We start from the raw sequence: 61,519 nt of genomic DNA on the forward strand, positions 1-61,519 counted from the left end.
GCAGACTAGGCTGGATAAAGCCTCTCCCCAACCCCAGCTGGCTGGACATCTCCCCCCCACCTTCCCCTCCCCTTCACACTAGCCAAGCCAAGGATTCCTCTCTCCCTCCCTCTTTCTTTTTCCACCCCTCCCGCCTTCAGTGCAAACCCAAGACGCAGGATCCTGCCGAGGGAAAGTGCTCCTTGAAATCATCACCGCAGACCCTGCTGCGAAAGTGCAGAGCAGGAGAGAGAAAAAGCCTCGGCAGCCAACCTCCTGCGGCTGAGGGTTTTGCAAGCCGGGCAATGGCTTCAGGCTCTCAGAGATTATCTCTCACCTTTCTCCAGGGCGTGGGATCTGTCTTCTTCATCCTTCAGATCATCTGTGTTCAGGCTGATGGTGAGTCCCCCATTCAGTTTGGGCTGGGTTGCTATGGCTGGAATGAGAGCTGTATGTTGAAATGTGTTATTGCAAAAAAAAAAAAAAAAACCTTTTTTTTTTTTTTAATAAGAAACTTAAATACACGCCCCAGTTTGGGTTAGGAAATGTCTGATTCAGAGGTTTTTTAGACTCTACAAATATCCTGGGGTTAAGCAGAGAAAGGAAATAAGATCCCAGAAGGCTAAGTTTATTTTATTACAACAAAATGACAGGATAGTGAACTTTTCCAGAGGAAATAAGAATAATAAAACAAAGCCAGAACATGAATAAGAAGACTCAGCTATATTTTAGGAGAGGTCTCCTTATAATTAAAAGTATCTTTTCTCCAAAGTACTTCCCCATCTGCCCACTTCAGATGCTCCCCCAATGTCGATTTATACGGGCAGGTACTTGAGGAAGGGAAGACAAGAAGTCAAAGGCTTTTATAACCTTTTCTGTTCAGTACCACACACGCTGAAGATGACTGCTCAACTTTCTGCACGTGAGTTTCATCTGCACTTCACTGCTGAGGGATGTGATCAGAACATGAATTTGGCTGAAGCACCAGCTACCAGTTACTCTGAAATGGGACTTTTTACTCACTGGTGATAATCCTGAATAGCTGCATCCCTTGAAAGTTTCCAGTAGCCTATTGCCCTTTTAATGATTAAGCCTGTAGTAATGATGACCAACTTGCCTTAGCAAAAACATGATTTATTTTTGAAACAACTGTGTCTTTTCCTGGGAAAGCAATGCTGAATGGCCACATTTTTTCACTTTCACAGCTACGATAGATTTATGCCTGATCTCAGGATTTTTTTATTTCGATACACTAATCCTTTACCATCGATGTTTGCTGCATTATTCCAGAGAACAGATCTTAAACATTATAGGGCAATAAAAACCTCTTCTTTTTGTTCTCAGAGTATTTTTCCTCTTTAACCTAAATTTATTTCAGCTGATGACAAAGTATGGCAAAGGAAAGGGAGAAAATTAATCTTGCCTGTATGTTTCTACCACTTTGTGTAAAATACCATTTATACAACAGAACCCTGTCTTGTAAATTTGAAGAATATTACTTTTCATTAAAAATAAAGGAAGAAAAATGTGTCAGGCAACTGCACTGTGTTGCAGAAGGCAAAACTGTGATTCTGATTTTAGGAAATACTCCTTCCCTAGCAAAATGCCTCTGAAATGAGGAAAAAAAATGCATACCCATGAAAGAGGGTTCTCCACAGAACTTAAGAAAACAGGACAGGACAGGAATAATTAATTTCGCTTGCTAAGAATGCTTCATCTGAAGAATTCCCTTATCTTTTCAAGAGCACCTCCCAATTTGTATTATTTCTGTAGAATTAATGGCATCTTCTTGGTTCCTAAACAGACATCCTCTAAAAGAGAAAGGGAAAAAAGTGTTGGAGATCATTTTAAGGCAGAGTTTGTGACAGATTTTAATTGTCATTCAACAGTTTATCAAATTTACTTCACACATGATAAAGCAATTATAAGAATTAAAGGGTAGAACATCTGAAGTACATTAGAGTTGTAGAGCATTAGCATAATACTGTAGTTTCCATTCTTATTTAACTTCTAAGTATCATTGTGAAAAATGTGAAAGTGCTCTATTAACATGCTCTTCAGTGCGTTCTCCTAATATTAATATTCAAGCAAAGAACTGTAACACTGTCCTATAAACCATCTGACTTATTATACGTTGATACAGAAGAAAACACTTTATGTGAACTTTAAAATTTACCAAACAGGATTTTAAAACTTTAAAATTTACAAAACAGGATTAATACTTTCTTTTGTAACAGATTCTGGCCTGATACAGACAGGAAGCCACCTTCTCATTTGTGTAAGTTGTAGGTGAAAATGCAGTTGTGCTACTCTCTAATACATGCAAGTGTCACTTAAGTGCCGAAGGACCGTTCTGGGTGACACATATATATGTGTCTATTTGTTATTTTTAACTAAAAGTAACTGACTGTTTTGCAAACCACTGAAGGGATTTTGAATTCACCTTGTAAAAACCCTGTGAAATTCAGACTGGCCCCTGTTACAGGCAAAGCTCTGAAACTGGTTACAATATATTTCCCTGAGGAAGACTTCCACTTTATTATCTCGCACACAAATAATGACAGAAAGCAGGCAAAAAACCTGGAGACCATCGAGGTCTGGTGAAGGTGTAAAGCCTCGAAGCTTAATTGATCTCTTCTGACTAGTATTTACCGCAGCACATATTGCTGTAGTGCAGCTAGACTCCAGAAAGACCAAGGTAAATGCCGAAATAAAAGATAGCTTTGTTTCGCTTTGCAGTTTTTTTACGATTGAAATGTGCTTGCTCATAGCTGTTGAGGTCAGGGTCAGACGGACAGAAGGCTCCTCAAGGGCTTGTTCCTGCTCTGACGTACCATGGTGTGCCACTACTGTTAGTACAGTTACTGGAGAATAATATAAGTTATTGTAACCGGTCTCAATTATACCAGTGCAAATGCAGGCTTTTTAAAATTTCTTTGCATTTGCGCTGGAATAGGAGAACAAGGATGCAGCTTCATGCATCCTGCACAGGAGTCACCTCTGCTTTTTTTGACTCCCTCTTTTGCCTTTTCACGGCTGGTAAAATATCCATACGTATGAACCATGGTTTTCTGCAGAGTACTTGCTCTGAGACAGAGCATGTCAGGAGAGAATGATGGCAATTAATCTACCTTACTAAGACACTCCTGAATTGAAAAAATGTGCTAATTGCAAAACTTTACTGATTGTTCCAGAGTGGATTGGTCTGTTGGCTAAATTTGGGTTACATGGAAGACCTATTGGTCAAGCCAGTCATCCAGTAGTGACCATGCATACTGACTGCAGAGGTTGCAAGTGGAAGGATCCTGAATCCAGAAAGCTAGGCACAATTAGGTGAGGATCTGAGATACATACTTCTGACCTAGAACAAGATATGTCTGATGTGAAAGGTAGGAAAAAAACCCTACTATACTCTTTCCTTTGGCTTGCTTTGCACCTTTTTTGTAAAGAAAAGGAAAAAAGTATGCTTTTTCTCTTCTGCTTTCTCTAGACACCTGCATCTGAGTAGCCAGTGTCTAAGCATTTCAGGCTCCCACTTGCAAAACAGCACATATTCTTGTATGTTGCAAAAATAAATGCATAAACAATTCCAACTATTTGATCCTAAAGCATGTAGTAAAATTAAAATTTAAGCTCAAACTGAATTTAGCCGAGGAGGAACTCAAAGGTGACCTCCCAATTTTGCTATTTTTCTGGTGATGTAATATTTTAAGCAATTTGAATTAAATAAGACATCATTCACTTTAGTTTCTCGCAGAAATAAACTCTACATTCATGAACACTAAGCAGAACTGGTAATTACCCAAATATCTGTCTGTAATTGTACAGTTTTACTGAATCCTCCACCCTTACTATTACAATCAAGTCCATTGTTACACACAGCCATAGAAATGGAAATTAAATTGCTCTTGAAGTACAGAAGTGACCTTCCCTTCCTCTGCTCTCTTTTACCTCAATTTGAAGTTTTTAACATTTAAGTAAGAATAAATTAGACTCCACATTTGCACATCTTTCACCACATCTATTTTGTTGAAACTGATTAGGTTTTATCCTTTGAACAAGTATCATGTCATGAGATCAGCACACTGGGCATGCCTTTTAAAGTGCTTTCATTTTATATTATTTGTGAGAGACATTTTTATTTCAAAGTATATTTGGCTATGCAGTTTTATGTTTCTTCTTCAAGCATGATGCAAATCCTGCTGAAGACATGGAGAACTTTGAACTCATTTCAGTGGGCTTTGAACCGTGCCTATACGTCTCAGAAGAACTTCTTGTTGTATCTGTTACTGTATTAGAATAAATTAGCCAAACTCTGTCTTCTTGGTAACCAAGAAAATTCTGCTAATTCTGCTGAGATTCCTAAAAGTATGAAGAAACAGGTTTTGGACTGGTTTTATCTTTGAAGAGTCCCTTTTTTGCACTTCTATATATCTGATTGTAGACAGCTCTTCAGTCTCGAAAGCGTAATAAGGTCCAGTTGTTAGAAGCTGAGTTTAGCAAAATTTGAAACTGGAAATAAGGTGGAGTGAGAGTAATGAACCATTGGAACAGTTTACTATAAAGTGTGCTGTAAATTCTCCATTACTTGGAGTCATTGAATCATGACTGGATGCCTTTTGAAAAGACATGGTCTAGTTCAACCATGAATTTTTGGACTCGATGGTGGAATTACTGGGGGAAATCTACAGTCTAGTTATGCAGGAATTAAACAAGGTGATAAAAATGAATCCTAGAAGCCCTGAGATCTATGCTTCTACGGGTACGTTTTCAATCAGGATATATTGGGGTACTCTTAAGTAAAAACTAGATTCAGCTATTGCTTGTTTACAAAGTTTTAGTGCCAAACTATAATAAAAAATATTCTTTTATCAATATATCAAAGCATAATCAATATTCTGTAATAGCAGTGATCAGATGATGGTAGAGGCTAGCAATATAATATAGGCTAGTTATTAAAGAAAGACTCTCTGATTTCAAGTGTGATTTTTTCTTCAGAACTATGAATCCAGCTGTTAACTAACAGTTGGAAGAATTATGTCTTATCATTTATGTCTTACCATTGAAGTTAAAACTTTTTCACTGGTTTCAAAGGGGAACCTGAAGAAACTTACTGTGACAAGGACATTTTTCATTCTGAACGTGCTAAACTCAAGATGTGCATTAAGCCTCCTGAGAAAGACTACTTTGCATAGATTTTTAGCTTGATCTTGAAACCAAAGGGACTGGCTTTGTTTAAAAAGGCTTCAGAAAAGTATGTGGAGTTTTGGAAACACGTTTCCACACCAACTGTGCCATCTTCACATTATGGGAAACAAATGTTACAGGGCAGAAATGAAGGGAGAGAGTTGAGAGGGAGCTCAAACATGGTGGCTGTTCAAAGGTACCACAACCAAAAGCATACTATGTTCTTCACACAAATAAACACAAAGACATGATTCTTCATCCTGTGCCTTATGGAAATATGGAACAGTCTCATATATAAAATTACATATTTAAAACAGAATGACAATACATCTCTTGATACTATCTCAGAGAGAAAACTGATTTCAACTACTCCACACCGCCATAATGCGCTAGAGAGAAAGGGGTTACCGTTTGAACTTTTCACAACCCCAGTACCAAAAATGACTGTGATATCATCAAGTATGTGAGACAAACCTTTTTTAAAAAACCTACCATTACAACTAGCAGTGATAAAAATTTTACAAATATTTAACGACGACCCTTAGATCCCCAGCTTGAAAATGATACCACTTTTTTGATAAAAAGTGAGAAAAATTCAATACATTAATATCTCAAGCATGTTAGCCATGCCACTGTAAGGTGCAGAATTCAATTTCAGTGTTGTAGTCTTATTTATTTAAGGGGATTTCCTGTTTTGATGTGCTTTTGTATTTTTCCTATTACCGTGCTAGCATGTCTCCTGTATTTTTTTCATGTAAATGCCCCTCAGTAATGTGACACAGCTCAGGATACTGAGGATCCAGCTATTCCATTGGTCAAGCGTCCGATAAGGGAACCTTACTTGCTATTATATTTTCTAAGTAAGAAATTAGGCAAAAACAGAGGGCACATCTTAAAAACTGGGCAGATAGCCATAGAGCTTCTAAAGCTTTGGAGAAGATTCCCAGGTTGGTCTGGTAAGAAGGACAGCCTTCTTTATCCACTTCTGGCTAACCGGAATTTCCTATAAAGTAGTTCACTGTAATTTTCCCAACCAGTAAGTCCTTCCTAGCTTACCCTAAAACCTATTTGTCTACATAATTTGGATATCTCTGTTTTGGACAGAGACTCTGTTTTGAATCAGCATCTTCATAGTTTCTAGTAAAAAGTTAATTTATGTTAAGTACTAGCAAACACATAACAGTAGTTAAGGAAAGCTGTCTCAGCCTCAGTCTTGGCTAGCTAAACTCCTCTAAAAATGTAATTGTTACTTACTAGTAAAAAGACTAAATGTTGAACTTAATTTCTCCTAATTATATCTAGATGGAACTCGATCATTAATGATTTTCCTTTCTTTAAGTCTCCTAACTGAAATAGTAATATCTGGAAAATAAGGGTTACTGCCATGTCAAACTAACATTTATGATTTAAGTCAGATGCTACACAAACTTGCCCTATATGTCTTTGATGATGCATCTCAATCCTGACAGTCAAATGGTGAAATGTAGAATGTGGACAAGTTTTTATTTGGGACAAAGCCTCAGTAAAGCATTACACTTAATCCCTGCTTACCTTTACAAATGAAGGTTGTTCCGCAACTTAAGAATTGTTGTTTAAAACCATCATCTTTCTGCTTATATTGTCTCTCTCCCTATGCCATGCATACTTCACTACATCTATTAATGGCTTTGGAAGCACGTCTATTCATGGCTTTGGAAACAGCAGCCTACATTAGTCTCATGCATTATTTGGGACATTTTGCAAAGAAACCTTATGTTTTGGTACCTAGGACTGTAGAGGCTTGCTTTTTTCATTGCTCTGTGTAAACTCCCCTGTTCCAATTACAGTTCATGATATTGATTATAGTTGAGAATCAAGAGACAATGTAGTCTAGTGGTTAGGACACTGATCTGTGCTTCTGGGTTGCATTCCTTGGTCAACTACTGTTAACTGCCTGAGAAAATCACTCTGGGTACTCTGAATTCCTGTTCCTTCTCATTGCTGCTTGTCCTGCTTATTTAAATTGCTATCTGCCCAAGTCAGGACGACTTCTTACTGTGCGCATGTAGAATTCCCACCAAAGTAGGAATCTTCATCAGGACCCATCTGCATTTGCTAGCTAATGTAAACACAAATGACATATTTACTTGAAAGAAACTTTGCATTTTTGCTGTAAGGACTGTGATTCTTCCAGTGGTTTAAACTGTGCACAGGCAGGCACAGAAAGCTGTCAGGCACAGACCTACCCTGTATCAGTTCCCTACATTTAGGATTAGATTCAGATTTATCAGTTTGTTGAAATAATATGCAGTGGGTGTGGCACTTCATACAGAATCAGGCTGAATCAGTCTGAAGGATTCCGGATATTGGTCAATATATCCTATGAGTGTGAAGCTAGCTACGTAGTGAACACTCAGTATCATCTGCTGGAAGCTATGCATTCATATAACCACTACCACTAATCTACTTTTGAAATAAGACATAAGTGTTTCCAGGCATTTATTGAATGAACAGTGCTTAAAAGTTGTCTTCCTGCACCTGCAAGCAACCTCAATCTGTACCTGTGAAATTTAGAAGGTATTCTGAGGGGTGTTATCTTCAGAAAGAAGATACTTACGGCAATTTAAATGTCAGCACTGTAAACCGTCTCATTGTTTATTTCTTTTTCTGGAGACATCCAGCTAATGTGTTTATTCCATAACCCAGTAACTTCTCAAGCGTCATTGCCAAAACCCCAACTGCCCTGTTCCCAGTTGCCAAAACCTCTAACTTTCACCCTGACAGCTTTCACAGTGTTAGATAAATTAAAGTAAAATAAACTGAACTGAAAATAAAAATAACACAAGAAATTGTTATGCTAAATATGTTCTCATGCTCATTCAAAAAAGCCTTCCATTAAGAAAAAAATTCTGTCTGTCTTTCCAGAAAGATATGAAAACAAAGTGGCTTTGCAGCAGCATTTAAGCACAAGTTGCCATAGAACTACATCGTTTTGATTTTAGAGAATAAGTATAATTCTATTTCTGACATGGAAGACTGGGTTGCAATACTGGCTTTTAGATTTGTGCTTACTTTATAGATACAGTTGTTATAAATGTAACTGTAAAATGCTTAGTAATGAATTCCAGTGTTAGAGCCTACAGGAGATGTTCTGACTTTGACTATATATGTGCATATGAGAGTGTCGTGTTTTCTCTTTCCAGATCTTAAGCACAGACCTATAGAGGCAAGACAAGCTTCTCTTATGGGCTAGGAATGAATAGGGGCTTAGCCATACTTGCTTTTCTGTTGATGAACAAAACTAAAAGAAAAGCTAAGACAAAGGTACTTACAGTGTTGATAAAATTACTCATTCCAAGGAGTAGGTTGCTCGTTAAAATGAGCTTAGTAAAAGCAAGAAGACTTTATTGGGTGATAATTTGCAGTATTTTTGTTGACTATGTATTGAGTACAATACCATGATGAGTGACATGTCCTTTCTTGGTGCTGCAGGGAAAGTGTTTGCACTTGAGTCCAAGAACAACTCTCAGGGTCTGGATTTAGCTGAAGCTGAGAAAGCTTGTGTTGACCTGAGTGCTCGCTTAGCAACTGCAGAAGAACTGAAAAGGGCTGTTCTGGACTGTTCTTTTGCTGGCTGCACCACGGGATGGCTCGCTGGTGGCTCCACTGGGTAAGGACAACAGCATAACCCTTCCTGAGAAGTATGAATGAGAGCTGTCGAGCAAGTTTTCCTCCTTGACTTAGAATATTACTGAAAAACACGGGCCACAATTCAAGCATCATGACATATAGCTAAATATGCCATTCTCCCCACCAAATCAATTTTGTACAGCTAATATTGCAGGGACACAAATATTTATCAGTCTCAGATCACGTATTTCACAGATCTGAAGTGATTTCCTCTTCCTCTTTCCTTCTGAATTACGTCGTTGTGGTTCCTTTTCACCTGGCTTGTAGTGGGGTGCTGAACCCTAAAGGAGCTTGCAGGCTGAGGACACAGTGCTGGAGTTAGTGTCAGTGCTCCCACTGACTCTGTTATTTCTCATGGAAACCATGTATCTGTCTCAGGTATTTACGCATGTCTGAATAGACAATAGGCATGTTCAAATAGGTATGACTTTAGATGTTACTTAGGTATCATAACGCACATGTGGTAGAGAGTTTGTTGAGAAAGCTCACCAGGGAACTGATATTGTCATTCAGTGTGCTCAACTGTATTATTTGAGGTAGCTCAGATGACTCGAAATGGCACTAGGCTGAGCTTTGCCTCACATTACAGATAGTGTTGAAAGATGTACTGGCCTGCCACAGCCTCTCCAGGAAGCATCATTGCCTCCGTAGAGACCAGTTCAAAGCAGGAACGTAAAAGTGTCCTGTGGTGGAAACTGCTTCCCTCTGTTGATCATAGTTTCAGAAGGCTAAAGTCAGCCTTCATGAGAACTCCAGAAGTCCCAATGACTTTCAGTGACATTTAAGATTTTGAGAACATATGTCCACATAGGTGCTAGCTGTATGCCAGAAGCAGCACAGCCCTGCCACCACGCCACTCTGCTGTGGCTGATGAGGGCTTCCTGAACTCAAGCTAACTCGGACTCATCCCAGTCTTGCACAGGTCCAGCTATGTGGCATTGCACTGGGCCAAGCACCTACATCCCAACTGCTCAGTCTCTTCCAAAATGAAAGTCTTCACAGCATGCCTCAGGAACAGGTAGACAGGCTTCGTATTTGACAAAGAGACCAAATCACAGAAAATTCAATTTAAAAAAAGCAAAATGGAGGAGCTGAGGGTTGGCATGAATGTCTTGTGTCACTGAAGCTGGGACCATACAGGCATTGCCCAGAAGGAGCATGAGTAGATCTGAAGCCCCTTCTCTCTTGAATCTTTCCTTCAGTAGGCTTACCAGCCACAGCCTTAGCGTAATACGTATATTCATTCCCTTGAGGTGCTTTACAAAGTTCTCATGAGTTAGAGGGTAATATCGAATCTACTGTCAATGTTCAATGGTGATAAAGTTTTGTTTTATCAAGATACTGTTTCTGAGTTCCGAAACTTTAGTGTATTATTGGATTTTGTGACAGTTACCAGTTATTTAAGTAAGTGTTGGTGTTTGTGTATTTTTAGTGATAAAGTTTCAAAGGACAGGAAATTGCTACTACTAATGAAAGGTGATATTTAAACAACTTCAAGTAAAAGCAACTAGTGCTGGTGATTCTTTTTTTTCCAGGTGAAAAATTGTTTGAAAACTTATTTGTATGTACTTTTGGTCATTAAAAAAAAAATCCAGAAATCTCTCAGGATATAAGACAGTGATCTAAACCCTAAAAATTTTTTTCCCAAGCCAGTTGCTGAGAAGTCATGCAGGCTGAAGAGCCAGGAAAACTATCCATCTCTAAGAAGTGCATGGCAAAGTTGTTGTACAGGTTCTTTTACACAGCCTCTGTATTATGGAAGTAAGGAATGATGATCGGTAGAAGAAAACATCCCTTTTTTGCCTAAGCAATACCACTAGTTAGTCCTTAGAGATTCTCAATTAATTACTGTGGGCACTGGAGCTACAACTATTAATAGACCAGTTGTGGACCTATCCCTGAATATCTTCAATATCAAAATAGGATACAGTGATAGTATTGTACACATCACACCAAGATGATGTGAGAATGTACACATCATCATACCGATGGGAAGCAAAGGAAGATTTTTTTCATCCCTTCCAACTTTCCGTACTCCATTCCTCCAGTAAACTTGTCCTTAATATGGAAGTCTCTAAACTGTTTATCAGAAAGGACATTGTGGGGGCACATCAGCATGCCATTGCTGTGCAGTCACCACATCTGACCTTCACTGGAGAGCTTCGCCAGAGAGAATAGTTCTTCAGAGCTGGAATTTGATACTCTCTTCTCTGGGACTATTTTACCCATGGCTGGGCTAGCACCAGAATGTATGTTACTTGGTTCGCTGAACTGGATATTTTTGACTTTGGGGAAAAACAGGAAAAGTATAATGCCTAAAAAGGCTATACTGGTTTCACTGTTAGGTAATGCAGCTCTGAAGGAAGTGAGCAGTCGAGTGCAAATTATGCGAATGAGAAAAAGTTATTCAAGTTGGACAAGCTCAAGTAGAATATAAAGATTTTCAGAGGGATTTAGATGAACAGGCAAAATGATGACAAATGGAGCTCAATGATAATACACGCAGGAGGAATATGCAATCTACTTGAAAATGTCGTACAGAGTTCTGATTTACCTCTGTCAGCCCAAGAAAGTTATGAGGACATCATTATGGACAGCACAAAGAAAACCTCTGTCAAACTGCAGCTGTAGTAAAAGCAAACAAACAAACAAGCAAACAAAGAAGTTGCTAGAGTGCTTATGGAACGGGATGGAGAATCTGAAATATATATACCTATATATATATACACACATACAGGTCAGTGTAACAGCCTCCTTTGGAATACTATACATATTACTGTTACCACATCTTAAGAAAGGTACTAAAAGAGGCTCAAAAAAGGGCCCAAGAATGTTTAAAGGAATGGAAAAGCTATTAAGAAGGGACTCAAAATATTTTACTAAATTAGTTATTTAATTTAAAAAATATATCTACAGTTACCTGTTCAATACTTTGGGCATTTACTTGATAAATGGAAACATGACAGCAATGATAACGAATAGCTGGTAAATAGAAAAACCTCAATCCACACTCAGCTGATTTAGCATGGAGAGGGGAAAGCAGGCTTCACAGCATGCCCAGAAGGTTACAGAAGTAGGGAAAATTATTTCCAAAATAAAGGACTCTTCACTGGGCACACCTTGTGTTATTTATCTTGATGGACCTTCACATCTTTGAATGTGATGGCATGGCCTAGAGAGAGAAGTGACCTCCCCACATTTGCCAGGTCCAAAACTGTTCAGGACTTTATAGGTTGGATCTAAAACCTTGGATTCCTCCCAGCAGCTGACTGGCATCCAGTGCAGATCACAGAGCTTTAGTCTAATATTCTCCCATATCCTCTTGGACTGTGTATATCAGAAAGGAGATGAACAGGAGGGAACATCATAAAAGAAGTTCCTAATTTCAGGAAGAATGCAGTTTGGTTTATTTATTTGGTGCCTGGAAAGTATCCCAGTCTTTCCCCTGAGGAAAAAATGGATTAGACATTGGCAGTAGAAGTAAACACAAACAAATGATGTGAGTGAAGTCATTATAGTGTTGCAGATTTTCTGACATGCTTCAGTCCTCCTTCCACCACGCAGACTTAAAACTGAACAGGAGCTCTAGCAGAGATGTAAGGAATTTTTCATCTCTAGATCAGTTTTCCAGGTTTTGCACAAGTCAGTGATTTGTTCACTTCTGATGGCTATTTTATGGTATTAGTGAATAATTACAATCCCACTTCTGGTAAATATATCCATCACAGTTGGCTGTTGTATCCTTATTATTACTTTTACAGCCAAATCAGGGCCTGGAAACCCGTGGGAGTTTCTCCTGTTACGACTGAGGCACATCACTGAGTCAGCGTGAGCATGTTTATACTGCCTGCTCTCTGGGCTATACCTCTTATATGGACAAAGAGGAGAATTTGGTCTGAAGAACTAGCCCAATTTGGGTGACTGTCAAATTTCTGATGACTCGTATGTAAATATGGGTCCATACGTAAGTATGCAAAGATTTTGAGATTATAGTGGGACATCCTCTGTTGGATCCAATGAGGTTGTGGCTGCCCAGCTCACTCCAGCCTACTTCTTACTGATCCACTGCAGTGACTGTTGCCTCCTCAGCTGTGCTGGTAGAGGTGCCCATCTCTTGTCTATTTTAAGTCAGAAGTGAACACCGTGGGCAACAAGATACTAGTTAGGGTGTGAAAAACCATGTGATGGTGGTGAAAGAAGACACCAGTCTGCTGGTGGAGAAGCTCATGTTGCGCTCTCTAACCCACTTCAGTCCCTGCAAACTGGGCTAGCCCAAGCAGCAGGTCTCCACAAATATGATTCAGTTCAACTGATGTAGGATGGAAATTACTTAAACAAATACATCCCTGCCAGCAAATCCAAAGAGACAATAGACTGGGTGGTTTTGTGGTTTGAGCAGCCTGGGACAGAACCTCTTTCACAGGCATAAGGGGATGTTTTTGTGTTCCACTTTCAGTTGTTCAGACCAACCCAATTCAGTGTTCAGGGCTGTTCACACAGGCAAGTCACTGGCAGGTCCAAGGGCTTGGGAACTTTTAGAGAAGAGCCACTGACAAGTAGATAGGGGTATGAGGATAAGGGGTAACTTCTTCCAGCAGCCCAGAAGTAAACCATTTACAAGTCAGTCCTGAATGTGTAACACATAAAGCATTACACTTTGTTACATTTCAGGAATAGAAATGTCATTAGGCAGGTCTCATTTGTCCAATGAGCCCTAATAGCTATTTATACTAAAAATGACACTCTTGCAACTTATTTGAATGTCAGACAAGTGAGTCAGTAAAACCAGCAAGCAATCTGCCAGAATATAAATGAAAAAAGGTGGCAGAGTTCTCTGAAGGGCTTTCACTGCTATCTTCTGAATTCAGATGTCACAGTGGAAAACCTTGTGTCAAGTCCTCCAGTGCTGGGCAGTGTGTCCTGTAGGGTCTTATGTTCATTTCTGGGGGGTTTGAAATTTGGAAAGTGAACATGACATGATTTTTCTTATGATCAGCCCTATGCACAGAATATTAGAAAGCAGCTATTTATTTTAGAAATTATAAACATCCTCAACAGCTTGTATTAAGATATTCATAGCAAATTTACTCATTTCCATCACTTTTCTAGGACCGAAAAGCTGAAGCTGTCCTATTCCCTATCCCGTTCCTTATTTGTCTACAAAAGAATGAAGCCATATATCCCTTCTATAAGGGCTTTGAAGCTCTGCGTAGACTTTCTGTTCTATGATAGACCTCCTGCAGGGCTGTCAACCTGTTTCTTTGCATGAAATTACCCTGGGCTGGTTCCTACCCAGTCCCTGGAGGATTTGTTTCGGAGGGGATAACTCTGGAGTGAGCAAGCAGGGTCAGCTAGAATAAGCCTTGGTGTGGGAGTCAGAAGACTGGGGTTCTTTTCTTGGCTGACCACAGACCAGATGTTTGCTGCTAGGAAAATTACTTCATCTCTATTTTTCCTTCCTTTTGTTAGCTCTTCGGGTTTTGCACTGACTCCTATTGAATGCTTCTACAGTGTCAAACACAACAGGGCCCTCACTGCAGATGACACCAGTGGGAAATGTAATAATAAGACTCAGAAATGACATTTCACAAGACTACCTACTTCTTTTTCTGCCTACTGCGTGGGACTTGCCCAGCACCTGGCAGTAGGGAAATAACAGCACATTTCTTGGGAAAGAAAAAAGCAATATCCAAGGAATGAAATAAAGGTCAGTCGCTAACCCTTGCCAGTCCTCTCATCTGTGTGTGTAAACCCTTGGACTTGTGGGCCCCATGAAATCTGTCCAGGTGTACATGCTATAACAGGCCCACTTACTTATTTGCAGAGAAGCAGTCCTAATGATATGTCAGTTTGGCAAGCTTTCTGTTTTATTTCAAGGCTGTGCTCTGCTGCCTGATGATAATGCATATGAATTTGCTCCCAGACATGTGTATGAGGTAGGTCAATTAATTCTCTTCAAGAGAAAAATCCAGACATAGCTGACAGGACACAGTCCAATTCAAAATGCTAAAATTGCTTATGAAACTGTCTGAGAAGGTCTTGCACTCTGAAATGCCTTCCTGTCACAAACTCTAGTCCCACAGCCCACAGCTGGTGTCATGCTTTGCTAGAAGATGACTTTGTCTTCTCATTGTTTCTTGTCAATCATCTAAGAAAGTCTCATACAGAGAAAAAACAAAGTAATTGTGTTTCAGGAAGAGGGATTTCTACATGAAGCTCAGTCAAGAGACTTGAATCTAATGTATGGACATGGCCAGTTTACTCCAAGGAATGATATCACTGAGCAATGTGGACATGAGCCACTTTGCATCAGCTTTGGGGGAGATGCGATTTTTTTCTTGGCACAACCTGGGAAGACAGCATGGGCAAAGTATGACAGCCACGGTTCTTGTAAAACAGATAGCCCAATAATTGAAGAATTTTTTAGAAAATGTACTTTTTCAGGAAAAGCATCATACAAAAGAAAATACATTTTTGATGTATTTTCTAGGACAAGCGCCCAAAACACCATCTGCTAAACTGTAGCATCACAGTCCTCAGAGTAGCCATTTACTTAGCCGGGACTCGCACTTTTAAATTGTATTTTTACTGGGAGGTTTTTTTAACAAACTTTGAGGGCTTTAGCAAAACTTCAGCAAATTTGGCACAAAAGCTAGGGGTATGCTAGTGAAATTAGTTAATGCCAGAAGGTTAGAACTCATTGTTAAGACCAAAGAAAATCACAATTTTGAACAGGAAGGTAAGCCTGACTTCAGAGATGGAGTAACAGAAATGGGGTGCAATGTAACAATACTACAAGAAGACTAATAGGATTTTCTGCCTTAAGCTAGCAGTTCAGCTGGAAAAGGCATAGCAGGAGAAAGAGCTGGGTATAGTCACAGAACACAGGACGGCAGTTAGCCTGTCGTAAAATAAAATAACTCACATAAAATTTGTGAAAAAAGGAAATGCAGTCCTCCTAAAAGACATCCAGCAGCTCTTTCAGGAGAGAGAGGGCAGTACTGAAGGGCTTGGACAAGGCACTGGTGAGACATCACCTGCAATAGTGCAATGTAATTCTTGGCATCCAAGCTCAGAAGGCGTGAGTTCAGACTAGGATCCATCCAAGAAAGCACCTCTCTTATCAGAAGTGATTAAAGGTGATCAGTTTGTTTAGCCTAGCAGAATGAAAACAGAAAGGGGATATGCTTACTCTTAGCAAATGCACAAGAGCAACTAATACCAGGATTTTAACTTGCCAGTTAGTTCTAATGAGGTTGATTTTCTAATTTTCAAAAGAACTTCACATATTTTGCCCCTTTTGTAGATTCTCTGTTATGTTTTGTCCTATCTGAAAGCCTTTTGTCTGAGAATTGAGCTTCATTGTAAATTAATAGCATTCAGCAAATATTTTTGTATTTTTTTTTAAACCCTTTGGTAACTAATCAATAACATCTGTTATGAAAGCCATGGATTAAACTGGAGCCCATAAAATTAAATTGGGTAAAACCAACTTTCTAGTGACACTTGATGTGTCTTTGAGCACCCAACTAGTCCAGGCCAAGAAGCAAGACGATTCTCCTCTACCTGCACTAAGAATGCTCAAATTATATGTACATAGCAGTATTATAGTAAAATGGCTATATAAAATCTTTCATACTAGGCTACAGTATGAAAATCTGCATGAATGGGCCATATTTATTTAATGAACAGAGGCCTTACTATTTCAGTAGTCATATGTACAATTTTAAGCACAAAAGGCTGCATTTTGGTGTATATTTTTAAGAATCTAAAGGATATTGGTTCTGCCTTGGTAAGACCTCCTTTTGACATTTCCAGTGGCAGTATTGCTGTTGGAACGTCTTCACGTCACACTTAGCAGCTGCTTTCTTTGGGTCACATCCAGCCAAAATTAGCCTCTATAGTTCCCAGTCAATGGACTTTCCAAAGCCCACCTGTGCTCCCCTTCATGACTTTTCAGGGAAATTTTCTTCCCTTCAGTAATTGTGAACATGTCATTTATATTTTATTCCTCATCAGAGCCAGCTTTATAATTTGCAGTTTCCCAAACTACAGAAGGGAAAGACTAAGAATAAAAATCTTCTAGTTTGGCTTCCAGACTACTGATTTTTTTTCTCTCACCTAGTTACTGAAACACAAGTGGTAAAGCTGACCCATGAAAAAAATTAGCACAGGATGTTAAAGATTTATCTTCACTAAGAAAAGTGATGAAGTTTTTAACTTTCTAATTAGGGGAAGGTTTGTTATAGTTATATTATGTTATGAACCAGACTTTCACAGTGCCTCAGCTAACACATTGTTGATGATGTTCTTCTGAGTTGAATATATTCATATGCAAGTTCATACTACTATGAATAAATATCATAAGACCATTCTGACTCAGTTCAGTGAATTTATTGACTAAGACAACAAAACTTACAATCAACTGGCAGATAAAGTAGCGACTATAAAACATCCCAGTCCCACCTGCTGGTTTCTGTGCTGATGGATCATGCTATGTCATCTAAACTCAGCTGTTAACTCCATATGTTTTAACTTGGGTTTACTGAAAAACTTTGAAGTATTACAAAATTGCTATGTAATTATCTTAGAAAGTAGAAGTACTGCTGGATACTACTATAAACAAAATTTATAATTTATATATAAATATTATGTGTTTATTGCATATATCTTTATTACACATGCATATATACAATATATAAAATTAGGTATCATTACTATGGCTCGAGTATATCATTATGATGTATTGAATAATATATATTACATAATGGTATATTATGGCATATTGTGAAATAAATACTATTCATGCCAGCTTTTCTGCTATTTCCTTCTTTGAACAGAGGAATTAGGAGAAGTGCAAAATATACCAATTACTCATTGGTTACATAATAGATTAGAAAAAATTTAACCAGTGCAATAGTAAGTGGAAGGCTTCTAGGAAGTCTGGCTCATACCTTATTGTGCTATATATTAGATTTTCTCCTCATCCGTGCACATGATAAATGCAGTATCTGAGTCATGGCACAGGAAAACAATGATCAGCTTGGCCAACCTCTGATCTTTCTTCCGGGGTAGGTACAGAGGAAGGACTGTTAGTTGTTCTTTGTTGGATGAATTGTATTGTACAGCAGGAATTAAGCCGAGATTCAACATAGTGCAGTGTCTCTGTGGTCTCTTGTTTTCTCACTTGAGAGGAGAAGAGGCATCGTGAAGCAGGTTGTCCTTCTAGGCTGGGTAGCAGTGGACTGAGAAGATTCTCAGTAGTTTTTGGCTTGGCTTGTCAAGGAACCAAAGGAGACACCATCAGGCATGCTCCCACTTTCCATCAGAGAGCAGGGGCTGTTGTCAACACCACTAAAATCCCTCCTTTCCCAACTATATTTTTACCTTACTGATAGTATATGGTACTTACACAGTCTATAGCGATACTATGTGTGATGATTGATTTTTATGCTGTGATTGTGAGTTCATGGCCGTGTAAGAGTAATTTTCAGGGACGCAAGGATGTTTCAAGCAGATATGTATTAAATATAGATGATTATTATGGATGATCTGCAGTCTGAACTCAGTATGTTTCTTCTGAGCATATCTACTTTCATAAGAGATCTCCATAGAAGGAAAAATAAAATTGCATCTGTTTCTCAAATACAAGGTGCAAAATCATGCATTACACTGGTCTAAGCATCAGATTACAATGTATGCTAAGATGAGCAATGAGCAAGTCTATTTAAGTTCAATTATTACATGAAAGTAGCAATAAATAGAATTAAAGTTCCCTGCATGACTACATTCTTCTAAATGGCTAGGTAGGTGGATGTATCCCTAAAAAAAGTATAAAGTTTGTGGCATTTTCTCAACCATGAGGCATGCCCCAGTGCAACAATTCAAAATAGTAAAGGAACAAACTAGGCGACACATTTCCACAACCTCTGAGCGGGGTGCTGGAAAGAGTAAGAAAAATGTATGATTTTTTGTTTCTTATTTCAGCATGGCAATGATGCTGCTGAAGAAATTTTAGAATATGTTGAATTCTGAATTGATAGCCATTTTTCGGTCCTCAAATTAAAAATGTAACAAAGTTAAAAGCATCAAAACCTACCTTTTAGAACTGAGACGAAAGTGTACCTATGTATTTAATCGATAATTATAGATGAAAACCTAGCAATTTAGTATTTAGAGAAACATATACCCACCCTCAAGAACTCAGAGAAAAGAGACTATTATTGTATATTTTTAGTCATACCTGGAGTCCTACTGACTGCAAAGAGACTATTTCTATGCCAAAGGCGTTGCAGGTCTGATCATTAGACCCACTACTGAGAAATGCTGAGCACTCTTGAAGCTCCTTTCAGCAGCGCTAATAACAGCTTACTGAAGATGTTTAAAGCTTGCAGGATTGAGCTTGTGGTAGGAAACTACTGACAGAGAAGGAGGAATGGGAGAGATGAAATAGGTATTTTTTTCTTCTATGTTTTGTATGTGTACATGACATGATTTCTTTCATCTCAGAAGAATTACATTAGAATGTTTGCAGTTTTAATCAGATCAATTTTAATATGACAAAAATCCAAATTAAAGTCCTAAGTAGAAGATTAACGAAGGTCTAGTGTGTTGTAGAGAAAAAAGAAATAGACAGGAAGAGCAATTTTTAAACATCATGCAGGAAAAAAGTTTAGTGAGAAATAAATTTTAAAAATCTTAATGTCATTTAAAGCCTTTCTTTATGTATAATGTTAAAACTGTATGCAAGATACACCTTTGTAAGTTTGGTCTCATTGGATAGCAGCTAAGAAATGCTCTTAAAATTAATTAACTAATCAATATATTCTATCAACTACAAACTTGTAATTCATTGTACAATACTTGAAAAAAAGTAAGAAAAACTTGCTTTTCAAATACACAATCTTACATGTGAGCCCAGTATCCTGTTTTGGAGATGACCTGAGTATACCAAGGATGTGTCACCCACAGATAACTTTTTAGCCTACTGAAGAAACAATAAAGAAATTACAGTGATTTGGGCAGAAGCAAAATATATTGGCTAGAAATTGGAATTAGAAATCAGAAAATTCAAGATAAGATTTTCAAAAGTGGCTTCCAAGTATCAGGAATTTTATTCCTTGATTGAGCATAGAAAGGAATGTGGCCTGATTTTCAGAGATCAGAATTTTATGATGGCAACAATCTTCAAAACTGTTTTTTTTTTTTAAAAGAGCCTGAAGTCTTAAGTACACAATTACAGACAAAAGGCAAAAATTTTTAAAGACATGTCAGTATCTGTCTACTCATGTTGCAAGGCGTAACTGATCCGGGTACCTAAGTGAGTGAGTAATTATTGGAAAGATTAAGGTTGGTAAGTCACGTTTTGAAGGGAGGCATATCTGTTTCATTCACTTAGGCCTTGTAAGACCTAGTGGAACAATATGTGAATACATAAAAAAATTTTCTAATTGATGGCCTCATTCTCCCAGTCATCTGAATTCATTTTGGCAGATCAAGTCACTTTTGTCTAGGTGCCTGATTATTGACTTAGAGGACTTGGACGTTAAATGCATTATATTCTAAGAGCATTTGATTTTAAACTTGTGTGGACAATATTGTCCTTCAGGTGACCCCCCAAAAAATCAAAGGCTGTTTTCCTTACAAAAGAAACATACTTGATTTGAAATCGTAAAGGGGCTTTCAGTAGGGGATGACATCATCTCATTTTCCAGAGCAGAAGTGTGGTAGGAACCATTCTGGTACGTATGCGTGACCACCACCATATGGCTTGTTTCTTTTGGCATGTTGCTTTTGTTTGTTTACATTAAAAGAGCATTAAAGGTGCATATTTAACTGCTCAAAAGCTAACACATGCCAGAATGAAGATGGGCTGTACAATCGTAACTCAGCCCACTTGTGTAAATCAATTGCTATATAGTATTTAAGTGCATGATCAAATACTGGGTTTCCACTGAATCTTTTCCACGCTCAGTGAATGGACGGTTAGTCAACATTTATTTTATTCCCCAAATTGAGTGCAGGACTGACGGCAAAATTAGTTCAACCGTTGCACAATACAAAATGATAAATTTCCTCCACTGGAATGATTCCTCTGTGGAAAGCATTTTTGTCTTGTTTTCACTAGAATAGCTGACCGTTCAACACTTCTACAAACCTGCTGTCCACAAAAAATAAACCCCACACCATTAATATCCAGCTGCAAAAATTTGGGCTGAATTTGCTTTCCCAGCCTTTGTAACGTTCAGTGTAACAGTAAAACCAGTGTTTTCTACAACAAACTGTCTTCTATTTCTTAGTTTTAAGCAGCCAGTACAGCTGAGAGAAGAGATAATTAGTAATCTCTTCCTTCATGTTCACCATCTACAGAGTTGTAAAACCAAATACAGTTTTATTACCTTTGTTCAAGCCAATGAAGGGCAACAGGATGGATTAGGTACTGCTGAGTACCAAACCAGAAGAAATGGAGTTTACACAAAGGTGTGGAATTACTTTTAAAAAAAAAGCAGCTTTTCTTCCAAGAACTCAAGATGAATTTTCTGAGCTTGCCTGTGTTAGCTTTTGAGCAATTAAACATGCAACCTTAATGGTCTTTTAATGTAAAATGCTAACGATTTATCATCTTTCAGACCAAATCTTGAGTTTCTATTCATTTTTATCCAGGTGCCATTGGTGGGAATCTGTATTGCTGGAATGTGAGAGAAGAATGTGGCCTTAAATACTCTAGGACTTGGTCTGATGTCTAGAAGTATTACATAATATAATAAGATAAACATTCTTTATTGCTTCCTATGCCTTGAACTGATCTACAGCAAACATTTTTTTAATTACTTCTAATTCTCCCTCAGCTCTTTTCATAGATCTTCCCACACTAATGCCTTATGTGCCAACTCTTAAACAGTTAAGCTGAGGCTAAAGCCTGACTATTGTGATAAAAGATCTCCAAATTTCACCTGCATGTACATCTCCAGAAGATTTCTGATTATTTTTTTCTTCTTCTTCTTTATTTTAGGACAATTATATGCAGAAAGACGGGCAGCAAACAGCAGAGCGTGAAAGCCATTGATGTTAAAATTGAAACCGATCCCTTTGTGAATGACCAATATGATGCTTTTTGTGTAAAGGATGAAGGTCAGCACTGATACACTATTGAAATAATGCACATTCATGCCTGTCTTGCAACATTAAAAGTTTTGCCTTCAATTTTCTACTGCTGAGAGGCAAAGAGGGAATATTAAGGAATAAATCTTTATAGTAATCACCCGCTAAGTGAGCCAACTGCTGCAAAGACATTGGTTGCAGGAAATAAATTGCATTATCTTTTGTCTTTGCTGCAGTTTAGCAAGTTCAAACAGCACTACTAATCTGGAAGAACCCATTTTGGTGTTCACAGAACACAGTTGATGGAAGAGAATGTATCTGGCACCAATATAACTGAGATGCCTGAAGCATGTCCCATACTCAGCGCTGTAACTGAATGTAACTCAGAAAGCTGGCTTCCAACCGCAAAACACCACGCTGTTGCCTATCTATCGGTATACAACATTTGTATGCAAATAACTTCATTGCCTCCATTTTGTTTCTGGGTTGTTTTTTTTTTTTGTTAACAACTGTATACCAGCCCGCTAGGGACTCTGATATATCATGGATGATTCTGAAAACCAAATTATTTCAAATTTAAGTTGATGCTTGAACTTTTTGATATTCAAATGCCAGAACCCACAAGCAAAGATGGATTCTGAAGGCAAAAAGTAAATTGTTACTGATAGGCAGGATTGTGTAAAGAAGTTTGGGAACCCCTGAAACAGATTGTTGATGTCCACAGTGAAGTTTCGCATCTCATTTCCAAGAAAAGCAGGGGCAAGCAGATGGCATTTACTGAGAAACAATAAGTTCACAACACAGGGGGGGCATTTTGATAAACAGTCAGTGGCAGCAGTGGGAATGAAAATATGGTTGAAGTGAAATGTGGCAGAGGTGATGCATATTTGATGTGCACCCAGTCATTCAAAAATCGCAGAGTTTGACTGACCATCCTCTCAAGTAACCCTCATGATATCAACTCCAGGCTCCGTGCTGCTATGAGCGATGCCAGCTCCGTCACCCAGTTGCTAATGTTGTCACACAAGCACCTTTGTGCTTTCTTCCATGCTGCTCCTCACATATAGGAGCAGCTCCCTGTAAACATCTGCAAAACTCTCTCATTGTCTTCCTTCAAATCTCTCTTTTGTCATCATCCCCCCCTCGAGAAAAACCTTGTGGTGGGTGGGACAGCTGTGGGATGCTGAAATCATTGCTCTGGTCACTATTGTTCCATTGTGCCCTTGTGGTCCCCTGTCTGTCTCCACCTGCTGCATCTGAGCTTACATGTAGATGCTGGATTTTGGGGAAGGAACTGTATTTGCCTTTTGCATTTGGTAAATGGTAATTTGCCTTTGCTCGCGGTAAAGGGGCAGTAAAGGTGAAGATAAGAACATAGTCTGGCAATGCTTGTTGGAAAGGACTACTACATAGGACTCAGACACTGCATAGTTAAAACTCAGGGGAAAATTTGGCTTGTTTGCAAAGAGGAGGCAATTTATGAACAACTTGTTTTGTACAAGGCAGGGAGTTTCCTGATAACAGAAGAGGATGATCATGCCAATGCACTCACCAAATAGTCCTTACACACAGAAACATTTCTGGATGACAATAAGGTCCCCTCTTCTTTGAATATGTAAAAAATTTTGGATGCAGAGTTGATGTTTGAATAGACAAGCTTAAGTGAAGTTGTGTGGCAGAGCCTAGTCTGTAGTTGGTATGAAAAGAGCAAAATCCGGAAAGGAAATAGCCTTAACATGCAAGTGTGACACACAGTAACACACAAGCAAGCACAAAGCAGTTGACTGATGAAAGAACATCCTACACCTCAGGGATGCCACTTTCAGGTTTGGGAAGTAAATATCCAGTAAGAAGCAGCAACAGCAAACCCTGCACCACAGCCTCAGACACAGCGTATCTGTTCTGCTGTTTTGTACATGTGGCTAATAACTACACATCTAAGTTATGATTAATTGTTTCTTCCTTGAAACCTCCCGAGTATTTTTTTCTTTTAGAAAAGTGGACATTGCTTTTAATTGATACAATTTCAGTTATAATACAGTAATACATTAGTATTAAGACCTGTGTATTGAAATCAAGTGCAAAAAGCAAGTTGTTTTGCCCTGCCGAACATGATAAATTGCAGGTTTCTTACACCGAGACCTATGTCCCCATACACAAGAACCGCAAGCCCTTTCCTTTCTTCCATATCCATCCAAACAATAATCTGCAGTCCCATATGAAATTCATCTGGTTCTTTCACCAGTATTTCTTAACCTCACCCTCTACCCATCATCTCCCTACCTTCAGGGCACTCTCAGCTCCTTGCCAGGTCTGGGCATGACTGGCTGGGCAGGGCACTGCATATGCTGTGGCTGCCTTAGAGGTATGAATATGCTGGTTTGTCTGCCTGTATGCAATGCCCATCGGCTGGCCAGCACCGCTTGTGGGAACGGGTAAGAGCTGAGTCCTACCTATGCCCATCCCAATGGAAAAGGTGCCTGGCTTTGGCTCTTTCCTCTTTTAAACTCATCTTACCAAAATGAGCAGACACTCAGCAGCTTTCCTCTTTGTCAGACTTGGCTGAGATCCACCAAGGATCAGACAGACTGGCAGGTTGAGGACGGACAGAGGGAACAGTCACATAAGCCTTCTCTTCTTCAGAAACTAAGTTGATGATAGTAACTCTTCACAACTCTATTTTCAGTTCTTAGGGTTGTGCAAAGGGCATCTCGAACCACCATGAAACTTCTAGTACAAACCATCACAAAATTCCCTTCTTAGGCCTTGATTTATAATTAATCTAAACTCAATTAACATTTAGCACGTGAATGAGTTCAGTCGAATTGCTTAAGCATACACCTCAGCATGCCTCAACAGCTGGGGCAGTGGTCAGATGCTAGCAAGAGCTCTGGGTGTGCTTACAGGATCAGGCTTTTATAAATAAAAATCCTGAAGAGAGAGATACCTTTTTTTTGTGCTTCTGAAATGGATTTTGTTCTGTACACACAGAATAATCACAGCAATCTTTGATACTAAGAGTTATGTTTTTCAGGGAGTTGGTACTAAGAGTTATGTTTGACAGGGAAAGATGTAGCTGTAATGTTTTATGAATGCTGTGAGTATAGCTGCAGTTTTTGCAGTACAGAAAAATGTGTCTTCTCAGTTTCTCGTAAACAAATGTTTTATGCAGCCATGAAAGTCAGGAAGACAACTCTGTACCAGCTCAGGATCTGTTGAGATCAGAAAGTTTTCTCTTAGCCCCAAGTGCCAAAAATTACCTAAAAATATATTAGATTCTGCCTATTCTGAAAATGGAGTATCACATGTAAGTCAGATCTGGCCCACAGAGTGTGTATTTATTCTCTATCAAAGCTCATAAGAAAATGCCTTAAAGTATAAAAGAGATAAAGCAAGAAAAACAGAAAGCTGGAATTTTTCCTACCAGTCTTATTTTTTGTAGGACCGCATACCATTCAATTTCATATATATATAATCCTCTTGGTTCCCTTTCTTGTATTTTTTTTAAATGCAACAAAGGCAAGATCTCTGTGTTAAGAGCTCCGAAGTTTTACTGGTTCTTTCTTTTGGTGACCCACTGATATTTACAGGCAACAAGTAGGATCTCTATTCCATCAGGCTTTGATTTGCTGCCACCATAGAAAAACTAAACAGGCAGCAACTTGTAGTAGCGTACAGCATAAATGCAAATCAAACTTTGTTAAACATGACTGCTGGCTCCAGATACCCATCAAAGCTTGATGGCTTATGTACATATTTCAGTTTGCCTTTTTCAGCAGTAAGAAAAAAAGAAATTAGTGTGTTCTTTAGAGCAAATATATTAAATGTACTTTACAAGAGCAATCAAACTGCAGTTTGATTTATGTAATATTTGAACCATTTCTTTGTATTTGTCACGCTTTGCTGTGGATATGAAGTTTTTCATTTTTTCATTGCTACAGCTTTCTTTTCCAGAGCTTTGCATATAGCTGACAGTGAATTTCCAGCTACCTAGTGATGTCATTTAAACTAATAAATTCTTACAAGCCCTATCTGGTGAAAGAGGTATTGGCATCCTAACACTGGTAGCTTACAAGCAGCACTTATATTGGCTATGATTGAGTTTTGGTTCTTTGTACTCTATTTGTACTCAGTATTTTTATCCAAAAAGAAAAATTCCATATGCTTTAGTGTCTCTGCAATCAAGAAGAAAAACAAACATCCACAGTCATCTTTCACAGGGCTGAGCATTAAGAGTTGTGTTTTCCAGTTTCTTAATGATGAGATGACATCCTATAAATTCCAGTGGTCTCTCTGGAAAAACTCTGCTGAATTGGGCAGTTGTAACAGGGGATGTTTTACGTCAAAGAGGATGTTTCATGTCAGTTTTCAGAGCATGGTACACAGTTAAAGTAGCAATTGTAGATAATCAGATTTCAGTAGATTCCCGGTTCTGCCAAGTGGCGTGGAAGCTGAAGTCTGCATCTTTTTCATGTTGACGGTTTTTTTGCATTGATCTTAGGCTGTCCTTTCTGTAGACAGTATTTTATCAAGACATCTCAAAAAAATCTTTGCAAACTGATGGGATGCTTGTAGTTTAAATCAAGAAGATGCTTCTAGAGGAATCTGGATTGAAGAGGAGGAGTGCTGTGTTCTTGAAGTGACTTGTGTCGACTCTTTGCCAGAAATCACGTGTCACAAACTCCTTTCCACACATGGTTTGGAGTTAAAGTTAATCTTCAGAGGGGCCATAATTCCTAAAAGCCAATCACAACTGAATGTGCTAACTCAATTAACAAGAGGCATCTTCAGTCCTTTGTAAAAAATACTTACTGAGTCTCTAAGAGGTCTGTAACCAGAGTCGTCACTAGCCCTAACATGTATATATGTATATATATAAATATATATGAGCCCTCAACACTTATATCTTTGCTGTGCCACTTATTCCCATTCAGTTGTCAGGTGTTGACTCTATCCTGATTTCTACCCATGTATATTGAGTTCTTTATTGACTGTGGTGGTGATTTTCACTTCAGGAGACAGTCTGTGCCAAATTACTACTGACATGAGGATCTTCTGTGTACTTCAACATTGTCTTATATCTGTGCTGTGCTGTCTCGCTGTGTAACCCAATCCATCCTTGCTTACTGGGGGTCAGCTATCAGTGTATGGAGCCCTGTTAGGTGTTTGACCTCATTGTCAATACGTGGCAAACTCAGGAAGGGTCACAATGTCCAGAACCGAATTCCAAGTTTCCAGGTTTGAGATGTGATCCTGCACACAAGCAAGCAGAACGTGGCATCTGCTGGATGGGGCCCGAGTATCACGCACATCAGGCTCTTCTACTGGGAAGCACGCATTTGGCTCATTTTTTTAGCAAGCACTGAGAAAATATGCTGGTTTACAGGAGGATAGTTGAGGGGAAAAGCAGTGCACCAGATGGAGAGTTCAGCACTGGAGAAGCCCCGTTCTTATCTACCAGCATCACCACTCCAGGCAACCCCTGTGGTCACCTTAACAAAGAGCACTACTGTTCCTCTACATGACAAGCTGCTGCCAGCACACCCTCTGTCACGCTTCATGGCCCAGATCTGCCTCCTCTCTTCCAGCAAGAAAATGGCCTGAATGCCAGCACGGAGCACAAGCTGTTGTTCCAAACAAGCCCGTGCTTTGCCAGCTCCTGGTACAAAGGCTGCAGACAAAAACCTGAAGTCTGTCCCCAGAAGTGGCTCAGTTTGATGAGCTGCTGCGCCAGAGTCACTTCTGTACGTGTACCAGAAAGAACAGGTTTGGCAAAAGGCTAAGCAGGAATTGTCATAGCAACTGAGACTGCAGCAGGACGAGGAGCCGTAAGATGCTGCAACCTGGAAAATTCCTGTACATCTTACACAGGAGAGGACAGCAGCAAAATGGATGCAGGAACTTGAGTATGTGTTTGCAGGGTATCAGCTTTCACTTATGCTTGTCCATACTGTCACTCAATATGCTCTGCATCAAAGACATGACCTTACAAAGTCTCATATGAGAGAGTCAAAAGTTCCCCATACAGTGTTCATCCATGAATATCTTTAACATCTCTGCTTTTCTTTCTATTCACACATCAGCCAGATCTCTCTCTCAGGATCTCATAATTCTCTGTTGCCACATCTGTTGCCGGATTTTACGGTAAAGCTCCCTTCAGCTTTCTTCTTTCCTGGAAGGTTATAATGTGCTTTTTGAATGTGTTTGCCATATTTAACTAATGTAGGTGTTACTTTTCTGCTTCCTCTGGCTACAGGATTAAGAAGCAAGGCTTTGTAGATAAGAATACCCTCTGACATATAATTGTCCCATACAGCCTTGGGATCAATACTTCCCTCAGAGCAGATAAACAGCTCCCATTTGTACCAATGGAAGCAGCTACATAAATAAAGTACATAAAATGCAGGAGTCTGTAGCCTTCCTATGAGGCAATAAAATATTTTTTTATTCCTTTCATCCACATCAATCTCTATTCATCCGACCAGTTCACAGGAAAGGCATTAGCTGCTAACTGCTCCTCACTTCCTCAGATGCCAAGCCTCCATGAGACTGTACATAAACTGAGCTTTGTGTAGCCTCAAGAGCTTGTTTTTTCTGTCAGTGTGTGTGTGCATAACTCCCACTAACTTCTGAAGGTGTTAGACAGTATATATGTATGTGTACAGTACGGAGAATAGACTTCAAAGCTTTGACTTCAGTAGCGTGTCCCTTAAATTAGTGGCAGATGTTTTTCAGTATATCCAGTTGAGAAGTGGTTAGCCAGGTCTATCAGAAAATTTCTAAAAGCCTGATCCAAAAGAACCTTCACAGAGCATGGATGTTTATTGTAGGATTTTCATTTCACTACAAGGTAAACAACTGGCAACATAAATACATCATATTTCTAAATAAACATGTATTTACCTATGCCTGGGTCAGAAGTGGGTAGATGATGGGAAAAGCTGCAGCCAGGACTCACAAGGGTCTTGCAGAATGTCCCTGGGGCAAAAGCAGGAAAGCCTGAGCTTTTGCAGAAAGTAGATTGAAAAAAGCTTTTCTGTCAAAATTATTGCCCATTGAAAACCTTGGACGTGAATGGGTGTCAATGTAAATGTTGTTTGTAAGATCTTGTGCTGATGCTGTCCTAAAAGTAGACTCTAGCAAAGTAGCAAGAGTGCTCTCTGAAGATGTTTCTCTTTCTGCGTGTTTAGGAGCATAGTCTTGAAGGTCACTTTTTCAGCTTCCAAACAAAAGTCTTTCCAAGGAACATAATCTTTGCTTAGCCAACTAAGTAATTAGGTTTTTGTACCAAGGCAAACTGTTTCAACAGGAGAGATCAATACTAGAACACAGACCTGGCCCTAAGTTTCCCTTATCCCATCTAATTACCAGAACTCCTGAGCTATTACCTATTAGCCTTTTCATTTTTGGTTGTTCTGTATCAGGACAAAAGCAGGTTTTGAATCTTCAGTTACTTTGGCAAGTGGAACAGTTGTTTTTTCTTCCACAGTCAATAAGGGCTCTACAACCACTGGAAAAAGTCCCAGATTTGAGAAAGAATATAGAAGTATTTATTCGTACCAACACTGCACACTTTGTCCATTGGGTTTCTTGGTAAAATCATGTTCTTGCATTATAGGTTTGTTTGTTTGTTTGTTTTGTTTTTCTGTAACCAAGAGATGTCTATTCCAGAAGGGACTGTAAAAAATCGGGAGGAAAAGGGGACATGGCAAACCCCTCTTGAAGAGCACTTCTGAGAGAGGAAGACCTTTGAGAGAAGAGAAACTGCAATGCCTAGAAGTTCTCTAGAAGATTTTGACCCACCTTGTTAACAATAGCCAAGATTGTTCAAACCTGAAAAAGAGAGTTAAAATTCAGTTTACACTGGCATTGGTGGTTGTCTGTCTGCCTACTCTCTGCACTTCTTTCATGCAACAAAAAACTCAAATCTGTTTTGTTATTGTTTATAGTAATTTTTGCTTCCTGGCTTTTAGTGCTGTCAGCAGAAATATTATCAAACATCTTGTTAGATTTTATATGCTGATAAATTTAGCTCTTCAGATTCTCACAGAGAGCAGAGCTATGTTACCCCTGGGTGTTGCTAAGTTGCAGAGCACAAGTCACGATTTATTTTAGGGTGTCTCTAACCTAAAATAGGGGAAATATGAGTATCTGGGAAGAAACTTTTGATTTTGAGAAAGACTAGAAGATTAGAGATAGTCTGAAAAATGACTGGTGTCCACCTGGACCTTTTCTTTCTGTGAGCATGGACTGGGTCATTGCTCAGCCTCTGCCTGCTTGCTACAGTGTAGTAGGCATTAAAGTGCTGGTCTTAATTTCAGAAGCTTTTCTGCAGTTAAGAAAAATGACTGTGTCCAAGCTTTTGCTTTCCAGTCCCAGCCTACCCAAGTCTTTGTTAGCCTTTGTAGAAGCAGGTGGAGAAGACAGCTGTAGCTTGACGTCCTGGGCTGACTTGTTGGAAACAAAGCCCCTCTAGAGGCATCACTGTTACACATCAATAACATCACAGTTATCATATCACAGTTATAGCCCAATATATACCTTCCCAATTACAGCTGAAAACAGTTATGAAGGAGGATAAGGGCATGAATCAGATGAGATGTATGAGTTCCATGGACGTGTGTAAGTTTGTCCTCAAGGTAACTCTTTTAGCACCGCTGTTAGCACTGCATTTAAAGGCTATCGCAAGGTCTCTACAATCTCATTTCTTTTTTCCTTTCAGACAAGCCCTGCGGGGACCCGCCGTCCTTCCCCCACACCATCCTGCATGGGCACACTGGCTTTGAAATGGGGGACGAGCTGCTGTACGTTTGCGCCCAGGGGTACATCATGGGCAACAAGGAGACGGCGTTCACGCTGCTCTGCGACAGCTGCGGAGAGTGGTATGGGCAGGTTCAGGCCTGTGTCAAAGGTAAGCTCACCCAGCACACGGAGCATCCCTCCGGGAGGTTGCAGCCTCCCATCAGCCCAACCAAGACGGTTTCAGGCTTACAGGGATGTCTCCTGGGCATGTGCAATCCCAGTGAATGTCTTGGTGACTAGAGCGTCAATGTCTCAGCTGGCCCAGCGGGGCTTTTACAGTCCCATTGGTAGACATCTCCAGTAAACCACAGGAGAGGATAATTTATTCATACTTATATGAGCATAAAGTTTCTTTCTGGGTAGCAGTAGCCATTCAAAATAAAAAATTAGATTTTTTTATGCCATATTTATTTTTTCCGTATCCGCTAACCCCATTTCAGGGATTCACTGAGTCTTATCCCAGGCTTTATCATTCATCTGCTGCCTTCCAGTCCACCATCTTCCTTCTTTTTCCCCCAGTACCCTTTTTCTTTAGTACTGAACGTAATTTTTCATTACCGGAAAATAACCTTTGGGAAGATCCTTCACCTGTGTATTTAATATCAGAATCAGCCCCTTTCTGGAGATCAGCTGTTTATAATCTTGTATGTGCTCATTCTGTTACTGGATGAGGTTTGTAACTTTTCAATATACTTACTTTGTTTACTCAAGGAAAGGGATTACTACGGACGTTACAAGAAATACCAGAGGTATTTTTTTCAGAGTAGTTCAAAAGCCATGCCCAGGCAGCGTTAGTGAGCCAAAGACATTGTTTACCAGATAGAGTGTACAATGCAGGTTTTGTATATCTTCTGCTATGTTTATTTTCACATGAAGCCACAGAGTTGCTACAGAGCAGGCTGCTGAAATGAAAACTCGGTGTTTGTTCTCGCCTTTGGGAACCTAGAGCAAGTACGGAGAAAAGCCAGTGTCTTTTTGTAGGCATGCACTAAGCATGGCCTGCATGCAAATAACATCTTTGCTTACCATAGATATGCTGAGGCTGTCCACAGCTTTATCACCCAGTCACCAGCCTTACATCTTCATGTGATGCCACACACTGAGGCCCCTGAGATAGCATCCTCCTTACAGAAGAGACAAGATGCCATGGTGGTACTGTGGCCCCATGGAGACAGGGATCAATACCTCTCAAGGGCACAGCAGACCCATATGCAACTCCCCCCCACTTATTTATATTTTCTAGGTTAAATTGAGCTGACCATCCTTTAGGTGTTCTTGGATTTTTATTTGGGATGCAAAATGTGTAATACAATAGCTGTCCATCTTTTAAGCCCCAGACTTTGTCCACTGGCTTGTAAGAACCTAGTTTGGCTGATCTGAGCTTTTACTAGCCCTTTCCTACTAGTTGCTTTAGCACTTTTGAACTTCTGGCCTTACATATGTGATAAACACTGCTTCCTTTTGGTAGGTTAGGAAAATTAAAGACCTATGTAAGTTAAGAGAGCTGCCCGTGCCACAGAAGTCTGTGACAGAGTGGCAGAAATACAATTTGGGTTAGAGCTAAGCAGTGAGATGGAAAAGTTAAAAAAAAAGTGTATTATTTTTTAATTTGCCCCAATAAAAAGGCATACAAGTTTTGTCTTGTACCATGCTTTTAGGATTTTTGTCTACAAACACAACAGTAGCTACCCAGGTATTTACTCCATTAAAAGGAATGAAAGTGCATTTTCTTACCAAATAACTTGACTCAAGGAATCAGGCTTTTATTAAAAAAAACAAAAACAAAATGTAAAAGCTCTGGGAAATTATAATAATGACATTTCCTTAATTTAAATCTTCAAGGAAATCCACCTTTATATGTTAGTTAAATTCTGCAACAAACTTTTAACTTTCCCCTTGTTTAAACATAAGCTAAACAGCATCATGAGTTCAGATGTGGGTGCAATCTGATTCTGCTTTCTCATTCTCTTTCTCATGTTACCCTGCTCAATGCATAGAGCTCACAATTTTTCCAATATTTAAGAACAGTCATCAGAGTATCTTACTATTTTTTTCAGAGAGATATCCTTTAAGATGATATTTCTGGCAAAACAGATAAATTTTAAGCAAAGAAATGGGCAGCTGTTGGGTAGCTGAGCTATCTATATGGGCTGCAGTTAGCATATCCATTTCAGAACCTATAGATTCCTTAATGCCCAGGAGCCTGCAAGGAGTTATTTTTACTCATGAATATATACCACCAGGCAGTGGATAATCATGAGAAAAGGTCAAACTTGTTCTTAGTAGAAATGGGTCATGTCTGTGCACCAGGGAACCACATATTCAAAACCATCCAAATGGTACAGAGATTAAAAAAACATAATTCCAACATCTTTCTGAACTATTTCAGCTTCCAGAACTGTTCTTACAAACAGCAGTTCAGATAATTAAGTGAAATACTGCAGGGAGTGGAGGAGGAGCACGGAGGGAGAGAAGGAAAAAAGAGTATCTACATCTGATAACCCAGTGGGTCTGAATCTCCTCTAATCCACACCAAATTGATACTTCTTTTTCCTTCACTGAGGGTAGTGAAAATGCTAACTTTATCACATATAGAAATAAAACTGTGTTACACCAAAGTAAGGAAGGGAAAGAATCAGGCCATTTAAGTTGTGTGTGTTTCACTGTTTTCCCTGGATAGTCTATTTCCCCTGTTTTGCCTGAGCCTTTCACACAGCCGCAGGGGAGAGAAAAATATTTTTAAAAGAAATAGGAAAGTGTGGCTGTAAAATCACAAACATCAACACTGGAACTTGGGAGCAGATGTAATATTGTGGATTATGATTTTTAAAATAATTTAAATGTAGACTTCATGCTGAGGGGCTTCCTTTGATTAGTGTTTTTCAAACACTTTAAGGACCTGGGATAGAAAATACAATACGTGTTCAATTAATAATTATATATTCAATCCTCCTGATCACAATTCTTTAAGAAAGGATGCTTTACAGGAAGACTGAAATGTGTGATACTCAAGTTCATTATTTTTTAAAAAGTAAGAAGTCAGTGAAAAAGAAAAAAAAAGGAATTTAATTAGAAGAAACCTTATTTACAGTTGACAGATATTTTGGGGTCATAGGAGAGGAGAATAATTATTAATTAAGTACTCCAGAAGTCAGCACACACACTGTTTTTTAAGTGCTTTGAGTCAAGAGAATAACTTTCCTATCATGACCGTTAATGACAGGACTTAACGGAGAATTTATATCCCTGTTGGCAGAGTGGGCCATTTCTGTCCTAACTGGCTGACATCAGAGGAAAGATGGTCGTGAAGCCACTTCAATGAACATTTAAGTGCTATGCTTAGAGGCTGGTAAGATGATGTGGTTCCCTTGTTCTGCATCTGCGCAGGGTGAGCAACTGGAAATGTGAAGTGGTCCTGATGCTCTTACACCAACACAACTGGACCACAGGGAGAAAACTCTGGTCAGAGGATTAAAAGATATAAGGCCTGCTCCTACATCTTGCACTGTCTCTGAGACGAGGGGCAAGTCACTATGCTACTCTCTGCTGCTTACTCCACCTCATCCATGAAAGAGTGATAACATTTATCCAGCTTCATAAAGCTGTCTGACATTTGCCGATGTTACAGCTGCATATTACTGTACTACTTGGTAACTGCCACAAGCAGAATATCAGACTAAACAGCAATAATTTGGTTTTTCTCTTGTTTGTTTGTGTAAAAGCATTGGGCCTGCTTTGCATTCCCAGTTGCTCACCCAGAGCAAATATGGAGTTGAAGAACTATCATCGTAGCAGTGTCTAAATATAGCACTTAAATGTTCTTTGAAGTAGCTATATATTCATCTCTCCTCTCTGTTTTGATCCAGTTAGAAGAGATACGGTCCATTCTGGCACCCAGGACGTAAGTGTACAACCATACAGCTGGCAAATTCGTAGATTAAATGAAAAAAATATATTATGCATGAATACACATATAATCCAAAATATGTGGCAAAACTTGGCTATGGGCATAACTGAACAAAATCATTTTGGGGTTATATTAAGTGGATTCTGGATACAGTAAAGTATGATGAAAATTAAGAAAACAGTACATTACAAATGGCTTTAATGTACATTGCACACACCAGGTAATGGACTGTAATTTTTAATCAAGATGCTTTTTAAGAAAAAAAGTGGCTCTATATAGTTAGTGTTTCCTGCAATTTCTCATCATGAAAAGATGCTGTGTTCTAGCTGAAAACACAGGGATATTCAACCCAACAAAGCAACCTTAAGCAGAGAACAGGGCAATACATGTTTTTTGCAGTTTATTATTTTTTCTATTTCTGTGGAGAGAACACATTTGTTTCACAAAATATATCCTGAAGATTGGCATTGTAGCAAGGTCTGAAAGCAGATGTATGTGTGCCATGCTGTGGCTGTCCTGCAGGCACAGAGATTAAAGTGACTGTTGATAAATGACATTTCTTTTTTTCCCAAAATGAACCACAGGTTCAATATCAGAAGCATTAATACTAACATTTCAGTGGGGGGGTCAGTGCTGCATTGCACTAGGCTGCATCCTCGAGAGTTTGCTTCCTCAAAGAGAAGGCAGATTAGATGGCTGGGAAATCATGTCACATATCTGCCCTAAAACTGGCTAAGAAGAATGTCATAGATTTATCCTTTTCCCTTGGCTGCTTTGGGTTTTTCCAACGACAAGCTTGAGGCAGGAGAGGTCATATCTTCTGCACATCTAAGGAATCTCTCCAGTGTCAACACTTGGATACTTGTCTAGTGTGTGCAGAGCTTGTCTAACTTTTCCACACTGAGGACCATACTTCTGATTTCAGTGTAAGGAGGATTTGGCTGACTTTGACCACCTCTGAAAGCTTCATCTGCAGCTCTCAGTCTTTTTGCCTGGTTCAACTATTCTCATTACTTCAAACATTGCTTTCTGAGTTTTCAAGAATAGTATTGATTCACATTCATGTGGTCTGTAAGCATGACCAGCCAGCACCATTTAATTATTTTTCTTTTATTTTTTTAATGGGGAGAGTAAAACAAAATGTCTCTGGCTTTTGATCTTATTTGGGAATGCTTTTTTTTTCCTTCTGAGAGTGCAAAGAGAGAGTTGTGACAGACAAATAAAATCAGCAACAAAATATGTCCATGGCCTGTCAAAACAATTGTTATGACAAACTCTGGTTCTCTTTTCAGGTCTGTCACTGAGCGATTGCATTAGATTAATGTAAAGTATCGATCTGGCATGAACTGATTCTGCCAAATCAAATTAGTTTAAAAAATTATGATGGGTTATTTATTTATATTAGCAGGCTTTCTGCTAGAATAAAAATCATCCTCCTTCTTATAACTGTTGCAAAAGACAAAAGGCAACACAATTTCTGTCTAGCGTACTCTGGTTGATTTGAGAGAATTGTGTTCGTGTGCCTGATCCAAGTCAAATGGGTAATTCTTCGAGATGCTGTAGTTCACATATCTGACTGATTTTAGGCAAATTGATTTACCTGCTCTTTTCCTTCCCACCCTTAAAGTCAGATGCCGGCTTGTTAATATTTGCTGTAACTACTTTGAGATTCTTAGAATAAAGATGTTTTTATACAGTAGAAATGTTTATGATGATGGTCTACATAGAATCAAGTTTCAATTTCCTGTACTCCAAAAATACACCCACAAAATATGCAGTGCACTTTATGGTTGTCCAAAATAGCAACACTCAAAATAGAGCTCGGATGCCAATATGCTATCTAGAAGAAAAATTAAACTGATCCTAGAGTGTGGAAAACCAGGCTCTTTGTTTTTGCCTGTCTTTATGTTTGGTCACTGTTTTCACATTAGGATCAAAAGTTGAAGGAGATGAAAGCTCTTTAGCACTGGATGCTTCCCAGAAAGGACAAGGCTAAATTAAAAGGATTTTACCTTTTAATTGAGCTTCACATCTTTGGTAGTATGCCATTTCAGCATCTGTTGCTGTAAAATGTTCATTTCAGCCTCAGTAATCCCTCAGACAGTGAATCAAAACTCACTGATCCTTGAGTCTGCCAGAGGAGGGTAGGGGTAAGATGTAACAATGACCAAATATAGAAAGATTTTGGTCTTGGACTAATTAATTTCAGCGCTGGCTCTTCTTAAAACCAGACTTGCCTGGATAGGAAGGAAGATGCAACCATTTCTAAATCAGTTGCTAGCTGTTTTAAAAACGTGTATAAATAAAGGTTACAACTATTTGGATAAGAGGTGGAGCTGAGTCTACTTTGGTTGTTGCTCTTCAGTACCAAGACTAAAGTTCAGGGAGCTGGAAAGGTCAAGAAAGTGCTGAGGAGGTGAGCAAAAAGAAGTGCAAAAGTTGTGCAATCTGTTCCTGGAAAATCGAGCTCACGGCTGACTTAAAAGATTGTCATAGTAACACAAACTCACTAAATACTAAGTCCAAGCCCCATTTGAAGGTCTGAGGCCCAGAAGAAAGAATAGAGTATTATTAGTGTGTAAGTCGATTCAGGATCATATAAATCAAAGCTTCAGAGTAAGGGGGTCTGTATTTCCTTTGATGGTTAGAGAGCTCAATAGTTGCTTTCATTCTGGCATCCCATAAGCTAACATTAGTTATGTTGATAGTCTTTGCTATAAACTATACAAATACGGGAGATTGCATATGAAAATACATTATAGCAGCTTTACAACTTGGGCCACAATCTGATTGTCAGAAGGAACAAGACTCCCTTATGCGGTGACGAGCAGTGCATAATGAGCTCCAATCTCAGGCTCTCTTTAGACTACAATGGGCTTTTTCTTTCCTCAGCAGAGCATTAAGAAAGCACCAATTCATTTCTATACATGCAGGATCAGGCCCAAAGACAGCAGGTTTGACGGAGGCTTGATTGATGATTCAACAAACCCTTAATATGTTCTGATAGACTGAGGACTCGTATTTTCCTAGGAGCACATGCTCTTTCCTGATGTGCTTCCATAGGACTTTCTTCTAAAGGGCTGAAAGTACATGGCAGGAGAGGCACTAAAGGGGAAGAGCTTCAAATTCTATAAAAAGCATATTACTACAGTTGTTAAGCATTCACCAATGATCCATACTGGTCAATAAGATGAATACTAGCTACCCATTCATATTGCTAACTAAAGAATAGGTCTGGCGGAAACAACACAAACATATGAATGTAATTTTTGTTCATGGATGTGTGTGCAATGCACTAGAACACCATAACGTAAAAATTAATGTTTCATCCTCAGCTGGATTACTGTAGTCTGAAAAGTAAATGAGTGGCAAAAATAGAGGTACAGGAGACATACAGGTGAAGACAGACTGGTGTGATGATTCATCTCAAAAAAGAAAACAATGACCATCACAGTTGGTAAATGGTGAGTTCTCACATTATGATGTTCCAGTTCGTATATATCCAATAGACACCCATAGGCTGTCCTGAGAGACACTGGACTTTAGTGAAGCAGGCATGCCACATATCAACTTTTAACAGGAGTCTGGACGCTAAGAGGACAAAATGTCTTGAGGCACCATTTCCATGCAAAGAGAGCACCAGGTAGAAAAATTCTTAAGTGAAAGCGAGACAAGGGACAAAGTGAGACTAGCATTTCATGGCTATTGTAAGTGCTACATAGCAATGGCTAGTGCCACACAGAGCTTCATAAATATGTTGCTGAAATGCTTTGGTATTCAGAGGTACCCTCCAGTCATTAATGAAAGTCTGAAATACTGTTGGAAAAGATTTTAGGATGAATTAGAAAAGTGAGAGTCCTACCAGGAAGCTTTCCACTCTGAGAGCTGGATTGCCCTGTCTGTTAAGTCGTCTTTGCACCAGATGGAAGTTTTTTCCTGCTTTGGAGAGGATGGAGAGGATCTAGAGGATTACACGAGCAGATGAGGACACTGGGACTGGGAGGGAGAGAGATCCGTTGTTGGCACTGTTGTATTGTGTGCAGGTTTTGCCCTACACCCTTGCTGTGAGATGAGAGGACCTGCTGAGAACATCCAGTTCTCCAGCGTGATAGCTTTCACAGAGGGATTAACTCTCCACAGGCTATGTTGTGCATTTTGGTTTCCTCAGCATAACTGCTTTGGTTTCTGGTAGACCTGGACGCTATTCCAAGAAAAATACCTTTTGCTAATAGTCATTCTGTTCTGGCACCTGGCTTAAGCTGTTCTGGCAAAAAGTAAGCTGGTGTGAGCTGTATCACCACTAAGTGGTTTTGGTCAGACCGGTTTGACAGTATTTCTAATCTTTCTTAAGAGTAGACCAAATATGGCTCTGCCAGAAGTCTGGGAAGCAGTCTCCAAGGAGAATGTGACTCATTCGGAAACTGAGGTGGGCCCCAGATGAAAATGTGATTCAAAGTTGGTTGAGTGTAAAAAGGCAAAAAAAGATAAGGCTTTATGAATGCATTGATTTGTAATACAGCTTCTCTTATTAATTTCTTGTTTCCCGTGTCATGCCAGGTCTATTGCTTCACTGTCTTCACGAAAGACTAAACACTCTCTTAAAAAGAAAAGTTCTCACCATGATTCAGTTTGTTTTATTTTCCATATCCCAAGGCACTATTTTCTAGGACTTTTAATGCCAGCATAAATCTCAGCAATTACATCAACTTTCTATGGAGTAAAACTTGTGTGAGCTGAAAATCAACCACCTTGTCTAGTTTGGAAAATTTTTTATTGAGCTAAGGTTTTAGAAGAGTGGAAGAAATATAAATTACAATGCATTATTTCATTTATAATTAAATTATTAAATTCAAACATTTAGTTTCATGCTTTGAGTCAAGTCTATTTTGCTATGAGTGGTAGGTCTGTTGAGGCATGGGGAGTATTTCTAAATCAAACTCAAACTTCGTGATGAATCCGCCTCTCTGTTGCACTCAGTTATTTTTTTGCTGGTTTAGTTTTGGGGTTTTTTTCTCTTTTCTTTTTGATAACATTTAGTTTCTTAAAATTGGATGCCTGAGAGTTGATTACAGACGGTATTATCTTGATATCTAGGTGTGAGGCTTTAAGTATTGGAGACAGAGTTTTCTATCCTTGCAGTCACGGGTACATCTTGCTTTCTTCAGATGAAGATGAGCAGAACTCAGTGTCAGTTTTGGTGGTGGGGTCTTCCTCGGGCAGCTCTGAAGAGCTCTCATGGAATGAGAAATACCATTCAGCTCACCTGGCCCCAGGTGTTGTATCACTACAACACCAAGATCATTGAAGAAAAGTAGTACAATGATAAAAAATTGAACATAAGGTACTGAATCCTTTAAAATCAGCTGGCTCAAAAGGGATGAAGTTGCTGTAAAACTTCTAGTTTTGTTTTGTTTTTTAAGTCCAATTAGTAATTGATTACTTTTTGCTATACATTCCTCTCCACACCCATTTCTTGCTTGAATATGATGAAAATTTTTCCTCAAGTCTGGCAAAAAGAGTCATGTTAGGGAGAGCGAAGGTTTGAGAAAACAATAAGCAATTGAAGGAAGTCCTCTAACTGCAGACAGTAAGTTATTTATATACATTTTTAAATCTGTTAAGATAAGATATTAGCGGTTAGCATTGACACCTATCCTGATTTTTTTTTAAACTTGATATCGACTATCAGCTTATGGTGGACCATCCCCTTTTCAAATAAACAGTAACACTGAATGAAAAATACTGTCTAAAAGTCACTCCTCATTGCACCTTTCTTCTTGGCTTCTTGTAACAAATGAGCCCAGTGCTTTTCTGGAGAAATTAAATGTTGGCTTTTGTGGTTTTTTTTTTGATGTTCCTAGATGAAACCGAAGCACACATTGACTATGAAGATAACTTTCCTGATGACAGATCGATACCTATTATTGAGAATGAACATGTCAATGGCAAAGAGGAAATTGAGCAGGAGCAAGAACAGCTTTCCTTCAGTAAAAGTTCAGAGGAAGGAAGAATTGGAAGTACCAAAGGTGTTACTCAGGACACAGACACTTCTGAAAAAGGAAGCAGGGCACCAACTGAGTCCCCCGTGTCACTCCTAAGCCAAAAAAACTTGTTTTGGTTTCCATCGGAGGCTTTCAGTGTGCCTGAATCAGAGAAAGAGACAGGTGATTCCACTAAAGCACAGTTTTCTGAAGGTGATAACCACATTGGAGTGAAGACAGCCTATGATGAACCTGGTGCCAGAATGTTTTATGACAGTGAGGATTTCCCCATTGGACCCATTCTCACAACTAATGATACAAAGGCAGAGATAGATGCAGTTGCCATTACTGACGAGTCATGGTTAGACGGCTATCCAGTAACACAAGAAGTGGTAGAGGATGATGAAGAGGAGGGGGATAAAGTTGATGGTTCAATGGGAACAGAAGACGATGTCATCCTCACGACTGACCAACCGAATCACGTTGAAGTAAGAAAATCGGGCAATGGTAGCCCAGCTCCAGAGGAAGGTTTAACACAAATTGTGGCAGCAACAACAAGGATAGATGATGAAGGGGCCAAAGAGACACCGGTACCACTTACGTCAGTGAGTGGTCTGGAGAACTTAAGTGTGAGCAGAGGTTATGATGATGCTGCATGGGACCACCCAACTACATCTCTGGAAACTGTGACTCAGGAGCCCAGTACAACGATGATGTTTGACATAACCAGCTTAAAAACATCCATGTCAGAAACCTCTGTGATGGTCAGCCCCTCTGATCACACTCTGTATGCAGAACCAAAAGAAACAACCGCCTACCCAGCACAAGTAGCAACCACTGCACCAGCTCCAGATATCATTACTGACACGTCGTCTCAGGAATTAGCTGAGCAAGAAAATCTCACCCAGGGCCTTGGAGAAAAGCTTGTCCCCACTTCGGAGCCATGTGAGGGAGAGGATTGTCCCAAGTCCAGTAAAGGTGCTATCATAGCAGTAATTGTGATTCTTCTCTGCTTGTTACTGGTTGCAGCTGTACTGGCTGTGTGGTTTTTCAAAAAACGGCAGCAGAAAAATTCTGTCTATAAGCTAAATGGAAGGTGTCAACCCAGACATCATTGCTACCACCACTACCACCACCAGCACATCGAAATGCAGAAAGTCTAACCAAGGGTCTTTTGGCAGAGATGCTAGAAATCAGAAGAAAAACATATTGATGTTAGAAGGATCACCTGACTCATGGATGCTAAAATCCAGCAGTGCAGAAAGCAGAAGAAAAAAAGAATGCTAAAAGAACATAGAAGACAGAAAAGATTTCATCCTTTTGAAATCACAGTTTAGCATATTCAACGTTTCAGAGCTAAAGAATCTGTACGTTTTTATCACAAGGGTCTTTTGGAGACATCAGCAGGACACAGCGTGCTTGGTAGTACATCTACAATTTGTTCCGCTTTTACATTTTGCTCCTATTAATAATAAATTAATTGATTAATTTCTGTGTTACCTGGTTATAATGTCGTGGCAGGGCTGGTCAGGCCTTCTTGGTCTATTCTCAGTGGAAGAGGGAAAGAAGGAGGGAAGGAGGGGAGAAGGATGTTTTTGGAGCAACCACACATTTGGTGTTTGTTCGTTTTTTAGAACCTGCCCAAGCTGGTCAGGATAAACCACCGTAACAAATTATTACCTGACGTGTCTTAAAAAGAAAAACTATTTGCTACCATACTTTAATGGATAGTACTGCAAGGATTACTAAGGTACTTTTCTTCAATGTTGTGAATTTAACAAGCCACAAATGTTGGATCATTATGCTATTTTTCTGGAAGGTGTTCTTTTAGCCTTCGTGAAGAAGTGCCATTCTTATACTAATCTTTTTATAGAAATGATGTCTCCCTGGAATTCAGAGAATACTGTAAGTGCCATTCTTCCTTAAGTATCAGCAGGAGAGGAGTCAGAGCACCTTCGATTCCAGGTGTTATGATGAATAACTTCTTATTACAGAGCCAAACAGTGATGAAGCACTTTCCAGGGGAACCCTATATAAAGTCGGCTGCTTTTCTGAACATGATACCGACTGACCAAGATACTGAATTTTAATTCACAGCCAGTAGTACCTCTGGCAACTGAAGCCATGTATAATACTTCTGCCATATGAACTCTGTGGAAGGACTGATTTTCACAATTCTGCTCTTTCATCAGCTGGAGGGGTGTCTGGGGTGGACATTGGCTATGGGAGATGGGTATCCATTTTGCATGCTGCTTATTGTGGTTTTAAAGATAAAGCAAACCTGGGAAAGAGAGAAATTGCATCCAGTTGATGAAATGCAAACACTTGGCTTTTAGACTGGGTGTTGGTGTAAAAACACAGACTTTTCCAACAGCATGTTCCATTTCCAACAGTTCTGAAAATAAACAGGGGGAGAGGGGAGGACGTTTTCTAGAATCCCTTAACATAGTTCTGGTGAGTTTAGTACGAAATACTCTTCCTTACCTTTCTGAATGAACAGGAGAAAGACTGGCAACTGTGAATAATCTGCAGGTCAGAAATAAATTCATCTGCCACTCATCCAGCCTTAGCCAAAATACGCCAGTAGTTCAACACATCAAAATATTGGAGTAAGAAAAGGTGACTGGGTGGAGTTCACCCATTTTCATGTTCTGCCTTGAGTCACAGTGGTAACCATCTCTAACTCCATGGAAGGTAGACTTTATGAAATGGAGTGCAGAATTGTGCCCGTCATACATACAGCCATCAGTCTCAGTGCTGGTAAGGACAGCGGCTATACGTTTAGACAACGGCTATACGTTATCCTGGAGAATTTGACCTCAGAGTGGTAAGAGTTGAATCTAATTGCCTGGCAAGAGCCACAGTAAATAAAGAAGGACAGAAACTGTACAGATTTGTAAATATTGTGTTCTCTGACATATGCATGACTTTATGCTTTTAATGCATTCTAGACTATGAAATAACCTAGAATTTCTGTTGTAAACTATTTTTTTATGCAGTAATGTTTTAAAAAAAAACCAATGGATTTCGCACTAAGCAACTTTATGGAGACTGTTAACTCAACTAAAACATACCATCTGTAATCTCATGGAAATATGCTGAAAAATAAACACAGGAACATCCATTAAAAATATTGTTTAACTGAAAGGTACAAGTAAGTATTACAGTTCTGTGTAGCATCATTCAAAATGAAAAGTCAATACTATTTGGCTCAGGAACAGAACATGTGAAAATGAGACTCAAAATATAATTACAAACACAAATTGTACAGGGATCTTATTTGAGACTTAGAAATACTTGTTATTCATGATCCAGAAGAAAATGTACATTAACATAACGCTTTGGAGGTATTTAAATAAAAATCAAGTTACAAAAAAAGGGAAAGGAAGTGCTTGTGTGTGTTCTTGTGCAAATCATCCAGTTTTTCCACGTGTTTATGGAGAAAAGATAGGTCTGTCACCTGGATAATTCTTGTAGAAGACACTTTGATATTAAAAAAATTAGCCGAAAAGTGTTTAGCTTAGGCTGCCAGCCCAGTTCTGCTTCAGAAGACCATCTACCCCCTTTTGCAGCAGCATCTGTTTGTACTCATGGTTTTCACTTTACCAGAATGATTCAGGGAGTTTGGGAAAACTAATAAACAGATGGGGATAAACAGCCCCTGAATGATACATTTGATTTAGACCTCCTTTTGTGTGCAAAACTTGGCTAATCAAAGACAGTAGGGATGGCGAACAATAAATATAGTACAGCAAATACAAAATCTGAAGATGATAAGGTCAAAATACAGTAGGGGATGAGTTACTTATTACAGGAATTAAGAGCTGAAAGTGCCAGCTGTGGGTTGAAATTAGGAAAGGAAAAAAGAAAGGGGGAAATATCGGGAGTGATTTTGTGATGGTGACATCCAGTCATTAAGAGACTGATCTGTTGCTCTGTGATAAAAGTCATGTATCATCCTCTTCTAGGGAAGCCACATATTACAGCAGGCTGGCCAGAATCCTCTCACTGGTGTTAAGACTGAGATACAATCTCCCTTTCCTCTCCTTTCCTTTATTAACTGGGCCCCCATTTCGTATAGATCATGTGCTGCTGCATCTGGGCAGAGCCCCATATAAATTTGCTGTCATGCAGGCTGAGAAGTGACACTGTGGGGTGTAATGTCAAAGCTACTGGCAGTGTTTGGGGGTTCAAGCCCTTGCAACCAAAAGGTGTTTGCTCCCCTTTGTACAGAAACACTGGGATCATGGATTTTAGGTATTCAGTAAGTTCTCAGGCTGGAATCCCCTCAATTTCTGTGCTTGTCCTTGCATTTGCCAGCTAGATGACAATATATGGTTTGTTGTGCTGTACTGCCTTATTGCATACTGTACCTCAAAAGCTATTATGTTGGGTGTTGAAGCCAGCATAGATTGATTTTTTCTTCAATGAAAAGAATTTACAGTTTTTTATATGCAATAATTTGTAATGCAAAGGTACAACATAATATGTAGCTGTGAAAGATCAGAATATGTAGCTATGAATGACCATTTTAAAAATTAGAAATTATTAGATAGTTGTAAGACTTGTCAAACTACAGGGTTACCACCAGCTCAGGATAACACTTAAATGTTTAATCCCTTTTCAGATAAGTGATAGTGACAATGGGGCAAAGGCAGAAAGCCCCAATTTTTTTCTTTAAAGTTAGTAGTCACATAACGTTACATCTCTGACACCCATATTTCCACTCAAAAGTAAGCAAGTTCCATTACTTTGCAAAAGAATTAATCAGGAAAAAAGCACATGTGTTTTACTTCATGCCGCTTAAAAGGCCTACCCATGAGATACATCAAAGGGAAGAAAAAGTTAAAAATAATCAAAGAAACCTTAGAAAGTTTTTCTACAGAAGAGGTTAGCATTTATAAACTTAAAAATTCAGAACTCTACAGAATTTAGTTTCCATATATCATCAGTACTCTGAGGAGAGAGAAGAGGGGAGGGAGGAGAGATGGGTGTCTAAACCGCTGAATATTTCCTTGCCAAAAATAAATAAATAAAAGGTATCTATTTATTTTAATATTTTTTCCTAGGCACTGAAGAGGACTTAAGATATGAACCCCTGATTTGCTGGGGTGTGCAACCCAACTTACTTTGGCTGTTTCTTACTTAACTTCTTTTTTGTATATAGCTTAAACTCTCCACACTAGGTCATTCAAGTCTTGAGTCACCAGAAAAAAGAAGTCGCTGTTTAAAGTATGGCAGACAACCAAAAGTTCAGACAGCTGCAATGAAGGATTAGTTGTGGGTTTTTCTCACTGCCTTGCTACAAACTGCATCACAGCTCTATGTTCAAACATTATTAAATGGGAATGTTTTCTCTGGCACCGACTACTTCTCCCCACAGTTTAAGTATTGAATTTTTTTAACTGAAGTAGCTTTGGTTTACAGCTCACATTAGAACTTAAAAACATATTTCCATAGTAGCTGGCGTATGCAGGCAACTGTTTATTCTCAGTACCAGCCATAATAAACACTTGTACTTTTATAATCCAACAAATCTTTGTCTAATCACAACTCCGTTTTCAGAGCTGTAAAATTTGCATGCTATTTAAACCATTTTTCATGAAGACTCTCTAGAAATTGAAAGATTTTCTAAGTCTGCCTTCATTATCAATACAGACAATAATTCACTGTAAAGGATGTTAAGATACATGGTGGGTATTAATGGCAACAGTCTATTGAGAAAAAGCTTTGTAAAGCAGGACATGCTATAGGATTTTCAGGGGAACAGCTTGTCTTGAGGAGACCCACCTTTAATTCTACCTCGAACTTACTCTGGCAAGTATGAAGAAATGGCACCTCCTTGGTCGGACGGGCTTTCCAGGTGAATTGAGAACAGCATCTGACTAACTTTTGGGTTTATATTTTAGCATTCCAAAGCAGTAAAGCTCTGGAAAATGGAGCAATTTGAATTTGCTTTTGGCTGATGCCTTGTCAACAGAAGTAATGAAGGTCTGCTTGCAGAATCGCTACAGTGAATGAAAGGGCCCAGCAGGACATTTGAATTCCCATTGAATTTGCCAGAACTGATCATTCTAAAAGTATTTGGTTTTCGTAGCTGACTTTATTGCCTATCGGAATCACCGAGACACAGAAGTATGGAGCCTGCGATGCTGTTTTATGGGAACAGAATTAAACTTTGAGGGGAAAAATCACTAGCACCCTTCTTCTTTTTTTAATGAATATTGCTATTTATGAGGATGAATTAGGAAGAAGCCGGTAATACATGAAGAATTACTATCAGTAAGAGCAGGTATTAATTTGAAAAAGATTACATACTGAGCACGGTCTGTCAGATAGATACACTGATTTTTAACCTGTGAATCTCTTCCCTTGCCCAGACTTTGGTTCTTACGTAAGAAAGATTGTTCTGACAGCCAGCAGTGGTGTTTTTCACATAAGCAAATAGCCACTTCAGTGCGCCAGCATTTGTGACTCAGTTTAATCTTCAGCTTTCAAGCACTTGCCCATCATGCAGGACCCCATCCAACAAGAGATCAAGCACAGGACTCATATTGTGTGCAGACCCTTGTGCGAGCCATCTGCCAGAAGATGGACTTCACCCACCGTTCACCTCTAAGTGGTGACTGAGCGTCACGTTCAGAATTATTGCAGACTTGCTTGTGGGCAGCAACAGAGGATCAAAGGCCAATGGCAGCTACCCAAATAGCCAGCTTTGTCACTAGAAATGTGAGCAATTATAAAAAAGCACAATTGTATGGCTCTACAACAAGCAATACTACCACCAAGGTCAATATGAATTTCATCTCCAGGGTCAGCCCAGGGTCAGCAGACACATGGTACCGATACTGCGTTCAAGTCAGTCACACAAACACAGCGGCTTCAACAAAATGATGCTTCCCTGAGCATCAGCATCATACTGTAAGCCTTGTCAAAGAAAGAAATGGAGATGAAATTTAAATAACCCATCGGGTTAGGCAGAAGCTGCTAACATCTGAGGCAGACAACTCACAACTGCAAGAATTTGGGGTGGCAGAAGGGAGGCAAGAACCATATTCCCGCAGCCTCCCAAGAAGAGCTGGCAGGATCAGAGAAGTGGAAGAAAAGACACTAATTTATTGCAGTCACATGTAAATGTTGGCATTTAACAATAGCAGCAGCAAAAGAAAAATCAGTTAAAAGAACCTGAGAATGCTGAAAAAAGCCACAATAAATACTGAAGAACTGGAAGAGGAGCTATTTCTCATTAGAAAAGAACAAGGGTTTGAGAACTACTTGTACTTATTAAGATTGAACTGGCTTGGGACCATATGTAGTGGAAATTAAGAAAGCCAGAAAAAATCCACAGACACTTGAACAAAATGAAAAAGGGATCACAGTGCCATTTCAGGAGGCTGCAAGAGTATCAGTTGCCTCCTCAAGTTAAATGGAATGGTAAAGGACATCAGACTTACTTAATGTAGGCTTAAGAAAAATAAATCATTGGCTAATAGACATCTTAGTAAATCATGAAATCCCCCGAGAAGGCACAATGGCAGGGGATTTTAGCTGTAAGGTCGAGAGCTGAGGAAATGACTGAACATGAAAAGAGATCAGCTAAGGAAGCCTTAAAGACAGAATCACAAGCTTACTAGAAAATTGATAATACCCGAGAGACTTGCAATGGTTGAATAATGGTTTGATGAAGAGGAAAAATTAGGGTTCATAGGTGCTAAATGTATCCCCAGTGTAACCCGTTGAAGTCAAATGAATCACAAAACAGGTTAACTCTGGTGCTCAGTGTTTTACTGGTGGAATGAAAATATTACAATATTTTACCATGTACTTTGTTCTTTAAAAAAGATTATAGCAATCTCCAACAATTAGTGCTGGACAGGGGAAGGGAGTTCTTTAACTGGAAAGAAGTAATTCTGGGTGGCAAACCAAAGAGATCCTGGAACTGATTTTCTGTCATCTCGTACCTACTGTAGTCTATGCTACTTGCTTCACCAACAGGCAAAATCTGATTAGAAGCGTTATGCACAAATGTTATTTCCGCACAAGATGTATAGTTAAGGAAAACCTCAGGCCCAGGAACTTGAATTATAGGCACCTCTCTTGAAAGTCTTTAACGTTTTGCATTGCAGTAACTACAGACAGCACACAAGAGCTAGGGCACCACAGAAACAAATAGCCAGACAATAGTCGGTGCTTGGCAGAGCTCCTAAGTCAGTTTGGTAAATGGTGGTAAGAAAACAGTAAACTGAAAATGTTGTAAAACGAACTCAATGTAGATGGATACATCCACCTCCAACCAGCTCCATGCCCTTCAATGTCAGGACTTCTGGATTCAAAAGCTAGAGTATCAAAGATGAAGTTATTTGGGCATATGATCCTAACATCAATGGCTGAGTTCCTGAGGAGGAAATCTGGAGTTGTCCTATGCAGGTTGGAAAGCAGGACAAAAGAGGCCTCCAGAGCAGTAACCTCTCCCTTGAGCATACACACACCTCCAGCAAAAGCAAACTAGGGACAACCTGGAGAAGCGACCCCAGCTGGGTATTAGAATACATGTATTTCATGGGGAAGTAAGTGATGGTTTACAATCAACTGCTTGTAAGTTTTAAAAGGAAAGTTAAATTCTTACATAAAATTACAATAAATGGAGTGCTAATATTGTGTGGAACAAAAAGCGTAAGGAAATCTGATACACCTTCTGTATGTTCAAGGCATATAGCAAGCCAGATTCTGGTCTCGTTACCACAAATGGAGCTGCGTAAATCTCCTGAAGTTAAAAGGCTCTTGATAGATTTTCATTTTGAGAATAAAATGGTCTGCCCATTGACTTCAGCAGATTAGTTGTGATTTATATTAAAGAAGCTAAAAAACCCAATCTGATCTTCCAAACATCTTTCACACATAACTTTAACATTTTAAAATGTTTCATTGCTGTCAAAGGCCAGAGGACACTTAAACCTGATCCTGTGGATTCCCCTTCTTTTCTCTGTAGCCACTCAACAGTGTAGACACTATACTTCTACAGCATACATAAGCTATAGCAGCAACAGCTCAGCAAGGTAGTGTAGATCATGTTTTGCCTTTTTAAAAACCTAAAGCAGATTTTGGTTTTGCAATTCACTACCATTCAGCTGAATTAGGGTTCAGTCATAAAAGCACTGAATGCTTTTGTCTCCCCTTGATGTAAGCACGATGAAACCACTTTCAGGACTTGATCCTTAAAAATGAAAGAGGAAAGCAAAGGATGAAATCCTGGATCCTCCTCTGAGGTCAATGGGATTTCTCCTCTTCAGTAGTCTTATGCACTAATTCACTACTCGTCTCTAACACAGTATTTTTTGGGCCTTCAAAGTACTTCTGTATTGGACTCTGCCATATAGTTAATAAAAATGTCAGGAATTCACATGAAAATATTTTTCATGACACCACTTAAAATTGCCTCAGTCTCCACCTGCACTTATTTTTGGATGAAAACTACGCAGACAGTCCCATCAGACTGAAAAAACCATGCAACTGTTTTCTACAGAAGAGAATACTAAATACATCGATCGTCATTATTTTATACAAGATAGGCCCCACCTCACACAGGAACCACAAGTTGTTTCAACAGAAAGAGTAAGAATTCGTAGGAAGAAGGAATTATTTATTATTCAGTTCTAAGTGACCTCAGTTTCACATCATTGAATTTAATTTAGTTTTTAAGATCAATGCTGCTTACAGAATTCTTTAAGCAATTTTTACAAGATCACTAGTTGTGCTTTGTTAATCATCTTACTTCAGCTATTTAAATGTATCTTAACATCTTTCAGGTGCACTGGGATTCAGTATCACTTTATTCATCATCACAGAAAAAGACATATATAAATAATACAATACATAGCTCAGAAAATCTAGAGGAACTGTTATGCCTTCCGTGGTTCATAATCTGACAAAAGTTCTTTGGAATTTAGCTGTACTGTTATAACTTAGTAGAACAGCACTGAAATGAGAAACCTTAGTGTTAGCCCAGAAAATACAAATAGTCTGTTTTGTTGTGTTCGTGTAAAGGAAAGAAAGCTCAAGAGGAAAACCCATATGCACCAATTCTGTAAATGCACAGTGAAAAGCCATGCTCACGGAACAGTCAGTGCAGCATGGAAGTGATCTTTCAGGAGTGGATCTTGTGACATAAGGTGAAGCTTAAAGGAGCAGCTTTGAGGTATATCTAACTGGAACTACAGGTGACCAAAAACAATAGTAAGGAGCAATGGTGAGTCTTCACTTTTGTAAAATACTTCATGGTGATTTCACTCATCAGGATTCCTTCTTTTCCCCCACTTCTAACAGCTCATCAAGGAATTCCACAACTTCACCCTAGAAAGGATTAAATTTAACAGAAACAAGTTAACCCTGTACTGCAAAATCAGTGGAAAATTTTAAGTATTTTAATCAAAACATAAACTGTAATAGATGTCTAAACATTTTTTAACACTCTTCATACAGAAGTTAGCACAACAAGCCTATAAAATGCAAGTAAATGGCCCATACAGGGGTAGCACAAGTACTTGCAGTGACGTACAGACCTTAAAAGAAGGAAATGTTACACTTCACAGTAAATCCTCTTGTACTTTTTCACGTATTTAAATAGACAATGAAATCCTCAAACTTAGAAAGTAGAGGCATAAATGTTTAAAGCACCTGTTAAATTAGGAAATTGTTAAAATACCAGAAAACATTAAAGAATTTTAGAAAGCTTCAAAATTCAAAGCAAAAGTGTTTTGTAGAATCGTAACTTTGACTTTGCATGTGTCTGCTCTAACCGTTTATGTCCTCTGTTACACCCTTTAACACACACCTTCTCCATTTTCAACCACAGATCTTCACATGCCATGCTTCAATGCAGCAAAAATGTAAAGAACCAGAGATACGAGAATGTTTTCCACACTGGAAACAAATACGTTGGGTTTAGATTCAGACCAGAACATACTATATTTACAAGCTCCACTCCGCTAATACAGGGTACCAACACAACATAACAACCCAACTTTATTTAAACTACTCCTAACATAGTTATATGTCATATACCATAGTCAAATGTCTTCCTGCAGTCAAGCTTGAGTACTTTGGGATGATACAGCCCCACTGGCTGGAATTCACTGCGTTGTCAACCAAGCTACAGTAACTGAGCTAAAACCTGTTATAATCACTTTCGGCCCAAGGTAACACCTTCAGAAGTGACAAGCAAGTAGCGAACAGCAAATGTGCAGCAGCACCTCGGACTACTCAAAACTGACTGTAGCAGCCCATCTGCTGGCACCCTCAGAAATACTAGTATTTTCCAGTTTGCCTTCCATGCACAGTTCAGAAAGAACACTGCCTGAGATGGGAGACCCCGTGGGAATGCCTGTGCATATTTTCACTTTTTGATACGACTCAAATACTGAGCTGTAAGAGAGATGTGGATGCTCAATGTTACATTTCCAACCTTTTATTCTAATAACTACAATGTTCTGTTAAACCGTTTTAATTTAATTGTGTTTTTTTAAGCTTACCTGTCCTTCCTTTCTTGACATAAACCTATGTTCTAAAAAGGTCTTAAGATGTCATTTAGGTTTTTTCCAAAATAAATCGTCACTTTCTGATAGAAAAATACTCTGCTGGAAAATCTGATCAGCTCTTACTCACTCTCATGTTTAAAATAATGAGAATTTATAACAGTTAGGTTGAAAGCAAGTCATCCTTGCTTGGATGCTCATTCTCCCTCTTCCCTTCACCCCCCATGCCGAGTCTTTGTGAACTGTATTAGGCTTCTGAGTCTGCTCGATGAAGACTGCAAACAGTATTTTACAATCCTAATTAAATTTTAAGCACATTTTTGTCTAGTAAGGTATTCCTTAGGAAGACAGCACCTTCCAGGCACATGCAGTTTGAGACTCAAAACTTTACAGTTTTCTATTCTGGTGAGGAAAGGGCATTAAAACCTCTGTCAGTGAAAATAACAAGAGGAAATAGAGCATTTTTGTCTATTTTTAATACAACAATTGTATTATGGATATGGTGATCAAAAATATTAACATCACATTTTTCAGAAGCGTGATTAGCAAGGAGAGAAATAATGAGAACCAAGCAAACTAAAATAAAAGCAGGAGGAAAGCTGGTTGAAATAACTGCTGCTCTTGTTCCCTGCTTTACAGTTCCATCTCAAAAGACTGTTGAGTTTTTGCAACTATGAAGTGGTTTTAGCAAGTCCTGAAGGATGACAATTTATTTTGCTTTGAATTTGTTCAAAACATCTAAGTATCCAATTCAATAAAAACACAAGAAAAAACGCCAGCACTTTCATATTCCCTACTTGTCTTCCTGGTTGCAGGAAATCTGGCAATTGGAAAACAGGAATTTGGCATTTCTGCACGTTTTCCTTTATTAGAAGTATTTTGATTGCCTAAGGAGCCCAATCGTGGGAGGAACTCAATACCACTTCACAAATGCACATGAAGAAAATAGCCACTAGGTCCAACAGTCACTATGCAAGCAGTTGAAAGATACAGAAACAGAGGCACAGAGGACTTCAGGTCAAGTTTTATAGCACAGCTGCTAAAACTGTGGGCACAAGCATTTGGGTGCCTCTTGAAGGACTACAGACAGGCAGGTCCCATTAACTCTGAATAGAGTTACGAGACTGGGAATACAGGCGTCCACGACAGGGGTCCCAGATCTAATTCATACTGATTCTTTTACACCTCAGGATCATAGTTTAATGAAAGAATAACAGGATATTAAAAAGGATTTCTCTCCTCGGTCTACCTGCAAAGACAACCTCAAAAGGTAAGAGTCTGAGAGGTAGGGTGAAAGGCATAAACGCCTGACTGGATGACCCAGAATTAAGTATAAGGAAGACATGGGGGTTTCAATATTGTACTTTTGGTAACTCAACCATATGGGAACTTAATTCAATTCATATTATTGTCACGCTCATCAGTAAGATAGGATATTTCAGAAGACACAGAAGGTCCAGACAGAATTCAGGTTTTTTTCTTCTGGTATGTTTTCAAATCCAGAAACACATAAGAAGTCCAAGTTTTAAATGAAAAAGGATATTTAAAAGCAACAGCATTTGAAAAAAATCTGACTGAAATTTGAAATCTCCAGTGCCTGAAATTGATCTCTGAAGGAAAGTATGACGGAAGCTGTTGCAGTCTAATGAGTAATACTGAGGACTAAGAGAGGTTGAAATATGGCAAAAATATAAAAATAGTTGCCGAAACAATATACATACAGAAAATATGCTGTAATGCAACTGAATAATTACCTGGATGTTGTTTTTTTTGAAAAGGCAACAACTCCAGATTATAGTTAAAGACAAACAAAACCCATAGTTAAAATACTTTTGCCTGCATGTTTACGGTCAGAATGTAAAACATTTGCAAGTTGTCCATAGTGTAGTTGGCAGCCTAATGAAAAGGTGATAATGCTACGTCAGAAGAGCTGATCACATTGTCACACTAGGAGCTATGACCAGATTGATCACTGTCCTTGCCCCATTAGCACTCACTTGACACCGCATCAGGCATTTTGCATGACTGAAGTTAGCAAATATTTCACAGGTGTTCATTCCAGGGAAAAAGCCTCCTGCCCGCTGATATCTAATAACTTCATGCTGGCCTGCAGATCTAGATTCTGAAATGATTCTTTGATACGATTTAAGCATTCAGTGTGACAGAGTTCCTCCTGTTATCTGGTATGCTCTTTGGCTCCTACCTACCTTAATAGGAAGGACATCAAATTTTACATGCAAAGTCAGCTGCAAATCCGTAATTCTTTCTGCTGCCAGCTACTACAGGGGACAACAGCCACCCAGCTCTAATGCAGGTTACATAAATATGCTGCTCAGACACAGTGCTGATGTAAATCAGAGCTGAGCAATATATGGCCCAAAGCGTGATGTAGCTGTCTGGCTGGCAGCTAGTAAATCAGTATGTGAAGTCTGACTAAGCTCAGGGAAGAGAAGAAGGGTTTGCCGCCAGACCAGTACACGCCTGATAGTTAGGCAGCCAACAACTGGAAAGTACGCACATGTGGACTGCTTGGTCAGCTACAGTGAAGCACGTCCTCGTTAGCAAGCTGGCCCTCAATCCACAGTCATTGCCTCCTGGTTTGCACTGGGGGCCAGGTACGCACTGCAGGTTCAACAGCTCTGCCGGCACCCCATGACCTCCCTCCCTGTGCTACCAACCTCCTCCCTCTCCCAATCCAGGGACAGTCAGTGGAAAGTGGGAATGACAGAGCAAGGATGTATGGGAAAAGATGGGACAGGTATAGCCTGAAATAGGGGAGGCATGATATTGAACAGCAGAAGGGGAACGCTCCTAGACTGGTGTGAGTGGTAGGAAGAATCAGAGAAGCTGATCTGATCAACTGGAGCCTCTAATCATCTGCCAGATACGTAAATTGAGCACCCTTGGCTTAGATTAACAACTGAACAGAGGCACCAACAGAAAGAACAAGTTTTGTACCACAGTAAGTAATTCAAGAAAGTTTTACAGAGAGTACCTGAGTAGGTGGATTATAATAAAAAATAATTTTAAAACACAGTTCTTGGTCAATTCTGAATAAGCTAACCCAGGCTAGTGAGATTGGTGCCCTATTATAAGCAAAGCTAGAGCATCTGAAAAAATAAGTCCTAAAAAGGAGAAAAATGTTGAACTCCTCACTTATTACCACAAGCTGAGTGTCCAAGACCAAGGCACACATTGGGCCAGGGACTGTTGCCGGCCCTTCCTTATGCAATATTGAATGCTGCACTCACACACACAAAACACAACCTTTTAGAAGAAACATCTGTACTTTGGAGACTCCTAGCCAGCTATTCAAATAAACAACAAAGAGGAAAAGCTACCAATACATGGCTCAGTTATGGCCCACTTGAGACTGATGGTCCAGCACCAACTTTTCTTTCAACAGCAGCATTTAAAAACAGTAGCAAGCAGTAGCAGTTGTACTGCTCACTGACAGACCCAGATGCTTTGCTGTTGATTGCAAAGGCTAAGCATTGCCTTCTGTGTAGCAAATATTAATCATTTGCGGGTCTTTGCCTCCACCTACAATCTCTTCTGTCCTTTCTCAGTGTGGACTGGAAAAGTTCGGGGAAAAAATAGCTTTCTTGCAATAACCCATACTTTCCACGCAGATCTGCTGATGGCCTGTTCTATAGGGATTCCGTATGCACTGCAGTGGGATAGCCTGTTCTTCAGGGAAGTAACAGAGAATATTAAAATAACAGTGTTCTAGAATGAACTAAGATCTACAGAAAAATATTACTATGGACATGCTTTCATGCGCAATTATCAGTGAACGAATAAGAAACAGCCTTTATCCTAACTCATCCAACAAACTGAGCCTTAAGAGACAATACACACAGCAAGAAGAATTGGCTGAATCTTTGTTTCCTTATAATCTATGACCTGGAAGGAAAATGTTTATCCCACAGAATGTGCCCCGGCTGTCCTTCACAGCAAAAATTCAGATTTTGCGAAAGTTCAAAGATCTTAATGACTGGAAACTTCTTCAATAGTGAGAGTAACAGATTTCATTCCCTTACATATTGGGTGTAGGTGGCAAGGTTGTGGTAGTGGGAAGGGTTGCAGGGGTGGCTTCTGTGAGGAGAGGTCAGGGTTGCCCTGTAACTAATGAGTAATTGTCCTACAACTGCCCCGGTAACTACTTTGAGTAACTAATGGGAGTAGTGACAAAGACTTAGGTTATGAAAAACAGCGGATTTTGTTCAAGGATGAGTAACCATCTTGCAAGAGTGAAGACAAAGGTTTGATATGGACAACTGTGGAGGATACCTGCTCCGTGGGCCTGATAGAGCCTGCAAGTGCACACCACACAGCCTACTGGCCAGCAACATTTGGGGGTGGGTGCACATTATTTCGGGATAACAGTAAGGCATGTGTCAATGAGTGGCTCAGCCTGAAAGGTTTATTCAGCCTTCGACCAAGAAAAAGTTCCTTGATCCAATCTTCAGTTAAAACACGAGAGTTCACTGTAACCACCTCAAAGCCCTCCCAGATCCTCCACGAGCTGTACAGACCAGGCTGGACATTCCTTGCATTCTAGCAGGGGAAAAAAAATCCCTCAGTTCTTTGTGCAAAAAAATTATTTGGCCCTTAACTTGTTTATTTTTCAGATACTTAGTCCACAGTGTGACCCACTGTCACATGCTTTTAGGGTATTTTTTTTCAATATTAAAAGAGCTTAGTTGTTCTTTACGTGTATGTTAACTACTTTCTCAAATATTTTTTCCATTTCATTTTTTAATGATATATTCTGAACATGTAACTGTTCTCTTCCCATATACTATGGGAGATTGCAGTACACTGCAGTTATTACAATAGTATTTTATAGTAATCCAATAAATGTGCTTTCCTCTTAACATTTTTATAATGCCTATAAAACATGAGTCAACCCAGTTTCAGAGTAACTTCAACATTGCTCCCATTGCACTGAAAACAGAAGCCTTCCAGTGGCTTTGTTTCTGAGCTCTATTTATACTCTCTTGCCTGCTTTCTGCTGCATGCAGAAGCTTAAGAAAATCTGGGCAGGTAAAAATTCCTCCTAATGTCAGCACCTGCAGCCTGGGGACATCCTGCCATTTAAGCCCAATGATGCTTGCAGCTTCCTATGGTACGTGTTTTAAATGGAAGGAAGAACACCTTTGACCAAGATACACATCCAGTGGTAAAGAAGCAAGAGGGAAAAGCAGGAAGCTTCCGGAGAGCCTATCTCCACTAGGAAATGATGATGAAAAAAAACCTCCTTTTCTTTTTTCTTTAAAGAAGCGTATGTTGAACAGGGACCACAACAATGCCAATTAGCTGCCACCTCTCTCTGAAACAGCTGCCACCAGCTCTTCTCAGCGTAGCGGTGCTATTGTAGCCGTGTTGGTCTGAGGTCACAGGCAGGGCAGGCTTTACAGGTCTGCAGTTACAACTTGCCATTACAAGTGCACTTGTATAAATCATTTGAACAGATGCAAAAAGTGAGTTAACAAAGCTGAAAATACGTTGTTAGCGATTCCTGAACAGAAAAATAGGCTGAATTCAGATTATTATTTGCTATCAGTAGTCCACTGGGCCCTCATGCTTTGATGCTATTCCATGTGTTCTCTTTCCACCAGTCACATTAGTTCAACACTTATTCTCCTTTGCATCACACTTAGGCATGGAGCATTTGAATTTCAGCTACTACACAAATGGACACACACATTATATACAAATAAAAAGAACCAGATGCCAAAAAAGTGGGTCAAAGCTGCCAACAGTTTTTCACCTACTGATTAAGTACTGAAAGAAAAATCACATTGTAGGACCATCCCAGCCAAATACTTGTGGTTCTTATGTAATTTAGAACAGCTAAGTAGCTATCCCTGAAAAAAAATTCCTCAAGAACACTGATTTTATGGGCCAGAAACATGTCTCATACATACACAATAGTGCTGAAGTTATATCTACACTAGCTGAGTATCTGGCTCTTAACGGCATTTCAGTTTGCTATTTAAATCTGTGCAATACTAGGAGTTGTATCTATTATAGCCTTTATGCATTACACATCTGAACAGAAATCAAAAAGCTTGACTATCCATGGCTAAGTAAGATGACAACACTGTGTAATGTTCTTTTAACGTCACTGTGGAAAACTGTAAGGATACTTAATAATAATTACTTTTAAGAAAAAGTAATTTGTAGCTAGTTGGCGCTCATATTCTCCGTCACCTCTACTGTGTTAAATGTTTGAACTAGAGTTTTTAATTTCCTTGTGGAAAAACATTAATAAAGTAACATGAACAGGACAGTATTTCTTCTAGTGACACATGCAAAAATCATTACTGCATGTTCCAGCCTCTGCAATTACTGCAATGTATTATTGGAAGAAGCCACATGTTCTCACTTGCTTTGCTAATGGGATTTAAAAAGACACATGGATGATCTGGGATATGGGAGCACTGAGAATTCTGAATAAAGTGAGATTCTCCACTTGGGAATAATGACATATTCACATAGGAAGAGATCCTTTTGCCACATCAATCCTTTTGCTTCACTCAAGGAAAGAGAATTATTTTTTCCTGCAGATTATTTTATGGGCTTGTTGGCCCACAAGCAACTTCACAGACAGCAAACACGGACCACAGAAACTCACAAAAGGTATGGCCTATGGCCCAAGAAGCACATGGTTTAAATAAACAGAGTGCACTAAAAAGAGAGGTTGCCTCCATCCTTAACAATTTTTAATAAAGCTTTTACTGTTACACCTTATCTGGGCTTTTCATCATTTTTCAGCATTCCTATGGAATAAACTTTTCTATCTGTGCCAGGAGAAATATTAAAAAAAAATTCCACTTACACTACCAGGTCCTGCCCATATAGCAGAAACTGCAAGGTAGCAATTTTACCTTTGTGCTCTTCCTGCTCTGTCTGGACTCCCTGGAAGGCTCCTGCAGCCAAAGACAAGTTCTGGTAGCCAGGGATTTATGAGTTCACTACCAAAAGCCAGAGCCAAGCCAGAGGGATGGACAGCCTCCATCCCTCCCAGGTTCTTCAGCCCTAGTAAGGGAGGGCACAGAAGCCCTTCAGCTTTTCCCCAGGAGAGGAGAATGATAACTTCCCTAATACGATGAGAGTGTGGGGTAGGGATATCTGTGGCATGACTAGGCCCAGTAATTTTAGATGTTTAACCCAAACATATAATAATCCAGTGTAATATGACTTCTTTGTCACTTCCCCAAAATAATTGATGTTTTCACTGTACTTTCTTCCTGCAGATTGCAAGGTCATTTATAATTGCACTGGTGAAATGGGCTACAGGAATGAATGCCAGCAAATGAATGCATGTTTATTCTATACACAGTCCTTAAGGCTGAAGACTGTTTCTATAATCCCTTCTTGTAACAACATATGGAGAAAGCTCTCACAACGGACTGCTTCTCCCCTTCCTTAATTACTCATCCCTGTGCTCTGAAGCAGCAGATATGAAAGAAGGAAAAAATTACAAATTAAGTTTATGCCTAATGTAAGAAACATTATGGGCAAAGCACAAACCAACAAGGGAATATAGGAAAGGGCTCAAGTATTTCACACCCTGATGAAAATCCATACAGACTAGTCCTCATCTAAGCTTAACCTTATAATAAGCTTATTAAACTGTCTTTCACAGAGTTTTATCACAATGGAAAGTCTTCCTAAAGTCTGGTAACCTTGCAATGGAATTTTACGTATAGAGTTGTTTTCAGGTCGCTAGCATACTGAAGGCAGCACAGACATGTTATTACTTCTCCACTATAAAATATTATTTCTCCCTATGTGCTGGATAACGTAAAAATTGCAAAGGTGATTTCATTTTTTAACATAAACCATCCTTCTCTTTTCTAACTAAAAAAGACCTCAGCAGTGCTCATTACAAGTACCCTGCCCCATGCCATAACTGAACATAGCTCTTTGCCAATGCCAGCAATGAACTATTCCATCATTTGAAGATTTTTTTAAACCTTTAAATGAAAGGTTCCGAAAACAAAGCAAAACAAAAGGCAATCCAAAGCCCCCATGGTTTATACTCTAATTTCAGCTGTGGGAGACAAAGAAATGCCCTTTCAACAACTTAACTACTTTTCTTGCACAAAAAATCCACTTCACATATTTCCAGTCTAATAGTAGTCATTATGTGTTATTTGGCCATGAATTCCAACCATTTAAGCAGCAAGACTGGGTGACCAAAATGTTATTGTGCAGAAAAAAATAACAGATAACAAGACTTCCTTTTGACAAAAATTACAATTTAGGTGGTTACTTCTGGACAAAATCATAAGGATCTTTAAATCTAATTTAAACAACATTTCAAAACAAAAAACCCAGAAAAATGTTGGGTTTAAATATACTACTTCTCTGCCCCCTGGTGTTATAGCTTGCGAAGTGGATTTTCTTTTTTTGTGGGCTCAGTGCATTATATTTACCTTTGTGTTAATACTGCCCATATTTTTTTAAATGGTACATGATGTTCTTTGCATTTGTTTCTTATATTCCATTTACAAAAGAAAAATTTATAATAAATTGGTCACGATTACAAGAAGATTTTTCCATATTAGCTAAATCCTGGAATTCCATCTATGTATCATCTTCACTTTAATGTGATCGCTGTTTTTTTGACCACGATTCCCTTTCTAGAAATCTCACCTCATCATCATCCATCAGATGTTCCTTTGCGAATTCATACATTTCCAACTGGAGCGTGGTTATGTTGTGGTATCGAACTGCCTCCTATCAAAAAACAAAATTTCTATGTTACTTTAGGGTAGCAAGACAGGGAAGTGTCATTACATGTCACCTGAAACTATTCCAGTGAAGTCAGACCCAGACTTAGTAGAAGGTAGATCCCAGGGGGGGTTATAATGTTTGAGAAAGGAAACAGCAGAACAGCAAGCCAGCGTATCCAATGTCTTCTGTGGATCTTTCTAAGCACAGGCCCCATCGGTGTGAGAAGAACAAAGCACTCTCCTCTTTCTCATGTTTCAAAGCATTGGCGAGTCTGAGAATAAGGAATGAGACTGCCAGAGCTGAGCAGCAGCCTGTGCCTGCATTCCAGCGGGCTTTGGACGTGAGAAAGCCTCTGTCTCCCTGCGCGCTGGCATATGGCGGCAGGCAGTTCTGGGAAAAAGAGGCACTAAGCTATTTTGCATGATAATGACTCACCACCCCAGCCTGAGTCTGGGCTAGGGAAATTCTGCACGGTCACCTACCTGTCCTTCCTCACTTCTCCGGCTGTTTGCCTGGACAGCACAGTTTAGCTCAGTCACCTACTCTCACATGAATACCAACAGTAATCTACTTTGATTATCCCGTTTAACTGTTTTTGGGGAGGAAGACAG

General features: G+C 39.2%; 1 protein-coding gene across 1 annotated transcript; it reads left to right on the forward strand.

The window, feature by feature from the left end:
• The first annotated feature begins 284 nt into the window (after positions 1–284).
• SUSD5 (sushi domain containing 5) lies at positions 285–41,789 on the forward strand. The gene is made up of 5 exons (XM_050892831.1): positions 285–378; positions 8,638–8,815; positions 21,848–21,966; positions 30,659–30,847; positions 40,507–41,789. Exons 1-5 carry the CDS (start codon positions 285–287, stop codon positions 41,787–41,789), a joined length of 1,863 nt encoding a protein of 620 aa, XP_050748788.1.
• Positions 41,790–61,519: the final 19,730 nt, after the last annotated feature.

Source organism: Gymnogyps californianus, chromosome 2 (genome assembly GCF_018139145.2).
Source record: "Gymnogyps californianus isolate 813 chromosome 2, ASM1813914v2, whole genome shotgun sequence".
Lineage (NCBI taxonomy): Eukaryota > Metazoa > Chordata > Aves > Accipitriformes > Cathartidae > Gymnogyps > Gymnogyps californianus.

What these genes read in the sequence shown, in the direction of transcription:
- SUSD5 (XM_050892831.1), top strand. Translation starts at nt 285, where the DNA reads ATGGCTTCAGGCTCTCAGAGATTATCTCTCACCTTTCTCCAGGGCGTG. An exon ending in TTTTTGTGTAAAGGATGAAG is followed by an intron (nt 21,967 to 30,658) that starts GTCAGCACTGAT and finishes TTTTCCTTTCAG; the next exon opens with ACAAGCCCTGCGGGGACCCG. An exon ending in GGTTCAGGCCTGTGTCAAAG is followed by an intron (nt 30,848 to 40,506) that starts GTAAGCTCACCC and finishes TGATGTTCCTAG; the next exon opens with ATGAAACCGAAGCACACATT.